Here is a 72,089-nt window from a genome sequence, read left to right on the forward strand (position 1 = left end):
TAGACTGTTTGTGCTTAGAATAAGGATCAGAACACTCACTGCTTAAATAGTAACATTGCCATTTTTAGCTAGAGTGTGTCGTAAGCTTCATTTTGCTAGGTGGATCGCTTGGTTCCGATGTACGGTTTAGGAGAAGCGACCATTTTAAGTAACGGCATTTCGCGAACGAACCATTTCCCCTCGCCTTACTTTGAAACCTTGGTTAAGGTCCTTAAATGACTAATTGGAGTATGAAACAATTATGTAAAGTGGATTAGGCAGTTGATAGAGTACTCGCGAAAAAATCGCCTTCAAATTCTTAATGGTTAATTTATTAAAAATGGTGGAGCCGAGGGTACTCGAACGACTAATGTGATTCGTTAAGCGTAGAAGTGACCATAAGCGAACGTTAGGGTTCAATTGGTTAAAGTCTAGTTTCTTAAGCGACCGGGGTTTAATTCCGACTTATGTTATTGTTCATAGGTTATCGGACACAATCTAAGCTTAAGTCTATCCGGGAACACTCAGGCAAGTTTTCCACCCGTTATACTGTTGTTGTGATGTATTTATGTATATGCATTATCTTGGGATAAGTGCATGGTTATTATTAGCAAAGTCTTGCGATATATTGGAGCATGTGATATGATATTTATATGCATGCATGTTTCATAATCTTGATATCTAATTGTTGATTCAAATGCTTATAAGTGGCATAATACCTATTCTAGAAATAAGCAGTAGTTGCGTATACCCTTAGTATATGGGACCCGAAGGTGAACATTTTTCTAAACCGGGAGTCGATGTTCCCGAGTATATATATATATATATATATATATATATATATATATAGTTTTCAAAACTATTAATCGAATAAGGTTTATTCGATAACTTTATTTTATTTAATGAATATTATTTTGAATATTCATTCGAGGACTTATGACTCCGCTTATTTTAATGAATATTATTTTGGATATTCATTCGAGGACTTATGACTCCACTTATTTTATTAAATAATATTCTTTATTTTATTAAAGAATAATGTTTTGATAATCAAACTTATTTTCGAATATTCAAATAAAGATCGTACTTTCGTATAAGTATATCTTTAGTTATTTATTATTCATTTCAAGTATGAGTTTTAAAACTTCTACTTCAATTATTTTTATAAAGATTATCCTTATGGTAATATTATTTAAATAATAATAATCAGATATTCTCCAACATATCGGGACTGATTTATTTTATTAAATCAGCATTACTCCAAACATTCTTAAAAATATTTTCGAGTCTTCAAAATGATTTTAAAAGTTAGAGCGGATCCCAAAACTCATTTTCAAATTTAAGATCTTCCTTTCGAAAGGGACTTGAATACTCGCTCAAAAATCTGAGGGATCTGGCTCTGTGGTGTATTTTATATTCGCAACGAGGTTGCTTTTTTGAGAAAATAATTTGATTACTTGCCCAACGTTCGGGAAGTCAGTCCATCTAATTGAGTCGGCATAAGCGACAGGCCGGGGTAAGGTCTATGAAGGTGTAAGAGCCTGGGTTACAGTCCATCCACGCGTGAATGGCCTGGTAACGATCTAGCGCGAGGTCCTAATGCGGCCGGGGTGATGACCGGCGAGGAATTCATCCATCTACAGTAGAAAAGGTTACTTAATTGGTATCTTTTTCTGATCAGCAAGATATTGGGTTTATGCCAAAATTCTTTTCTTTCCAAATTCATTGGATATTACAACTTTGTTCATACTTTACATGACAGAGGTTTTCAGGAAATGTATGTGATATATATATATATATGGATATATATATATCGGGACTTAATGAAGTATCTCGTAACTTCATTTCTTTTGAATGATATTTCAAAGATTGAATCTATTCAAATCTTATCTTGTAGTCTCATCTATGTGATGAACTTTTGAAACTGATTATAACTTACGGTGGTAGTTCAAGTAGTATTTGGAAAAGATATAAGTATATTGGAGTATCTCGTAACTTCACCTTTTCAACTTATATCTAGTTAATGATTATCTTATGCATGACAAAGATTTTCAGAAAAATGTTGAGACAAGGTTAGATATATGAGATCACCTTGCAACGATATTTTCATACAGTTATAAGCTGGAACTCTGTGTATATTATGCATGGAAGAGGATTCTAAGATTTTGAAATGTATATATACTTATATACTGAATATTTTGCGACTTGGTCGCGTTAAGATATCAAACTTTCTTCATTTCTTCTTGACCAAGACTTTTATGAGTACTATGAGAATGCTCATATATTGTTAATTATTATACATATTATTTCGGTGGGCTTGTTGCTCACCCTTGCTTTCTTCTTTCATCACACAACAACAGATAGACAGGATGAACAGGACCAGGCTCCCAATTCGTGAGCGGATAGAAAATGTTCCGCAGTTTTCTGTAAGCGTTGATGTCGTTGTAGCTGAGGTAGGAACTACCAATAGGCTAGGCTTTCAACTTTTGTTGTACCAGACTTATGTATATTTATGAATTGTAATAATGGCAAATAATATGTAAATTTATTCATAAACCCTTTTGAGGTGTAATGACTTATAATTGTGGAATAAAATGACTTGTGTTATTTTTGGTATTCATCTCCGAGACTATGACTTGTGGTGTGTGTGTGTATATTGTGGGGTCACAGTATGCAGTAGATGATTGTTTATTAAGAATTAGGTGTTATTAAGGGAAATGGAACTCGTGACAACCCTGATCCCCGACCCCGGATTTGGGGGTGTTACAATGCCTCTGTGAAATCCACTTTCTAGAAAAAATTGAGCCAGAGTCTCATACCATGCGCTAGGAGCTTGCTTAAGGCCATAAAGTGATTTGTCAAGCCTGTAGACATGATTTGAAAATTTTGGATCTACAAAGCCTGGAGGTTATTCAACATATACCTCTTCTTCCAATTTTCCATTAAGGAAAGCACTTTTCACATCCATTTGAAAGACTTTAAACTTCTTGTGAGCAGCATAAGCCAAAAAGATTCTTATGGCTTCCAATCTAGCAACTGGAGCAAATGTTTCATCATAGTCAATACCCTCCTGTTGAGAGTAACCTTTAGCAACCAGCCTTACTTTGTTTCTTGTAATTATGCCATCACTGTCACTTTTATTTCTGAACACCCATTTTGTACCAACAATTGATCTGTCATTTGGTCTTGGTACTAGGGTACAGACTTTATTTCTTTCAAATTCATTTAACTCTTCCTGCATTGCTTGCACCCAATCAGCATCTTGAAGAGCTTCTTCCACTTTCTTTGGTTCTGTCTGAGATAGAAAGGAATGATAGAGACATTCATTTGTTGTTTCCGTTCTAGTTCTGATACCTGCTTCAGTATCTCCAATTATTAAGTCAGGTGTGTGTGATTTAGTCCACTTCCTTGCAGATGGAAGTTGAACTCTAGAACTGGATACCCCCCCATGATACAAACTGTCTCCATCAGCATTTTCTAATGCTCCCCCTGAAGTTATGCTCTCTGAGATTCCAGAATTTGAGCTGAATCCTTCAGGAATTGAAGAATTAGAGTTTCCAGAATTGTCAGAATTTGGCTCATCGGAACTTGATGAATCAGAACTTGAAGAGCCAGTGACTGGTTCTGATGCTTCTTGAGAGTCTTGAGATGTGGTATGATCATCAGCTTTCTCCCCCTGAACAAGTGAATTTTCCTTTGGAGCAGTTACCATAGTTTCAATGACATCAGAATTTAACTTGTCAGAACTTACAGGATCAGGATTTAGGTCATCAGAATTTACAGAATCAGAATTTACATCTTTATTTTTAAATCTCAGCTGATTATGATCATTGAAATCTTCAATTCCAGTAATATTTTTATCATCAAAAGATACATTGATAGATTTCATGACAACCCTTGTTCTTAAATTATAGACTCTGAAGGCTTTTGTGGAAAGTGGATATCCAACAAAAATTCCTTCATCAGCTTTTAGATCAAATTTTGACAGCTGTTCAGGATGAGTGTTAAGAACAAAACACTTGCATCCAAATATATGAAAGTATTTCAGATTTGGCTTCTTTTTCTTCACCATCTCATATGGTGTTTTTCCATGCTTGTTTATGAGTGTAGCATTCTATGTAAAACAAGCAGTCTGCATAGCTTCAGCCCAAAAATAAGTTGGTAGCTTTGCTTCATCAAGCATAGTTCATGCAACTTCAATAAAAGTCATGTTCTTTCTTTCTACAACTCCATTCTGCTGTGGAGTTCCAGGTGCAGAAAATTCCTGCTTTATTCCTTGCTCTTTGCAGAACTCTTCCATGATTGAATTCTTGAACTCGGTGCCATTATCACTTCTTATTATTTTAACAGAATCTTTGACTAACTTATCCAGCTGTCTGACATGATTAGTTAGAGTAGATGCAGTTTCATTCTTCTTGTGCAAGAAATACACCCAAGTGTATCTTGTGAACTCATCCACTATAACCATAGCATATTTCTTCTTTGCAATAGACATGACATTTACTGGACCAAATAGATCAACATGCAGTAAGTGATAAGACTCAAGAATTGAGGATTCAGTTTTGCTCTTGAATGAAGATTTTCTTTGTTTTGCCTTTTGACATGAGTCACAAAGACCATCAGGAGCAAACATTGATTTTGGCAGTCCTCTCACAAGATCTTTCTTTACTAGCTCATTTATGTTGTTGAAATTTAAATGAGAGAGTCTCTTGTGCCAATTCCAGCTTTTTTCAATTGATGTTCTACTTAACAGACAGATTGCAGAACCATCAGAATTTGTTGAAAGTCTGGCTTCATATATTTTACCATGTTTGTAACCTTTCAAAACCACTTTGCCTGTTGAATTACTTACAACTTCACAGTGTTCTTAAAAGAAATCCACATGATAACCTCTGTCACAAATTTGACTCACACTTAGCAGATTGTGTTTAAGTCCTGAGACAAGAGCTACTGATTCAATTATGACATTTCCAAGATTGATATTTCCATATCCCGGAGTCTTTCCTATGTTTCCATCTTCATAAGAAACTCTTGGGCCAGCTTTCTCCACAAAATCTGATAACAGGGCTTTATTTCCAGTCATATGTCTTGAACATCCACTGTCTAGAACCAGGATGTTTTTCCTGTTGCCCTGCAATCACAAAGACCACTATTGATTAGTTTTAAGGACCCAGACTTGCTTGGATCCTTTGGCCTTGTTAAGTTTGTTAGCATTTCCAGCGGATTTAGTTTCAGAGTTTATGCTAACATGCTTTTTATCAGACTTTATATCAGACTTTGCATCAGACTTTGCACTAGAAGGAATTACACTAAATTTTTTTAAAGAAGGTTTTATTTTATAATAATCATATTACAAACTATGATATTCCTTACAAGTATAAATAGAATGTCATAAACTACCACAATGAAAACAAGAATTTTTTGGTTTAAACCTAACACACTGACTCTTAACTCCTGATCTAGGAGGTAAAGAGTTTATATCTTTATTTTTCCTGCAAAAATAAGCAAGATGGTTAGAGTTTCCACAATTATAGCATTTCTTTCTAGGAGCATTAGGAATATGCATATAATTGTTAGTTTTATTCACACCTTCCTTTCCATTCCTATTTTTCCTAGCTTCCTTTACCTTGCTCACATTTTTAATCTCTTTCAGCTTATACTTAAGCTGCTTCTTTGTCATTAAGCCAATGTTTACCAAAGCTGGTTTATCCTATTTTAATTTGTCAGAATTTGACTTTTCTTTGACTTCTATTTTTGCAACAAATTTAACAGGATTTACCTTTGGCTTTACAGTCTGTTTGATAGCAATTGGCTTAATTGGCAAAGTCCCTTTTTCACTTTTACCATCTTCATAACCTAATCCCTCTTTCCAGTTTCCACTACTTAGAATATTATGAGTTGTTCTGCCTGAGTTAGTCCAAAACCTGATGATTTCTCTTTCTTTTTCTAATTCAGTTTTTAGATAATCATTCCTTTTAAGCAATTCATTCTTAACATACATAGCATTATCTCTCTGTCTGAATAGTGTTCATCTTGACTAACTCTTCTTCAAGATAGCTATTTCTATTTTTGTACTTCAGATTTTCATATTTTAATCTTTCATTCTCTAAAGTCTGATCTCTATAGATAATATAAATGTTTTTCAGAAATAATCTCAACTTAGTAATATCATATGTATCAAAAGCAAGAGTTGATAGAGGTACCTTTAGTTCAGCAACATCAGAACTGCTATCAGCATTTGCCATTAAGGCATAGTTCACCTCTTCTTCAGATTCTGAAGTGTCTGCCCAGTTTTTCTTCTTTGTGATAAGTGTCTGTCCTTTATCACATTTTCCTTTCTTGCAATCAGGAGAGATGTGGCATGTTTCACCATAATTGTAGCATTTGACATTTGAGTTGTCTCCTCTGTCAGACTTTCCTCCTTTGCCTTCAGTCTTTCTGAACCCTTTCTTGTCAGAACTTCCACCTTTCCAGGAAAACTTTTTACCCTTTCTGAATTTTTTGTAGGCTATCTTTATGATACCCTTCACCATAAGAGCACACAGTTGCATCATCTCTGCATCAACATCCACTTCAGATAAATTTTCAGGTTCTGAATCATCATCATCATAATCTGATGACTTTGAATCAGATTGTATGATGAGAGCCTTTCCTTTTGCCTTCCTAGAGACAATTGGCTTTTCTTCAGCCTTTAAAGCAACTGTCTTAGACTTCCCTCTATGCCTCTTCTTTCATTTCTCCATCTCAAGTTCATGAGTCTTGAGCATCCCATAGATTTTATCAAGAGACATCTCATCAAGTTGATAGTTGTCTCTTATTGTAGTAGCTTTCAAATCCTACTTTTCAGGAAGAGCTAGTAGGAATTTCATATTTGAATCTTCTTCATCATATTCCTTATCCACTAGTGACAGATCATTCATCAGCTTTGTGAATTTGTCATATGTATCAGTTAGTGACTCATCAGATTTTGAGTCAAAGTGCTCATACTCCTGTGTGAGTATTATCTTCCTGTTCTTTTTTATGGCACTGGTTCCTTGACATCTCACTTCCAATGCATCCTAGATTTCTTTTGCAGTCTTGCATCCAATCACCCTGTTTGACATGACATTATCAAGTGCAATATGTAGCAAGTGTCTTACTTTTGCATCCTTGCCTAGTGAAGAGATGTCTTCAGTGGTGAGATCTTTCTTTTCTTTGGGAATCACCTTATGTGGCCCATCCCCAACTGCAACAGAATGCTTTGTGGGCTTGTATGGACCATCATAAATTCTATCTAAATATTATGGATCTGTAGCTTCCAGAAACATGACCATCTTCACACTGCATACAGGGTACTCAGACACCCTGAGCATAGGAACCCTGATGGATTCATATCTACTGGTGTTGCGAATGGGTTGAACCTTTGCAGGTTCTTGAGGGTCTTGTGTTTTTGATTGATCAGACATGATTGATTGTTTGTTTGGATCTTAACTGTTTGTAAGCTTAACAGATTTGCTCTGATACCACTTGTTAGGCCTCAATGATACTATAGAAGGGGGTTAAATATAGTATCTACAATCACTTCGATTATGAACACAAGTATGTAACAGAAAACAAGTTTATTCAATATATCAAACTCTGTTACAGTAGGTTTAATCTACTCTCTCAGTGATGTATGATATCACTAAGAGCTGCTAGGGTTACAATGAATAATATTCTCGTGAATAATAACACATATAGTGTAAACCCTAATCTGTGTTTATATAATACACAGTTACAAGATAACTACTAATTGATATGATAATGATTCTGTTTCCTAAAATACATCAATCAGAGATTATCTACTGCAGCCCTATAGCTGTCCAATTCTTCATGCATATCTTTACTTGTTTAATCCAAATCCTCTCCTGTAAATCAGCTTCTTTCCTTATCTGAAGTGTACCCGCACTTAAGTCCTGATATAAGTTCTGATAACTTCATGTCTTCAGCAAATTCTGATTTCCAGTTAAGTTCTGAAACTAAACAAATCAGATTAGACATGACATCACAAATATATCTAACACCATATAATCAAAATCGTGAATCACATCAAATCAACCAAATATTTCGAACCATTTTCTTTTTAAAACTAAAGCATCATTCGAATTGTTTAACCAAAACAACATACAACTAACCAAATCAACTTGCAAGATCAAATATTAAGAGTTAAACTCGATCTTAACTAAACAACTAACATTCAAATCAAACTTTTATCTCACAAAAATCAGAACATTAAATAAATCCAACTATCATTTTTAAAAAAGTCTCTTGGACTATTTTAGAGATAACAAAACAAATCTCACACCTTGATCGCATATTAATAATGTACTAAAAATATATAAGGACCAATAAATCCTTATTTAAATCAAATAAATTCTTTTAAAAATATTTAAAAGCTCATAAATTCACACAGGTAATCACAAATAACACATACTCACATAATGATAGTCACCACAATTATCTATACAACTTAGCACATAATTTTCTTTTAATCCATCTTTTGAATAACGGGTCCCATTCTACTTGACGGCCCAACAATCACGTTTTAACCCTTTTCAGCTGACTCATCAAACGGGAACGAGACTTTACCCGTTCCTTAACACTATTACACAGAAATTTAATTTAAACCACAAAATTATATAACTTAATATTTTATACCCAACATTTCACATAATTCGCAATTATGACATGAAATTATATTTTACTCGAATACATATATAGCGAAAATCCCAGTCGTTACAATCATTGTACAAATTTCTACAATATTATTGTCGGATTATTTGTTACGTTAATTATTAACAGAGAAATACTTTTAACTAAATTGTTGATGTTAAACAATCATTTGGATATTTTTTGTTGAATGGATCGAGCATTTATTTATATATAATATTTTTTATTTAATTTTTTAGTGTTCGATAATTTTATTGAACACATTTGCTTAGTCAAAATCAAATTCGAGATACATCAAACTAAACTTATCTAGCTAGGACCGAGTTAAACTCGAACGGACTTATCGAATAACTTAATTTTTCAACAACTCCAAATATATGTTCATTATATTATAAAAACAAAATATTTTTTTAAACTTATGATGATAATATATATATATATAATATGGTGATACGATTAATTTTAGTTCGATTTTGATTAACCAGAATCGAAATTGTATCGCTAATTTGTTTTTTTTCGTTCAATTTTTCTCAATTTACTTGGTGGTTTAATTTTTTTGATATGATTTAACAATTTTTTGCGTTTATGTTTTCGATTTCGATTTTTTCTGCTGACCAAATAGAAAAAATATAGGTGCCTCAAATTATTTACAAACCAAAATTTTGGAGTCCAACTTAAAACTTTTGACGGATTTATTCAAGGAGTAGTGATACATGCACTAAATTTGATTCACAAAAAATTATAAATTAATGCGGCACATGATATGTGATATTTTAATTAGGTTATTGATATGAATGCAAGAGATCCATTTCAATCAATGCCTATCTCCATTTTGTAAAAAAATTTATTGCAATTTCGTGGAGCTAACATTATTTTTATTTAAGTATATAAGAATATGAATAGTTCTAGAAATAACAAATTGGTACTCAAAATGGTCCGCTTGTTGTGGTTTAATTGGGGATCACTCAATTAATAACAGTGCACCTTGTATTGAGAGATGGATCGGGGTTCAGAGGGGTTCTTGGCCCCATAAAATTTGAATATATATTAGCTAGGATATAATATGCATGTTTGGGGACCGTTCATTTCAGCTTATATGGGCATAATAATGCCCGTTATCAAATTCTCCGACTGCGGGACAAAAATAATTAAACCATCTTATCAGCTTTTTTAAGTCAAAAGCGAAAGTGAGGATTGTCTAACATTCAACTTTTCATTCCCCGTTCTCAGCCTTTTAAGCTTTTTAACCATACTGCCATACTGGCACTAATCTACGTAGTTATAGTTCCTGTAATTTAACATAAAAGGGCCCATATATCTTAATATACATATTAAAATTAGTTTAGTTAAAAAAATATATTCACATTGTAGTAAAAAATTAGTATTAAATTAATAAAAATGTTAATATTTGTTTTATGTATTAATTATATATTTGTTTTTATTTTATATTCATGTGTATTTTATATTTTTAAATAAAATATTTAACTTATAAGTTATGATTTACCAAACACATTAATTTGCCCGTTTGGCAAATTTTAAATAAGTAACTTATAATTTAAAATAAATAAGTGAATTATAAGTGATAAGTAGATGAATCGTTATAAGTTATATAAGTGTTGATATAATTTTACTTATAAGTCAAAAACAAGTTTTACTTAACTTAATTAAAATTATTATTTTTTAAATATAATTATCTTAATTCGTGAATTTTAGATTAGATTAACATTTAAAATATATTTTTTAAAATTAAAGTTAATAAAAAGGCGAAAAAATCAAAATAAGTTGAGAAAAAAATACGTCGTTACTAAAATCCAACTTATCAGCTTATAAGTTGAAAATTCGACTTATAAGTTGAGTCTTGTCGATAAATAATTACGGGATTATAAATTAATAAGCTACTTATATACTCTGGCCAAACATGCCCATTATTAACTTACTATTAACTTATAAATAACTTATACGTAAAATTATCCAAACACTTAAATAACTTATAATTTACGATCTTCATATCACTTACTCCCTCAGTCCCAATTTATCTGTCCAGTTTGACTTTTGCATGCATTGACCGCATAGTTTCGTTGATTATTTTTCAAATTTTCTTTTTGTGAATAAAAATTTAAGATTTTAATATTTATTCACAAAAAAAAAATTGAAAAATAATCAATGAAACTATACGGTCAATATACCTTAAATTACGTGCAAAAATTAAACTGAACAAATAAATTGGGACGGAGAAAGTATATGACAATTTTCAACTTTAAATCATGAGTTACGTTTTTTTAATAAACCTCAAACAGGGCCAATCACTCATACACTGCAGTTCTGCTGATTTGCGATGTTACATTATACGCCCAAGACCGGAGTTCGAGTCTTCTCTACTATCAATTTTTTCTTACTTTTAAGTTACTTCATTGTTTCGTTATATTTTTCTCTCTTTTTAGTTACTCTGTTTGCAAATGTATGCCACTCGCATTCCAATCAAAGCGTACATATATGCATTTTATTTGTGTGCTACTATTATTTAATAGTACTTTGCTTTATTATGCTACGATAATGTTAATAGTACTTTGTTTTATTATGCTACGTAATTAGATTTTTGTAATTTAATGTAATAATGCTAAGCTACAAAAATGAAAATACCAAAATACAGAGGAGATGAAAATACCAAAACATAGAGGAGATAGTTTAGTGTTTGAGTATTTTCCGGCAAGAAGTCGAATGTGATCCAAATTTTGATAGGAGTTCAAATGTGATCGAAATTATCTATACTTTGTTATAAATTTCGGTTAAATTTAGTGGATTTTGTTATTGAAAAAGATGTTTGTATTAGTAAAAAAATTGAACCCTCGTAAAAATAATTCCCGTATTCGTCACTATCTGTAATAGAAAATAATTTAAAATGCCCATAATTTTATCCGGATCAACTAATTTTTATCCTATCTTTTTAAATCCAGACTTTTATTTGAGTTTTGTTAAATCCGGACTTATCCAGATTTTGCAGATAACTTGCATTTGTTAGGTCCGGACCTTCAGAGATTCACAATTTCAAATCATTTTGAGACAAAATTTGGTACCTTACTCTCCATATTCTTTCACAAACCGCAAATTCTTCGATCCCCGTATTTATTAATTTTCTCAGTTTTTCACACAGGCCGAAAAAGCAACCCCAAATTTTGATTTCTTGCAACCGATATGAAATTAAACCCGAATTACGTATCACTACATTATTTTAAGACCTCCTTTTTCAATGGTGTAATTTGATATAAGCTCCAATCAGATTCAGAATCATCTACTATTATATCTTGTTCCATTGCTAGGTATATATAATCTAATTGCCACACTTTTCAATTCCAAGTCTGTGTGATGTGGAAAGATCTTATCTTTAAGTCTTTCTTTTGACTTGTTATTCGATCAAAAAATTAGACCGATGTTTTGAGCATTTGAAATATCTACTCTTAAATTGTTGATGTTTTACAATATGCCAAGTTAGTTTTAGAATATACATATTAGTGACCTATAGATCGAATATAAATGCAAATAAACTGATTCTAAAACAAACAACACAAAAAATACGTGTCTATAAACCATGTACTATATACTATGTACTATATAAGCTATGTCCAGGCAAAGTTCCAAACATGTGTGTAAAAGCTGTTCATATGTAACAACCAGTAATCACCAATCCGCATCGATCTGAAAGTAAAAACAAGTTGAAATTATTAGTAAAAGGACCAGCATATAAAATCAATTGACTTCCTCTAACCAAAATGTGATGCGTATGATTACTAATATCAACCCATAATTACTAAATTTGCAAGTCCAAATCTAATGATATAATGATTATATTTTCTCATTTTTATTGTAGTCTCAATTGCAGGTTTAGACTCTAATCTTTATTTATCCTAATCATAATTTTTTAGGTAATCTTCACATTATCAAATTTCAGTATTTTCAATCAATTTTTATGTTATTTAACAAATTCACAACGTTTTATTGTCAATTCCATAGTGAGTTGATTTTTATGATTTATGATCAAATTCCAAATGATTTTATTTTATTTCTTTGACCATATTATCTCACGTACCTCTCCTACGGATCGATATCTCCCAGAATACAGTAAGTACATGTGCGCATCATACGCATATGACAGCAACGCTGAATCTGCCATATCATCTCTGATGTACGTGCAACCTGAATCCATAAAATATATTAAAATAAATGAGTCACTAAATATTAAATTATTATTGTCTCCATTTTTAGGCGTTTTTTTACACGTAATTTAAGATATTTATAAAACATAGCTTCAAATAATATTTTTAAAATTATCTTTTGCTAAATTTACAGTTAAAATTGATTTGTCGTTTAAATTTATTTTTTTAACGAAAGACTTATTAGAGCTGTGTTTTGTATGTATTTTATAATGAGAAAATGACTTAAGTACCTTTGTGGTTGAATGACCCAAAATACTGAATTTTTAAAATATGGCGTATCCTAAGATATGTATATACCAATTTTTAGGAAAAGGTATCCGAGTGCATCGAAATATTAGACAACTTAGAAACCCATAATAAAATTCAGCCTTTCATCTGGTTCACATCTTCATATATTCATGGGGTACAACTAGAGCCGGCCAAACGAGCGGTTTGGCTCGGCCCGTTCATAATTCGGCTCGTCAAAATTCGTATTAAATCGGCTCGTCAACCTAAACCAGATGCCTTCATAGATTTATTGGTGATCAATAATAAATTTCAGATTATACATTTTACTTGATGTCTGCTAATTTACTAATGCATCTCCGAATAAGTACTAATTTTTTATACATAAATCAATCAGCTCCTGTTTAATTTACAAAGTCAACGGCTTATTAAATAAAAAAAAAAGAGGGCAACTCGCGAGTTAACCGCAATTCGCGGTTAACCGCCTACCATATCTTTTTCTTATTACGCGTTTAATCAATTTGTTATTCGCCTCTATTCGCCTTTATTCGCTGAACCGTTATATTCGTTTTTTTCGCGTGCCGTTCACAAGTAATTCAACTATGTAATCGGCCCGGCTCGGCCCGGACCGTATATAATCGCGGGCCGTTCACGAATTCAGTTGTCAACGAATCGGCCCGTCCAAAATTCGGCCCGGCACGCTCGGCCCGTTCGTTTGGCCGGCTCTAGGTACAACCCCCACGGATTACTCAATTTTATTTCCTAAAATATATTAAAATAACGAATATTCCAATGATATTTTTTATATTGATAATCTATAATTTAAAAATAATATTTAATTAAAATTTTACCTTTCCTTTTTTTAAATTTAAATCAGTTTTTGACTATATAATATTAACAAATATCCGTTTAATTTAATTTAAATTTGATAATCTGCACAGTCATTTATCCAAATATTTATACATAAAAATAAAAGCACACAAACACTGGCACACCGGACTCACATAAATACTACACACATGACACATCCAGATATGAACAAAGAACACCCCTCCCCAAATTATACACACACCACACCGCGACACAGCCGTCACAAAGATAAATTCCGACGTCAACAAGGCAACTGAGATCGGAAATAGGAGGAGAGAGGAGGGGGAGATGACTATGGCACCATATAGGGGAGCAATTTTGGGTACCTAAATATGGGGTTTGATTGGAGATTGTTTTTGTGGAGAAAACTCCTAAATCCTTCCAGCTAGGCGTACTATGGGTAAGGAACGTCTCCCGTTGGAGTTGCTCCGTATGTCAACTATGTATAATATTGTCTTTTAATAGGAAGCAACCTGCAGTTTATGTCTAGTTTATGTCTACTCCTAGCTTAGTTGTACTTATGTAAAGAGAAAAAAAAAAAGATTGAAAGACAAATGGGGGTGTATAGATATACACACAAAAACCATATTACAGATTAAATTCTCACCTTGATACGGAGACAAAATAGTACCAAAGCTAATGATATAAAGCATGATCCATAATTTCCCTGGCCATAGCTCTGATAAGCCGCCGCTGCTTGCTGCCATATTACCTTGCTTATCACATCTTTCACAATCTCAGCGTTCCCATATAGGATAATGTAGAACACAACTGCGCATACAGCAAAAGCAACGAGAAGGCCAATGATGATGTTCTCATTGCTAATGAGATATGTAGCTACATAGCAAACTGGTACAAGAACCCAAGTTATGAATGGCTGACTGGAATGGAGCCGAACTAACCAAGCTAAACCCACGTCCGTCTCAAGCAAATGTAGGAGTTCAAAGCCAATATATGCTCCGAAGAAACCACTGCCCATGAAAACGTAGATGGAGAAGGAAGCCCAAACATATTCAGATGTACATAATTGTCCCAGGGACCAATATGGATATGCTGCAAGCATCAGCATCGTGCAGATTGTAGAAAACCTGAAGCAAGCAAGTACGATCACTGCAAGACTTGGCATACCTGTTATATCATTTTAAAGTATCAACTACTTGGATATAGAAACATAACCAATTGACATTGAGTATTATCAAATGTAGTCGTGCAAGTAATAATGAGATCAAATGCCATGTACAATGATAAATTGAGAATAGTTTTTAAACGAATTTTCTGTCCTTCAGGATACTCCAATTTCTTTCCGAGACAAGGTACTTTTTGTGGAAATGTGAATGTGTATAACATGATTGTAGCAATTCATTCTTTATGGCTACATGACTAAAACATTCTGGCTTTGGAGTTAGGACACTTAAACCCCCTCTCCTGTTTTAAAATGAAATATAAATTTAGTTTTAGCGTTATATTATGTCTTGATTATAGACTTACTTGAGCCCTACTCACTTGGAAGTATTAAATACACTATATCCATAAGTTGAGAAGGAAATTATTTCCTATTTTCACTAAATTACAATATCTTCTGCCTAAACCTGGTCGATGGTAATTACTCTATGTTTAACTTGAAGTGTCCCATAATTGCTTCTTTGCTAAATAAATTTCAGCTAAAGACTTGTTTTCGTTGTGATCAAGTGTTGATATGTGGTACACAATTTGTTTTTAAAATCTGAAGTGTAATTGTTAATTGTTTAAGGTTTTGCACGAGTAGTTTCTAGTTTATGTTTCTTAGATACAGCAATATTGTGGACTCTCTAGGATAATTACTGCTTTTGGAATTTCTATGCAGGTCTCGCAAAAGTTATATGAACCGTACAAAAGGGACGAGAAGTTCTTACTTTTAAGGGTTGTTCGTCGAGATTTATAAACCGATAGTAAGTTATCTCTGAACTCCGCAAATCATGTCCACACTAGTCCATTAACAGGTTGCTAATATGTTAAATTATGTTCACTTAGTTATGATCATGAAGTCAGTCTCAGGAGTACTCTAACGTTTTCCAGTAGTGCAATATTGCCACGTAATACAAAAGAGAAAATATATTTCCTCAATTAGAATGTTCTTTCCCTAAATTCATTAATGAGTTTTCACTTTTTTTTTAATGAATTGCATCATCACAGGTACCTGGGAATGATTTACCACACTGTACTCTGATGAAAAATGTATTGTATGTAAAAACTAGAACACCTTTTGAAATTATAATAGACATATACTAAATACTAGAAAACCAAAGTTATAGTTAAAATATAGACATTTATAAATAAAATCTTGGTTTCACGCCAATGACATTTTATTCTAATGTGGGAAAAGAGTTCTGAGTTTTTATTTGGTTGATATTCAGGAAATTAAAAGTTGTATCGGCCAAGTTCCATTCTATTTTTTTAAAAATCATTGGTACTCTTTGATATGCTTATGCCGGCTGGGTTTATGAAGAAATGTTCCTTTGGGGAGAAGTTAGTTTGGAGCAAGGAGATCTTGTGAAACAATTCTATATTGTTTATCATGGTAACTGCTATAACTATACTCCTTTTGACATTTTCTTATGGTGGTTATAGAGTTTAAGATTTCAGAACAACATTTATAGTGGCCACTGGCTATAGAGTTTTAGATTTCAAAGCAACTTAAATTTTTTTCTCAACCTTGTCAAGGTAAGTGCTAGGTGTAAGTGTTAGCTGTAGTTCGTAAATGAGTACTATAGGTTCATAACTAATGTAACCTAATGAAATCCTCTCTCCCTCTCTCTCGCGCTGGCCACAACCACGGTACTCGACCCAAAGCCCCACCTTAGCTGTCCAACACACATCAATGACAATGATCTCTACAGCCAACAGCAGCTCGAATTTGTCGAAATCCAAGAAGAATTTAATTGCTAAGACTCAAGGATGTAATTTATTGCTGAGTACACAAGAGTCCAGTGGCAATCTCAATTCCTTTTGCTTTTCAGTGTCCCCAGAAATTCCTACTCTAATAACTTTAAATAATAAGTTACATAATAAGTGTGATGGCCTTTCCTTCAATTGCCTCGTTGATAATTGCGTTAATAAATTCTTTAGTTCTCTATTCTTCTACGTATATGTTATATGTTGTTTTCAGGTATGTTCATTGTGATCTTGATGGGGGCTAGGGTTAAAAGTAGGGTTTTGGGGTAAATAATTCTCACGCAAGAGAATAAAACACAACTTTTCAATATCACAGAAAATAATAATCTCCCTTGATTACAATAATCAATCAATATTTATAAGAGTCCTAAACAATATTCCTAATTTAAATAAACCCTAAAAGATAGCTATTCCCTAAATTAATAAATTATTACTAATATTATTAAGTAATTCTAGAATAATCTAATTAATGGGCTTCCAAAGCCTAAAATATTGTTCCCAGATAGTTTCTTTGGGCTTCTTAATGGGATGTCCTGCATCAATTCTCCTCCGCCGAAAAGAACTCGACTCCGTCGAGTTAATAAGAGTAGAAGGAACACGACAAAGTATCAGAGACTGTCGTATGAGGGGCACATGAGAACGAGCACAAGTAAAAATATACGTGGTGCCTCCTTTGACAACAGAATAGGTGCTAGGAAGAGCAGCATGATGCACATCATTGTCGGAAAGCCAGGGACGTCCTAAAATAATGTTTCACAATTTGACCGGCAAGACATCACACATAACTTTGTCTTTAAACCTTCCAATTGAAAATGTCACCGAACACTGTTCTTGAACTCGCAACTTCCTATTATCAACCCATGCTATGTCATAAGGCTCAGGATGAGGTTCCACCCTTAAACCCGATCGTTGAACTGCATCACTAGATATCACATTTGTACAACTACCAGTGTCAATGATTACTGAGCAGATTTTACCAAAACACGTAGCTCTAGGCTGAAATATCTGTTGACGATGATGTGCTCGGACAACTTTAGTGTTGTTGCCCAAGGGTGATGACCGCAAAGCTCCAATACAGTTTTTCAACTCATCACACGCTCTTTGGTCCTCGTCAGTCATCTCGTTATAACCATCTGGAGGACATTCTTCTTCTTTTTCAACAATTGTTACTCTTTTTCCAGAATTTGGGGTTTTTGGAGGACACTCAAAATATTTATGACCAGCCCCATTGCAGTTAAAGCATTTAAGATCCTTATCAGGCTGGACTTTGTTGATTTTGTTGTACAAATTCTGTTGCGGGGGCAAAACTCGTCCCTGATTAATACTAGACATTGAACCAGGTGACTTGTAACTTGAGACAAGATTTTCTCCAAAATTACCAAACAACTCTTCCTCAATTTGTTGGGCAGCTTGCATTATATCAGTTAAAGAGTAATAAAGATTTCCAGACATTCTTTTAGCAATAGCAGGTATCAAACCAGTTCGATACATGCTAACCAAGCTACTTTCATCAAGATTGAAGTCTGAACGAGTGGAAAAGTGATAAAACTTACTCGTATAATCAGCCACAGAAAGATTATCTTGCCTTAATTGGATGAACTTGATATGATTTTGTTGCTTGTAGTTAGCCGGCAGAAAATGACGTTGCATTAAAGCTTTCATCTCGTCCCACAACAATACTTCTCCTCTACCAACACGACGATTGTTATCCTTTTCTTTATCCCACCACATGCGAGCTGTACCTCGTAGCTTAGCTTCAGCAAAATAAGTTTTTCTTGCATCATTCAACTTGTGCCATCGAAAGAAACTTTCCAAACTATGTATCCAATCAAGAAAAATATCTCCACGAGTATCTCCATTAAATTCAGGAACCTCTAATTTTACGCCTCTGACTTGATCCAAAGGCTCGTTTGCGGGAGATCTTTGTTGTTTAGGCGGCTCTTTTTGTGGTTCATCGCCAAGTAATTGATTCATACTATTTTGTATGGCGGCCTGTTGCCTAATCATAGTAGTCATCTGCTCTTTTAACTCATTGATTGAGAGTTTAAACTCTGCATTCTTCTCCTCTTGTTCTTGAATATGCTCTTTGAGCATTGCATTAACCTCTGTAGCATTCACCATTTTTTTTCTGGACTGTCAAAATCAGGCACGGCTTTTGTTTTGTAAATAAGTGGCCTGGGACAGAAACCAGAAGGAGTCTATTTGTATGTGTGCTAAGTGTTTGATGTAAGTTCTGAGAGAAAATAACCGGGTAAAGTTTTAATGGGTGATGTAGGTTGATTCAGCAGTGTGTAGTGTCAGGAACAAGGCTGTTTGGTGGCTGTTGGAGGCTGGCTGGTTGCTGCTGGTGGCTACGGGTGGTTGCCGGAGGCTGCTGGTGACAGAAGTATGGTGTTTGGGTGGAGGAACGAAGGCTCTAATAGCACTTTGATGGGGGCTAGGGTTAAAAGTAGGGTTTTGGGGTAAATAATTCTCACGCAAGAGAATAAAACACAACTTTTCAATATCACAGAAAATTATAATCTCCCTTGATTACAATAATCAATCAATATTTATAAGAGTCCTAAACAATATTCCTAATTTAAATAAACCCTAAAAGATAGCTATTCCCTAAATTAATAAATCATTACTAATATAATTAAGTAATTCTAGAATAATCTAATTAATGGGCTTCCAAAGCCTAAAATATTGTTCCCAGATAGTTTCTTTGGGCTTCTTAATGGGATGTCCTGCATCAGATCTGTTTTTTGATGTTTAGTTACTGATAATAATTCTCTTGCTTACTTCTTTTGACATTTCCTTATGGTGGTTATAGAGTTTAAGATTTCAAAACAACATTTATAGTGGCTATAGAATTTTAAATTTCAAAGCAACTTAATTTTTTTTCTCAACCTTGTCAAGGTAAGTGCTAGGTGTAAGTGTTATATGTAGTTCGTATATGATTACTGTAGGTGCACAACTAATGTAACCTAGTGATATCCTCTCTCTCCCTCTTCCGCGATGGCCACAACCATGGTACTCGACCCAAAGCCCCACATTAGCTGTCCAACACACATGAATGGCAATCTGTCAAAGACCCACTCATGGGCCCAATAGTACACATGTTCTCTAGACGCGGAAAGAAAGGTAAAAGAGACCAAGGTGAAAAGGCCGAAGGGTAGTAACGTCTTTACTCAAGAGAGGCAAAGGGGAAAGAAATAGGGCAGAAACGAGGAGAAAGGCATCGAGAGTTTAGATCTGTTTTCTTTTGATTTGGGAGAGACTAGCTTCTCGAATGCTAGAGTGTTCTTTCCATGTAATTCATGTATCTATTTGCATATTAAATCGCGGTGTTACTCTTGTCAATTTCTCTGGAAGATCGTAACTGTTCTAATTATTGGTGCAGTACATAACAATGTAGTATCAGAGATCTTGATCTATGGGGCCTCCAACAGTCACACAGAGACTCAATCAGCTAGAAGAGAAACCAATGGACATCGAAGCTACCATGGCAGATATGGTGATTAAGGCAGTGGAGGCGGCGGTGAATTCTATGAAACAATCTCTTACTGACCTGTTGGTTGAAGGACAAGCAACGACTGCTCGTAAACAAGAAGAGGGATTAGAGGCACTAGTGACGAGGTTGGAAGGACGAGTTAACCGTTTCCGAGAACATCAGGAACAGATGGTAAATTAGGACGGATCAACTGAAATGGTGTTCAGAAATGAGATCCACGATTACTGAGTTGCAGGCTACAAGTACTCGAATCAGAGATGAGGCCGGGGGAAGTACCAATCCAAGTAAGTCCACAAACTGATGTCCAATCAGAAATTGTGAACAAAGGGTTAGAGGCGTATTAAGGTGTTTCATAGCTGGTAAGCCAAAGACTTGGGGTCAGTGGCTTCCGTGGGTTGAGTTCTCATATAATACCTCTATCCATATGTCGACGAAAATGAGTCCCTTTAGAGTGCTGTACGGGTGAGATCCACCATAATTGATCAAGGAAGCACCTGGACAAACACAGGTAGATAGTCTGGAGGAATGGTTACAAGAGCGGGATTCCATCTTAGATGATTTGAAATACAACTTGGTAAAAGCTCAGCAACGAAGGAAGAACGCAGCTGATAAAAAAGAGAGGAGACGAGTATTTTGAAGTGGGGGATTGGTTTTACATGAAGCTTCGACCATATCGACAAAATTCACTTGCTCGTAAATCAAATGAGAATGTAGCAGAAAAGTAATATGGGCCGTATGAGGTGACTCAAAGGATTGGTCAGGTAGCATATAAACTGGCATTACCAGCAGCTACTAAGATCCATCCTGTGCTTCATGCTTCACAGCCGAAAAAACATGTGGGCACAGCATCGGTTTTGTCAACCATACCTCAACAGCTGACTGCAGAATTAGAACTGCAGGTGCAATTTTCTGAAGCTTTACTGGGTGTGCGAAAGGTGGAGGTTAGGGGAAATATCAGGACAGAAGCTTTGATCAAATGGACAGACCTTCCACAAGCTGAGGCCACTTGGGAGGATGTCCAATTAATCAATGACCATTTCCCGTTGTTCCACCTTGAGGACAAGGTGAAACTTTGGAGGGAAGCAAAGTAATAGACCCACTCATGGGTCCAATAGTACACACGTTCTCTAGACGTGGAAAGAAGGGTAAAAGAGACCAAGGTGAAAAGGCTGAAGGGTAGTAAAGTCTTTACTTAAGAGAGGCAAAGGGGAAAGAAATAGGGCAGAAACGAGGAGAAAGGCATCGAGAGTTTAGATCTGTTTTTCATTTGCTTTGGGAGAGGCTAGCCTCTCGAATGCTAGAGTGTTCTTTCTACTTTCATGTATCAGACTATTTGCATATTATATCGTGGTGTTACGCTTGTCAATTTCTCTTGAAAATCGTGACTGTTCTAGTTATTGGTGTAGTACATAACACAATGATCTCTATAACCGCCTCAAATCTCTCCAATAGCAGCTCGAATTTGTCGAAATCCAAGAAGAATTTAATTGCTAGGGCTCGAGGATGTAATTTATTGCTGAGTACACAGGAGTCCAGTGGCAATCTCAATTCCTTTTGTTTTTCAGTGTCTCCAGAAGTTCCTACTTCTAATAATTGCAAATAATAAGTTACAGTATTAGTATGATGGCCTTGCCTTCAATTACTTCGGTTATAATGGCGTTAATAAGTTCTTTAGTTCTCTATTCTTCTACGTATATGTTATATGTTGTTTTCAGGTTTGCTTCCTGTATATGTATGTTTATTTGATCTGTTTTTTGATGTTTAGTTACTGATAATAATTCTTTTGCTTACTTTAAGTACTTTAATCGGATGTTTGAATTGTGTAATCATGATGATGTGTGACAGTGAGAGAATTGTTGTTTGTTAGTTATGGGAATTTGGGTAAAAGCTATTGAGATGCCTTAAGTTTTTTTTTCTGATTTACGAAGAATGTGATTTGCATTGTATGTGATTGTTGAGGACTTTTATTGAATTAAAGCTTGCATTGTATTGTTTAGGGAAATAAGTTAGTAAACTATAATAGAGTTTAGTTGGTGATGGATATTATTTGGATGCTAAAACCTTGTCGTTGTCGGACTAAAAGGATAGGGAGAGGAGCTAGGGGGAAATGGATTTCAGTTTCTGCAGGTTTTCTGCATCTATTAAGAGTTGTGTAATGGTTTGTTTTATGTTTTTTTCTGCAGGCAGATATCAACTATGAATGTGGAATTCTGATCGGCCTACATGTACACTGGTTTTATACTTGGGATGGGACAGAAGGATGCATATATATGTTGGTGCAGGAGGTGTTTGATTTTTTAAAGCACTCCCCTAAAGCAAGCATGAGATTTTAAATGGAGAAAGTGTAGTTACAGAGCTGTGAAATGGACCCTTGAAAATTACTATTTTTCATGTTATAGGCCTAGCATCCCGAGCATCCAAAGATTATCTCGTTCAATTTTATAGCGCAATTGAAGTAATTGTATCTATTACTTGCACAATTTTATAGCGCAATTGAAGTAATTGTATCTATTACTTGCATTGTGATGTGAGGTAGGGGGGTTAGGGTTGTAATTTGTTTTGGTTGACATTGATATTATCTTCTTTTTTGTCAGGATTATCTTAATTATCTTAATTGTGCATAATAATATTGTCTTATTTAGATATTATAAACCTAAATTGGATATAAACATATACTAATTAAAGGATCAATTAAGCTTCGCGAGTCTTCGTAGGCATACATCAAAAACAATAAACAAACTATTTGACATGGCACAATAAACATGTACATACAAAACCTATAAAGTTGTACATACAAAACATATAAAGTCTTCGAAACAGCAAAAATCGAGAATCAAGCTTCGCAATGTGTTCGAAATGAAATAAACTACAAAACAATAAACATGTACGGACAATAAACATACACACGTAATTACACGTGTAAAACCCTAACCTGCCCAAATTTGAGTAAAAAACTGTCGACATCCATTATAAAGTTGTTGAGCTTGATTGAAAATTTGAGTAAAAAACTGTCGACATCCATTATAAAGTTGCTGAGCTTGATTGAAAATTTGAGTAAAAAACTGTCGACATCGATTATAAAGTTGTTGAGCTTGATTGAAAAGTTGTCGCGGCCTCTCCAAGCAGCGAGCGATCACTCCGACATCCGACATGCTACTCAAATCGCAGGAGAGAGGTCAAATTGTAGAGAGAGAGAGATAGAGAGAGGGAGGAGCGAGAGAGAGAGAGAGAGAGAGAGAGACGAGGGTTTAAAGAGCTCTCGGATCGTATGTATATACAGGTATGTATGTATATATAGGTGACTTATGTTGGCGCGCTATACGTTTATTTGAATCTCCGTAATCATCCAATTGGGCCGGGTTATATATTATTATCCACTTAATTCAACATTTTTGGGTAAAGGTTATGTTTACTGAGTGTAAATTATTCTGTTTTTAAAATTTAGTTTTTATTGTTTTATCTGTAAGGCTGTATATAAAGCAATTAAATGTAAGAGCTGACCTCTCATACAGTTGAATTGTTTTATTCTATTTCTATTTATTCCCTCAGCTGGTTCAACAGGAATTGATGGACGTTTTTCATTCTTTTCCTTGGATCCTAAGTATCATAGGTGCTGCATGATATATTAAGCATGTTGAGCAGACGCCTTTTAGCATGAATTTTGCTAATTTGAAAAACTCGTAAGATACTTTATTAGTAATTTGTAAAAAGAATAATTCTTTCTATACTCTGTTTACCAAGACATATTCCAAGACAAAATTTAAGGTTTCATATATAAATTATGATCTCTCTATGTGCACCATGTTTTGGATCTGATAAGAGATTTTGAGCCGGAAGAAAATAACTGCAAGCTGGTTTTACAGTTTCAGGTAGGCTGCCTTCAGATCATTTATTGGTCTCCCGTCTTATATTATGGGTACTTGTGATGATGATAAGAGTATTATTATTAATACTGAAATGCAATCTTTACAAGACCCGTGCTTCTGGTCGCTTGATTGTCAATAATATTAATGTGAAATGAGGATATATGAAATCAATTACTATGGGCTATGACATATTAATATATTGGAACTTGGAGGTTGAAATATATCTCTGATCGTATTCAGTGCAAAAGTAAGGTTGTACCCAGGATACAATAGCAGTAGGATGCAGATGAGGTCCAAATGTATGCCAATTCTGCCCTTATGTTCTATGATTTTTTTTTTCTTGGGGTTCAAACAGAAACCAAACTGACAATGAGTAAAAAAATTTCCATCAGGCTATATGAAATTAAATATTGTTGAAACTACATTGTTTTATATAGTCGAAAGAGATGATATCACTAAATATGCGAATACTATTTTTGTCTTAACGAACAACACTAAGATTGCTAAGTTCTTTCTCCTTTCATCCTGCTTTCATTGCTAGTGCTTCCTCAGGACTAATTGCTACTACCAGCTAATTTTTGACCTATCCAAGTCTTCAAGAGCATCTGAGTAATTAAATCAATAGTTTACTTACTGTTGAAATGGTTTTTTCCCCTTAACATCGTGATTACAACATTGTTCGTGTTCCGTTGTCTCAGGTATACAATTGTTTCTCCCAATTCATGTTCTACATTTGATTATGAATTCACGTACTATGCTCCACTTTCAATTTGTAGACATGAATATTATATGTGTACATTTAATTTTTTTTTTATTCATGTATAGCTGTTTTATGTGCTGGTGTGATTTTAGTTGGCATACATTTTTTAAATTACATTTTTAATTGTGTTCTTTGAAAATGAAAACATGTACAATTCTCTTTTTTTTTACAACTTGATTTGATTTTTCCTTCTGAATACATATATTGTTTCATGATTTGTCGAGCATTAGATATGTAAGAACAAACAGAGATGTAGCAGTATGAGCTGCAAGAGGTGTACAATAGGTGACTAGAACATAATTGTGTTATTCAATCTCTTGGTCGTAGGACACTAGAACTCTAACAGAAGTGTGGGACTTGAACAGTGCAACTTTGAAATTCAGCTCGAAATCTTTGACTACATTAAGGTATTACAAAAAAAACAAAAGTTCCTTGTACTTGACTAACAAAAATTGTGCACAAACTCCCGATTAGTCTGTCCTTGTTACTAAATATTTGGCCCTAAAGTGTTGTGTTAACAGCTTCTAAAAGAAATGCTTATGTCACTCTTTAAAGTATAAACATATAAATTGTTTGGAGTCTCAAACAGATTACTCCTAATTAGTAGCATAGGGAAGACTTTTCCCTTATCCTTGCCCCTAGTAACTGCTCTTCTAGTCATATGGGGATCAGATTTTGTTTAATATTGATGAGTGAATCTTAATACTGGCCTCTTATCTGTCTTATGATGTGATAGTTGACGAATAAAAAATATATTCCCTTTGGATAAGATCTAAGTTTAAGGTCTATGGCAGACTCTACTTGATCTGAACATCCTTGTATTTTATTTCTCGTCTTTGAAGTACTTAATCCTGAACAACATTCCAAGCTATTATAGCTTGTTATCCGTGTCCTGTTTTTTTATAAATAGTAGCAGCCTAATTGAAGCTGGGGTTGATCCCTACAACGGTTTCACTTTGAAATCACTATGTGGGTACCAAGATTGGAGAGGTTGTTTACTGTATTATACTACTGACTAACTGAGGAACGGTCTGATGGTGATTTAACAAACTATTTACATTCAAATTTACTTCTCTGAAAAACTTTACTGTAGGAACTAACGTTTAGGCCTATAAGGAAGAATATGTATATATGTAAATCTAACAACTTGTGAGTTTGCTGCTTAACAATTATATGCAATACAGGTGGTTATAATCTTGCTCCAGCAGAAGAAATGAAGTATAACCAATATATGAATCTCCAGAGGTTTGTAGAGACCCCGAGAAAGGAAAGGATCAGATTATTCATTCTTTCTATATTGTCCAGAAAAAACCAGAGACATTACAAAAATCAATAACTAATCAGAGGTATTTATATTATTGTGTTGCATTTTTTCATTATGCACATGTGTGGCCTCTTTTTTATGTTATGCTCTGTTCTCGGCTTGAATATCCTATGATTCTAATCTTGTAGCAGCCTTGGAATTTATATTATGGTTTTGTGACTTCTAGCCTTTAAAACATATTATCTTACTAAACACGAAAAAAATATAAGTTACAAGTTACATTTTAATCTCTTGTTGTTCCAAAGTGTTAATAAAGTATTCCATTAAAAAGAACTGAATATAAAAACTAATGTGAAATATGAAAAAAATCCAAGGGAAACTTCTTTCTGATTTTGAGAATTAGATATTGTTGCTAAGGACAAGGGAAGACTTCAGGCTTAGCTCAACTAAGCTTCTAAGCAATTATATGCAAGTAGTCGCTACTGTTATATATGTTTATTTGCTTCACTATTTCTCTATGTAGATGACAGAGGCTTTCACTATTGATGAGAACTGGAATCTGATTTTGCAATTTTTTGTTTGTCAAAACAGACTCTGGAAAGAGATTTTCGAATAAGAATTTCAGGGGTTGAAATCTATAATGAAAATGTCAGGGACTTGCTAAATTCTGATTCTGGGCGTAATCTAAAGTTTCTAGATGATCCAGAGGTAATTTGATTATTTTTGTTCGGGTGTAGATTAGTTTTATAATTTCATTTTCTTCCTTGCCTAATTTAGGTCTTGTTATATCCGAATGCAGAAAGGAACTGTGGTTGAGAAATTGGTAGAGGAAACATCTAGTGATGACCAGCATTTAAAAAAACTTGATCAGTATTTGAGAGGGTAGGACTTGAGATTTTAGTAATTAAATTTGACATTGCTAGCATATACCTTTCAAGATAAATTTTATATTGGACAATTTGGTTGATGTTTTTTTTTCATTTTGCAGCACAAAGACAAGCAGGGGAAACTGCCCTAGATGATACTAGCTTAAGGTCTCACCAGATAATAAGGCTGGTAAGCTACAGACACAAAAGTTGTTATTTGATTATTGAATAAAATTATTGAATAAAAATATATAAAACCTATGTAACCTTGTACCGAAAGCACATTCCGTGACAATTCAGACTGTGAGATCTTACGTTTCTAGCTTGGTAAAAGAAAATTAACCTTTTTCGCCATAATTATACTAAAATAACTGAATCTAACATAACATGTTAAATGCTAATACTAAAATGGCTATAGCTATTCTTATCTCTAAATTAAGACTGATCCACCAAATGCATTTCCCGCCATCTTTTCTATGAGAAGACGATGTGGCAAGGATGGCTATAGCCATATTTTTATTATCCATAATGCATTTTGCAATTTAACTTTTAAGTGGATAGAACCAAGTGTAGCTATGCAGTGTAGTTTGCTCTTAGCTAATATAATCCGGATATGAGTGTTTATGTTGATTTTATGCAGAACTTTGTAGATTTAGCTGGAAGTGGGGTTAGGCTCAGAGAAGGATGCCATATTAATCTCAGTTTGATGACTCTTACAACTGTAATCAGAAAAACTCGGGTTTGTTTCGCTAATTGCTTTAAGTCCTCTGATGTCATATTAATTAACGGATTCTTTTAGAAGAAAAACTGTCCCTTGCTTTAATTCTTGGTATAATTTTCTCACTACTTGCCTACTTCCGTTCATTTCTGTTCCATTATTTCAGGAAAAAAAAAATGTTTACCATTTTACTCTCAAGGGGTTGCATAAATAGCCTAGAATATTTTGATGTTCTGCATGTTAGGTTCAATTTATAGTTTTGTAAGTGTTTTATAGCAATATAATTTGGTGATCCATTAAGATGAATTTTCAAGATCACTACTACCTTTAGAAGAGATGGTAAAATTTTTTGAACTCCACGAGAGGTTCTATATCTCAAGAAGCATCTTGATGTTTCACGAACTACTTGTCAATTAATGAATAAAAACTGTTTTTGTAGTGTTGGGAAACTAAGTGGTCGTATTCCATATCGAGACTCAAAGCTCACACGCATATTACAGCACTCACTTTGAGTCCTGTGTCTAACCATGTCGAGGAATCCTGGCATACACTCCTCTTTGCTACTCGAGCCAAGGAAGTGACGAATAATGGCCAAGTAAACATGGTATGTATAACAATTTCTAACGCATGGTATACGTGTTCCTATTAAAATAGACTTCCCTAACCATTTGTTATAATCAGGTTATATCTGGCAAGCAGCTGATTAAGCGCAGCTGATTAAGCATTTACAGAAGTAAGTAGATAGGGTAGAAGCAGCACGAACACCAGATCGACTAAGTGAAAAAGATTACAAAATTCAGCAGGTGCATTAGCAGAGTCTTCTGGTAGGATTGATCAAAAGATAATTAATCATGTACTGTACACTTAGATGGCAGGATTGACTAAAAAATAATTAATCATGTGCTTTATGAACTGCATACTTAGATGGAGAAAGAGATTGAGGAACTGAGGATTCAAAGAGATCTTGCACAGTCTCAAGTTTATGACCTGCATAATTAACTTGAGTTTTGCATGATGATTTATTGATTACAGCATGTATTCACTTGCAAGAAAACAATGAGTAGAACTAAAATGAGCTGAAATTCTAAAAACTGGTTCTACCCTTTCTATTCTGGACTATTAAAATGAATTCACAATTATTTTATATCAAATATTAAGGTAATGAATCAGTAAACACCTGAATCTCAAAAGTAGGAAACGGCATACTTCACCACCAATTTACCAATCTTACCTCTCACCATAATACCACAAGTTTATGCATTCATATACTATCCATCTGTGCAGCATAATAATTACTACTCGTAATAGTTATCAACCAAGCAATGGGAGGAAGAAGTACACGGAATCAAAATGTCAACATGCTGCCAGAGGGGTTTTCACATGCACTCTACAAGAAGGGTATTGATTTTGAGCTTGTTCCCATCCACATGCAAAATGCCGAGCACAAAAGCCACCTTATCTATGCTTCACCCTCTTTTACACTCTCCAATCCTCATATACATGTAAAATGTCTATTCACCATCGTTAAGTTAAATATAGATTGACCGCAGCCATTTGGTCAGGTTCCAGCGGAGCTATCCAATTGACAACTTCTTCGGAGGGAATCAATTACCTCGTGAGAGTTATGATGTATTGAAATTGAATGGAGATATGGTGCTCGTAGAATTTTCTGATGTCAACAAGTATAAGTTTGGAGTCCTGTAAAAAAGTCCGGGTGATGAAGCATTGTTTGTTAGTGGCAACTTTTTATTTTCAGTGGGAATTCAGCGTTTTGGGTACAACTTCCTGATCCTGATCATCTTTGCAAATCAGAAACAGCATATGGATGTGTCTGATTCTAAATTACATTTATACATTTAGCGTTCTTATATTAGTCCTACATCGCCATATGCATAATATCTGACTTCTAAGAATATCAAATAAAGAGTAAAAATATCATTTTAACCTTCCTATGTTTTTTAGAAGCATTAATTTAACTGTCAGAATCTTACAATAAATTGTGCATTTGAAATTTAGCAAATTGGTAACAAAACACACACTTCCAATCTTATAAATATAATTTCAATAATATATGGATCTGCCAGTCAAATGGGAGCTGTAAACTCCAATTAGCGCCTTTCTTTTATGTTTACCGATTTTGGCGTTGAAGCACATCTGGATACTCAACATATGCAAGTTTCATAGAGAAACACAGGAATATCTTTGGAGTATTATGGTTAACAAATGTATTTGGTAACAACCTCAGAGAGATTGTGCTTGTAAGCAAGAGCAGCAAGTATTTATATTTCTTCAATTTGACATAACTAGAGAAAAAGAAATCATTGCGTATTAACTGAACAGAGTAGAGAATTCTGCACATAAGGTTTGAAGTTGCTGCAATTATCACATAAGATATAAGATCATTCAAAAGTCCAAGCATTCTCCCCATGACCCTCCTCCTCTTCCTCTATAGTTAAGTCGTGAAGTCATTCTTGGTGTTGAAACATGTCAGCAACAATCTGGAAAGTCAAGTCCAAGAGACAACTTTAGTTAAGCCACTATATAGCCAACCAACTATTTACAAGGAGGAAATTATAAATAGTTAACAGTGAAACAGTTTAGGGAAGGCACAAGCCCACTTTAGTCGCTAATTGATGGGTGAAGGAACCTACTAGACCACTCTGTTTTTTTCAAAGATAACCACTCATTGACAAAATCAACTATTAAACATCAAGCCCTTATTTCCGTAAACACATAAAAGTAGTTTCCATCGAACCATATATTAACTCACTAATATCTAATCAGATACTTAAATCATCAATAAAACACATAACATAAACTTAAGCAGCTTCAAATCCAACATATTCCCCCAAATAAACTCATCATCTCAAATGAAACCCCTAACTGACATATCAAGCAACCCCAAATATCAACAATTGACAGCTAACCATAACTTTGAAACAAGTACAACAATATAGCACAAGAGATACAAAATCACAATATCCACGACCACGAGCAAGAACCTTAACACCAACGACAAACGACAAAACAAACGACAAGCCCTGAAAAACCACAAACCAGAACTTAACAATTAAGAACTCTCACCTCATATAAGGTTCATATATGCTTACAGATAGGAACACAGTAAATTCATGTTATTTTTTCTAGGGATTAAATATGAGTAAACTAACAATTAGCTCGTACTCTAAACAAATACTCTCTTAAAAGTTCAAGCTTTGATACATATAATCACAAGTCACCAACGGAATAAAGGCGGTAAAACAAAAGTGGACAAAACAAATATTTTAAGAATATATAGTGACCAAATTGTTACAAAATATTAACATCTAAAAATATTTACTACTGAAATCATTACCTCTAAACAATCAAGCTGCTGGAGGAACCCTCTCCAGAATGTAATGCTGAAAAACATGCCAACCCTCCAATGCCCTCACATACCTCCTAATGAAGTTGTCCTCGGTGCTGGTACCAAAAACCCAATAGATGACCACATTGAGAATGATCAATGACACCATACTCATGACACAAACAGTGGTCACCTTCATCAAATCACTGTGCATGCTATGCAGAAAAACTGCTCGACAATCAAGACTCCCAGGAGAAGACTCACAACAACTCGACTACAAAAAGATACACAATATCATCAGCATAAAATTTAAAAAACACTGAATTATATTATATGTATCACATGATACCACCTACAACTGCTATTTTTTTTATTAATTTCAATCCAAATTGCTCGACATTGTTTATTCACTTCCTAAGAAACAAGCGGGGATACGAGTGCAAGGGACACGTTATATACAAGTAAAAAAATTCACGAATAGTTCATGCTACACATACCGAAACCAACCAACAGAATCAAAAGCTGCATGCAAACCGGATGAAATAATGATTAGCTCATCCAAAACACAATAATTTTAAGTATAACTTTTTCATTTATGCAGGACAGAACATCATCAACAATACTTTGTATTTGCTTAAAGAGATTGAAGCTTAATTTAGTGAAAATAGTTAATAGTTAACAAAAAAATGACTACAATCACTGAACAAAATCCGAAAATAGATTGTAAAAGAATCCATATGCCGGATGTGTCCAAGAATCTAACAAGGAAATGCGGCAGGTTACCCAAAGTGATTATGTAATTAAGTAAAAAATTCATCACATAAGATCTAGGTAATGCATAATCCATCAAACTACAGAGTCTAGCATTAGATTAAAATAACAACCAGAGATGAAGAAAATGTATTTGTTGTGAGAGGAAATTGGTACGACACTTTTTGGAGGAAATCGCTGAAATAACAGGAAATATGCTGAGATTTAGGCCTGATAATAAGCTTATTCGTAATAACTGTATACGCCAGACTCGCCGGAATCAGGTGGCAGGCAAGGCTGTGATTGGACTGAATATGCAAGGTGCTTGAGATATAATGACCGAATAATTCTTATTCAGCCGTAGACAGGCTCGACCAATCTCACCGGATGCTTCTACTTGATAATTAGTAGAGAAAATATGTGTGTAACCCCTGCAAATGGCCTACATATCCTATATTTATAGGAATCAAGTCCGTATGTAGTTCTATAGCCTTAAGACTCCCTTCCCAATGGGCTGACAACGTTTTTGCCCAAGCCCATAACTATTTCCAATCCTTATCCAGTTAGGTTTAGGCTAAATCAAGAGAGTCCAACTCTTAATACGCCATTAATCCATATTTATCTTTGATATTATTGTGTTTATCCATAAAATATATGTATATTCCATACATATATCATATAAATCCGTTTATAGGTAGTTGTAGATTACTAGGAGTCATATTCTTCTTCCTGACCTGCTATATAGTATGTTTCCAATTAGAATTCTACTTATACAGGCCTCTCACTTTTATAAGAATAGCCCGGTTAAGTACCAGTCGTAGACAGGCTCGACCAATCTCACCGGATGCTTCTACTTGATAATTAGTAGAGAAAATATGTGTGTAACCCCTGCAAATGGCCTACATATCCTATATTTATAGGAATCAAGTCCGTATGTAGTTCTATAGCCTTAAGACTCCCTTCCCAATGGGCTGACAACATTTTTGCCCAAGCCCATAACTATTTCCAATCCTTATCCAGTTAGGTTTAGGCTAAATCAAGAGAGTCCAACTCTTAATACGCCATTAATCCTTATTTATCTTTGATATTATTGTGTTTATCCATAAAATATATGTATATTCCATACATATATCATATAAATCCGTTTATAGGTAGTTGTAGATTACTAGGAGTCATATTCTTCTTCCTGACCTGCTATATAGTATGTTTCCAATTAGAATTCTACTTATACAGGCCTCTCACTTTTATCAGAATAGCCCGGTTAAGTACTATCTCCCAAATACCTCGGCGTCTTAAACATATTATGGGGATTCAGGGGTATTAGCCCGTCACTAAGTGACCTCCTAATTGCCCCTTACTAATACCCCTCGCGACAGGCCTTAACCAACTCTCATATACCCATACCATACTAATCCATTCGGGTCCAATACCCCTACTTTGCCATCCACAAAACCCAATTCTCCTTAACAATCCATCAAATCTCCCTATGAGCCATAAATCCGGCCATGGCTGATTTCAGGCACAACTATCCCCGGTTCCCCGTAGCCATTGTATGCTTGGGGAACCTATATGCTTCTCATTACCTAGCCTTTTCAAATTCTCATGACCCCCAAAATAGACCCTTCATATAATCCCAGGGAACACCCCAGGAAAATGTCCACGACAGGAAATGAAGATCACCATTCATCCAACCTTTTTCATTTCTTACCCAGTTCTTTATCATGTCATAGACCTCTAAACCTTCTATATATGATTCCAAGTACCCCCGGGTAGAGAATTTTGGGATAACTCCCATTTATCCACTAGGCCCCTATCCTCATTTTCTGATTATGGGCTAGACATATTCCCGATAATTTTAACCTTTACAATCTTTCTAATTTTATCATAAAATTAAAATTTATGTCCTTGTAAATCTGTAACTCATTTTATCTTAGAAAATTTGTAATGTAAGGAAACAAAATTATTTAAAATTCAAAATGTAACAATATACTCCTAGGCCTACTCTATTTCCTAGGAAATAAGCATTATTAAATCCCCTAAGATGTCTAGATTCACGAGTCAATCAACAGCTTTAGTCTCATCTCATTTATATTTTTATTTTAATTTTCTATTCCCCAAACCCTTTCATCTCCTTATATATATACACAAATCAGCTCCCTTTACTTATTTTTCTTTACGAACAAAAACACAGGAGAGGGGAAGTAATGGAAGAAGAGGAAAAGAGAGTTAATTAAAGTATTACTCGGCCTTTTCGACTTTAATTCCAGCGAACTCGAGAGGGAAGAGGAGCTCTCGTTCCTATTTGCAAGCCTCCGTTACCACTATTGAGAGGTAAACCTCCTTCTTGGGGGTGGTATAACCATGATAATTACTTATATACACATGTATGCGCACATTTATATATATATATACAGACATATGCACCCATGAGTCATCAAGCATGCACTCAACTACTTGCCTTGTTTTTGTTTGGCTGTTTTATGCCTTGTGATGCTTATCATGTATCGAACCTATTGTGCATGCTTGAATCTGTATATATATATGTGTGTATATGTACGAGCGAAAACGATGATTGTCCGCCTTCTCCGTCACCTATTACATGCATACCTTGGTTGATTACCTCTTGTTTGGATTATACTCATATGTCTTGTACACCATAGATTCCTTATCCTTGTCGTTGCTTGAGTCTAAATGAATCTATCTAGTTCTTTGTGGTATGGATTGATGTTAAGCCCGTAAGTCCCTCTGCCCTCTTCCATTATCCGATTAGGGGTATTCCCTTTTTAGGGTCAGGCCTCGTTTCGAAATACCCTTACCTTAGGTGTATTTAACTGTCTTATAAACCCCATTACCTATATCCCAAGCATACACCTTGATTTTGGACTCAACTTAGTTGTTACCTATATGCCCTCCTTTCTTTACTGTTTGGAAGCCCCATCTTTTCGTTGTGCGAGAAATTTTAGAGTAGATTACCTTATCTTTTCTTTCGCAGATGTCTATCTCTGGGGCTTCTAGTAACTCTAAGTAATCTGTCATGGGAGGTGCTTTTTCCTCTTCTGAAAACACCAACTCTAATGCCCTTGTCCCTCTCAATCTGTCCAAGGCTTTCTTGTCCTCAGCTTCTACTATCGGTGGGCGAACCCGCTCAAAAGTGGAGGTGTTGGAGCCTTTAAGAGCTCAGATATCCTTAAGAACAACCTCTTCTTCCAAAGACGTTAGCCCCATCGACCTTGATTCCTCTAATGATGAGGTTAATTCCCATGGCCATACTACCCCATGGAAGGGGCAATGCCTTTTCCTATTGAGACCAAATCTTCAGTCCCCGATGATTCTCTTAATAGAGGACCTATCTCTGATAGGATAATCCCCAGGAGGTTGATTCTGGTTCCAACACACTCCCAAAATCATATGACTGCCTAAAGCCTACTATGACCATGTTAACTCTAGACAGTCTTATAAACAAATTTGCTCCGATATGAACACTGGTGGTCCCTCAGCGCCACGAAAGATGCCAGAATTTTGAGAATCTCCGGTCATACCAGTCTAGACCTAAAGCTGTGTTATCAGCACAATTTTTTAAGGGTTTTCTCTCCCCCTACATCCATTCCTTGTTGAGGTCCCTGACTTCTATAGATTAGCCCCTCATCAGCTTATGCCCAACTCGTAGCATACAGCTGCAAGTATGTACATCTTATACCATCAAGAGTACTATGAACCCTTAACAACCTATGAACTAGGCTATTTCTACCCATTGAAACCGTCCACCGTAAGTGCATGATGACTGGATGTAGGCAGACTATGGCTTGTTGGGCCAATCAATTTTTGTATTGCTATGATTGTCCGTCATACCGCACAGCTTTTAATGATTTCCAAAACATGCCCGTCCAATCCCCCCGGAAGGTGAAGAGCTGATTATAGCTGAAGGCGTTTTAGAGATATGCAAGGGGCTGTAGGTGACCCCTACTCCAGGTATTAGCTTTAGTGAAGAGTCTAATTCACTGAGGGGTTCTTCTACTTGATAATTAGTAGATAAAATATGTGTGTAACCCCTGTAAATGGCCTACATATCCTATATTTATAAGAATTAAGTCCATATGTAGTTTTATAGCCTTAGGACTCCCTTCCAATGGGCTAACTACGTTTTTGCCCAAGCCCATAGCTGTTTTCGATCCTTATCCAGACTAAATCAAGAGAGTCCTACTCCTAATACGCCACTAATCCTTATTTATCTTTGATATTATTGTGTTTATCCATCAAATATATGTATATTCCGTATATATATTATATAAATTCGTTTATAGGTAGTTGTAGATTACTAGGAATCGTATTCTTCTTCCTGACATGCTATAGAGTCTGTTTCCAACTAGAATTCTACTTATACAGGCCTCTCACTCCTCTTCTTGTTATCAGAATAGCTCAATTAAGTACTACTTCCCGAATACCCCGATGTTTTAGCATATTATGGGGATCGTGGGGTATTAGCCAGTCACTAAGTGACCTCTTAATTGCCCCTTACTAATACCCCTCTCGACAGGCCTTAACCAACTCTCATATACCCCCACCGTATTAATCCATTCGGATCCAATACCCCTACATTGCCATCCACAAAGCCCAATTCTCCTTAACAACTCATCAAATCTCCCCATGGACCATAAATCCGGCCCATGGCTGAGTTCAGGCACAACAGTATTCATTCACAATCCAGCTATGTAAAGGAACATACATTAATTATTAACTATGAATCTACCGCCTTGCGGGTCCGGTCAGATCTTGTACAAAACTTATTGATCGAATGGTAATATGACCAAATACATACTTTAAAAGAAAAGATTAAAAATGAAATGTAATTTCATCATTGATTTTTCCCAACCAACTTAGATTTTCTAAAAGTCTTTAATGCATAGAGGATCTTCGTACTTTGTTTTGTAATCATCTAATATATACAAGGACCAGTGAGTAAGAATTTAAAAAAAAAATCAAAAAAATCATTTTCCAGAATTTTGATTTTTATCATTCCATTTCCATATCCTACAAATTGGCATCGGAGATTTGTTTGATCAAACGAAGAAATCAGTCCCTTAGTTAACCAAAGTCGTGATATTAATTGTGATTAATTAATGAATTTGGATCCTAATTCTCATTTGTCCGTAGCTAAGAAATTTTGGTAGATTGTTAATTCTCTTTAGATAATCCCGACTGATTACTTGGTAAAGTGATTTCAGTTTTTCATGTAAAACAGTGATAGAAACATTTAGATGAGAGTCGACCCCTCCCTCGTATCTTCACTTTTTCTCTCACAACAAAACCCTCACCTCTGCCATTCTTAGGCACTTTTCATTCTAATTCCTCTTTTTTCTACCCTTCTCTTACCATGAACCACAAGTTCACATATTCCAACTAAGATCTATTCTTATTTGGAGAGACCAATTTGTTTAATTGTCAACACAAGAACAATGGCTCAATCACACAAACCGACCACGGATGAACTTCATTTTAAATTCTACTACATGCCCCTCAACAACCAGTCCTACAAGAGAATATAGTCAGTAGTGAGTTGGAACAACCACTATTTGCTACCTGGAATTTGCAACTGCTCAATTAACATTCTCCCCGAACAGCCAAATTACTACCACAACAATTTATGAATTTAAAGCAGAGAAAGGACCAGCGCACAAAAAGCTACCCAAAAATTGGAGGCAGGGTAATAATGCAATCAAGTAACAGTTAAGAGCATAAAATACTTTTAAAGCCCAAGGACAATATGGAATACATAATAATTGACAAACTTCACAACAATGTTAACATTTCACAAAGTAGATTTTACATATGTGACAACCAAAGAAAGCAGTAAAATCAAAAGCAGTGTGAGGAAAGTAATTAAGGACCAGCTGTCGAGGCTATACAAACAGTTAGAGGACAGCTAGATCAAACTATCCGAAAACAATGAATCCAATGGGTTATAATTTATCCTGGCACTAGGAGCGCCCTTGACAACATTCGGGAACCTCGTGATTTTCTAAAAAACACATTTCTGTTATCAAAGAAGCAGCTCAGAGACCAAGGTGGATTCAAGCTACATAGCTACCCATAAATTTAGGCAAGCAAAGAAGAAATTTTTAAAAGTTTCACCAAATCTGCATAATTATTAGACACTTAATATCTGTAATAATCTATATATATATATATATAAATATAATTTATCAGTTCTTAAAATATGAATCTATTGCACAGCAAAGCAACATTTTATTGCAAACAGGGCCAAATAAAAAGAAGAGTTCAACGTATACAATAAATGTCAGTTGTATAATACAAAACAATAAAATTGGACTAACCTTTATAACATGTAAATCGGCAGCCTGGCAGGTTCGATCAGACTCACAAAATTCCGGTTTTGTCAAACAAATCTCAACCAAACTTCGTAAGAAATATGAATAGCTGTCCAGGGGTATCTTGGACCGGCAAGGATCTCGTGGAGCCCGATGTATAGCAATCAGTGAAAATAACACAATAATCACGAGCATCAATGTCAAAGCAAATGTAAGATGTACATAAATCCCTTTTGAAAGCTCTGTTAACCACCTCAATCTATGACCATAGACCACTCCAAAGCCAAAAGAGTAGTAAACCAAAATCCAAACCCAAACACATAGACCACAAAGCTTGCATACCCATAACAGACATGTTGACCCAACCAAAAACCAGTGATTAGTAAATTGAAAGCTAATATCGCCGACAAACAGAGTAAAATAGTGACCACCTTACTTTCTCTCGCCGACAACGCCATTTGCTTCTCTTTCTCCGGGGTTTTGGGGTTTGTTTTGTGCGTGTTTTGTAATAATGTTTTCGGATGCTTGCTTGTATATAAACCAAATACGGTAGTAGTATTAAACTCTCTGAACCACTTTGTTCCCGTAATGAATAGTTGTTTCAGTAATATACATTTGTTTCAATTTCTCTATCGCATAGGGCTGAGTTATATGGAGTCCACCTTTTTATCGGAGTCCTCGGAATCCATCTACGTTCTGCAAATAAAATATATTGTAAAACGTGTTATTTTGCAAAACATGTTACACAAATATCATAACTTCAACAAAATCATGCAAATCTCATATATTTACGGTACAATATGTATGTTCTGCAATATGTTCTGCAACATGAACATTTATGTTCTGTAAACTAAACATGTTTTGTAGAATATATATTTTTGCAATGTTCTGCTTGTAAAATGTATGCAATCTACAAGATTTTTGATAGAATAGTGATGTTTGTCGAAAAATAATATGTTTTGCAATATTTTAAGCTATATTTTACTTGCAGAACATATATGGACTCCGAGTACTTCAATTAAAGGTGGACTCCATAGATAAAAAAAAGTATAATTAAATTATAGGTTAAATTGCGGGTGTAACTTATATTTTTTTAAATTTGCAAGTTAACGGTTTTTAAAAGATCATCTATATGACTAGAAGTATCATTTTTTTGCCAAAAAAGAAATTTACCTAATTTCGTTAAAAATAATAGATATTATCTCTTTATATCATAATTTAAAATAAGATATTTTAAAATATCACATTTTTAAAATATGATCCTTTATATTATATAGAAATGCATTTTCGCTTTGTGTGTCTACAAAACGCAATTTTTATACATGTAACTTTCAATTCAAAAATTAAAACATGAAACTGATTTTATTAAAAAAAATCTAAAAATACATGAAAAACATGTATTTCTAATAAAAACATAGGTTAACCATGCAATTCTTGATCAATATATGATCCATTTGCGTTTTCATTATTTAGAAAAAAAAGTCATAATTATTGGTGTTTTGAATTCATAATCCATTTATAATTATGGTGTATCGAAATGCATGATTCATTTGCGTTTTTACTATTTAGAAAAAAAATGGGAAAATCGCAGTGTTTCAAATCCAGACCTCTGGGACGCAAAACTCAAACAAACAACAATTTGTATAGTGTCCCAAAACTCAAACAAAGAACAATTTGTATAGAGATAGAGAAACATGTTTTTACCTGTATTTTTTTGAAATAAAAGACCAAATTTTCAAACAATGATATTTTAGAATCAAACCAGTTTACGACGCAAAATAGGTAACGAAGTTATTCTTTGTTTAATTTATAATTTTAGAACACAACATATATACACTTAGAATTCATTAGCCGTAATTCTTAAATTATTTAAAATTAAAAGTTAATATTCCAATTTTAAAATATTATTTTATATTTGATATTATTTTATAATTTGAAACCAAAATTTTAAAGTTGAATTTTAAAAAGGTTACATATTTAAATGCGAATATACATAAGAGTAAGAGTAAGTCACAGTGTTAAATTAGATAATTTTGCTATAATATAGAATCTAAATAAAAATAATTAATTTAATAAAATGTTAAACTTATATACAAAGCAGCAAAAGATTAAGTTTGACGTTAAATATGTAATCAAGTATATGTTATAAAAATTGTTACTTAACCATGCAAATTTAAGCATGCAAGTGCTAGAATGAATTAATAAAATAATATGATAAATATAAAAGTGTACTTTAATATCAGTTATTAAATTATATCTTTATTTGAATATTTTTGATATCATTTTATCTTTATATTTATTATAGGACAGTAAATTTTATTTTAGTATCAAAAATAATTTCTTAATTTTAAAATATAATAATTAAGTTTTTTTCTTAAATAAATCTATAAGTTGTTTTTTGCTAAATTAAATCCATAATACGTTCTTACCAAATAAATCAATTAAATTTTGCAGAACAATTGATATTTACATATTTTTAACGTACATATTTTATCTTAAATATAATACTTATATGTTTTTAAATATTAAGTAATTATAGAATTTGTGAAATTTAAAAATTGTAGATTAAATGAATTTTTGTCATTTATAAATTTTAAATTTTTATGAAAAGGGTCACACGGCAAAAAATGTGTGATTCGATTTGGTGATTAGTTTAATTATATTTTAAATTATTAGTTAATTTTTTCGTTGATCTCGTATTAATAACTATCTTAAAGGCAGTTATATAAATGTAAAATACCTTAATTTAGTAAGTTGATTGTATATTTTGTTAATTTAGAGGGTGGTATTGTATCATGATTTTTAATGACAAATTCTGGGAGGATAACTTTAATGGATTTTATAGATTTTTAATGACTCTTGTTGACTTCTTAAGATTTCAAAAAAGAAATCATGACTCCTAAGACAATGACTTTTAAAAACTTTAATAGATTTTTTATTACAAATTCACGACTTTCAAATGTTTTAATAGACTTTTATTGATCATAAATAACCTCTCTGAAACCCTGTGGACCTTTGCTATACCCTCTCGATCTTCTCGTATAACCCTAGTTGGGTGTATGTTCTCAAATCTGGCGACTACAAAATCGAGTACAAGGTATTATTGATGTATTATATATACTACAATAGTGTTTACTGAATCATAATTATAAACATAATCTATGCTATGCTTATATAATCTCTCTCTGTTTTGCAGCCGTTCCACTACTATAATATGTTATGTGTTTTTTATTTCACTTTGTGTTTTTTGATCTAGCTTTATTAATTTGTAGAAGATCATCTATCATCACCACAATTACTTATTAAAATAAACATAAATATGGATATGGAAGACCAAGAAGAGGAAGAAAAAAAGATGGCTGAAGAGGAAGAAAGGAAAGAACAACGACAGGAAATTTTAAAAACTTTGTTGACAGTAAATGAAGAAGTGCTCCGTGTGCTGAATAAGCACATAGTAACCCTGTCTAATCAAAGCATCCCATGTTCACTAACTAGGCGACCTGTCAATTCAAGAGAATATGAATATATTCATGGTGTTTTAAATGAGGATCCCGAACACTTTCGAAAACTTTATAGGATGTATCCGCAAGTTTTTCTTAAGCTATCCAAGATTATTAGAGAAAAAACAACTTTGAAAGATACAAGATATATATGTATCGAGGAGATGCTTGCAACTTTTCTACTTGTTGTTGGTCAGAATTCTCGATATTCTCATGTTGGTGAAACATTCAACCGTTCACATTTTAGTACTAGTCAAAATTTCAACAAAATTCTGAAAGTTTTGAATAAAATTGCCGTGGATTTTAGTGTTAAACCTGGTTCTTCAACCCCAGAAAAAATCAAAAAAAGTACAAGGTTTTTTCCTTATTTTAAAGTAAGTACATTTTTATTTCTTTCTTATTGGGTCATATCATTATTACTCGTATATGTGATTATATGTTTATTTTCTAAACTATTCCAGGATTGCATAGGAGCCATTGATGGCATTCATATTCCAGCTATGGTCCCCGGACATGACATAAGCAGCTACCGTAATCGTCATGGGACAATCTCACAAAATGTTTTAGCAGCTTGCAATTTCGATTTGCAATTTATATATGTTCTTAGTGGTTGGGAAGGATCTGCAGACGATTCGAAAATATTAAATAACGCTATATCAAGGTCAAATGGACTTAAAGTACCACAAGGTATTTTTTTTGGTGTATTTATATTTATAAATTATATGTGTTGGTTTTTATCTTCTACTTGTATTTTAGGTAAATATTATTTGGTGGATTGTGGATTTCCAAATAGACTCCAGTTTTTAGCTCCCTTCCGTGGTGTTCGTTATCATCTTCAAGATTTTCATGGTCAAGGTCGTCATCCTGAAAATGCCAAACAATTGTTTAATCTTCGACATGCTTCCTTGAGGAATACAGTTGAGCGATTATTTGGAATATTCAAATCACGATTTACAATTTTCAAGACGGCACCTCCTTTTTCATTTTAAACACAGGCAGAGCTGGTTTTAGCTTGTGCGGGCTTACATAATTTTCTTCGTAAAGAATGTCGTTCAGACGAATTTCCAATTGAAGCAGATAGTGAAACTTCAGCAACAAACCAAGAGGAGTATTTTGAACCACTTACTCATGAAACACAGGAGCAACAACGTGAAAATACTAATGCGTGGAGAAATGATTTTGCGCATGAAATGTGGATGAATGTTGAAGATAGGCGGAGTTAGGGAATTTGAATGATTTCTTGGATTTGGGTCAGGTAGTTAGGAAGAAATGAGAGTCAGTTGTTAACAATATTTCAATTGCGATTTAACATCCTTAAAAGTCTGTTTTATTTTTTAATTTTGTTGTCCTCTGTTATGTAGAGAGAAAATTGTGACAAAAGTTACATCCTTTATAAATGTGCAATGCAACTTCTCACATTTGGTTTGTTATATAGCGAAGCAGTATGAATAAAGTGTTGATTTTCTTTGTATACATTACAGAATTTGCATTGGAAACTTTATAAGATAGTTTGCAGAACATAATTCTTTAATGTAATAGCTCAAGTTCCAGAAGTTCTTTCATGTAAGAGATGTCAAAGCTCCTATAGATTCTGGGATCAAACCCTGTAAATTATTCCCAGAAAGATCAAGTTCCAGAAGTGCAGTTAATCTTCCAATAGAGCTGCCACTACTGTTAAGAACCCATGCAGGAAATAAAGAGGTTAAGCTGTTGGCACCAAGATCAAGTGAAATAAGAGATGTTAAATTCATAAAAAGGGGACAGTCAACAATATTGTTGGATAGCTCACTTCCCCAAAGTGCAAGTACTGAAATTGAATTAGGAAGCATGTTAATGGCCCGAAACTGATCGGTGGCCTTGGCCGACACTGTTGTTGCAAGCAACTCCATGCCATGCACAACAATCATTTCCAACCCATGATGATAAATAATTAAACTCATCATAGACACCTCTCTTAAACTGAAGCAAACCTTGTTTCTCACTCTCCATGCAGCTTCTACCGAAATAGCCTTCAACTAAGCTCCCACACCCAAACTCTAATCCAGCTAGAATAGCTAATACATAGAGAAGAGTATCCACACCCATATTTTGTTGCTTTATCATGGTATGATTTTATATTTTAAGCTGATCAGATTGCATACTACAAGAACACCTATGATATATGACTTTTCTTTTGGTTTACTTTCGATAATTATTTCCTTGTAAGTCCTAGTTTTCTAATCGAAAACTTGTTCCAAGGTCATTAATTTTGTCAGTCTAAGGAAAGACACCTTTACGCTCATCTTATCATCGCAGATGATTCATTATATGTGGTCTTTCAAAAGGTGGTTGCTGTGAATTATCCCTGATGACATTGCTTCTTTAATGTCTAGAGGAACAAACACGAATTATCAAACTATAACTGATTGATTTTACATTTGCATATGGTATTTTAGAGATGGTTCCATTTTGTGCCAATATAAATCTAAGCTCAACTCACAGGGACTTAAACTGTGCAGGCTTGTGGAAAGATGGTGATAACCTTTAAACGAGATACTTGATTGAAAATAATATAAGCTGGCAATTTCCAGGTGCATGGAGTCCCATTAGACGTGAGACGTCGGCTCCATACCAAATGACATATTGTTTTTATTCCTAAATATATGGGGAAATGGTGGTATTTGGATTGAGCAGTAGCAAGTGTCTAATTGAGTTGATAGGTAGTCAAATAAATTTTCATACCTTGGTGTCTTACTCAGCTGATTTTCCTGAAATATTGTATGAAATGATAGCGATTTTATCGGATAGGAAACAAGCTAAAAGCCTAAAACGGCTGTAAAATTATACCAAATGAAGAGACAACAAAATTGGTTCACCAGTGTGGTGTTGAGTTCGACAGAGCGAAAGAAGCAGGTTTTGCAGATACTGAGAGATCATGAAACCATTAATAACAAGCACTAGGCCTACATATTTAACAAGTTTTCGACACAATCTGCCCCTGAGGGTGCTTTGATCAAAAAGCTCCCTGGATTAAAAGCCAATCTTCCTTCTAAACACTACTCTGGAGAGAAATCCATCAAAGGATCCAGTGGTTCTGTTCCTCGAAGGTGGAAAGGGTTGCTCTGGCATGGCAGCAATTATACATCAGCATGGTATGTACCATCTTTATATATCCTTAGCTAATACGATCCTCATCTGAGTCAGGTAGTGACTTCCATTTCTGCGGAGGCATTGATTCGAGGACTTCCAATTATTCTCAACAACTTCATTCCTGGTTAAATAAGCACATTATGACCTTAAATTTTAAACTGCCTACTACAGTCCTAAACTTTACAAAAAACGCAGCAATTTCCTGAAAGAAATATAGAAGTTAAAGACTTCACTTCAGCACTAGTACCAGGTAAAACTGGTCTCACAGACCATAGTCAAGCCAAGGATGACTTAAAATGCATTATCTGAAGACTAAAATATACTGGGCTGCTAAACATATGTTTGCTTTGTCACTGACTGGTAGCTCCCATTATGTTTTTGCATATTAATTCCCTCAAACTAACATTTAACAACTTTGTATGCCTAACATATTTCTCACTTGTTCTACAGGTACCTACCTCCTATAAGAGACCACGAAGAGAAAACTGGAAGAAAATAGCTATAAGCGACCATGTACCAGAGCAAACAATGTACTCATTTTTTTAAAAAATTTTATTAACTACTTTCTCAGCAAAACAGATATAATCAAACCAAGTATACAAGGACACGAATAATGATAAAGCAGAATAAAGTTCAAAAACCATAAAAGATTAATCTGCAGTGATCAAGTACTAACACAGTAACAATATTAGGAATTTAGGATGCTAACTATTGATAAAACTCTTTGAGGTATAGAGCAAGCATAATCATAGTGTCACATATCTAATTCAAAAATTATCCAAGCATAGCCTTCATCAGGGGTCATCTTCACGAACTCCATCTTCTTTGCTCTAGTGTTAAGTAATTTAAGTGCCTTGAAACGTGTAAGTTGATCCAAATAAGGCAAATCTTTGATAAGATCCCAACAGCTACAATCATCATTATTAAATGACTTAACAGCTTCAACCATCTTCTCAACTGAGTGACTAATTTGCATGATATCATCTGGATGACTAGCATTAGCAGAAGAACTAAAATTTCCCTCGAACTCAGACCGTTTACATTTAAGTGTTGGAGGGGGAGGAGCATCAAGATTAATAGATTCAGAAGGTTGGGTCAAAGGATCTTGAAAATCATCTGGTGTATAAGCTTCAGTATTATAATCATAAACCAAGTCATAAACCGTTTCCCACTGTAATTCTTAAATCATCATAGTCTCCAAAAGTGTCCGTACGATAACTTTTGTGATTAGGATGTACCTAAAGAAAAACATTATGTTAGTATAATAATCATGTCAAAAGTTAGAAAAAAAACTCAATTTTTAATAAATAAATAAAAAAACCTTAAAATACTCCTCCCAAACTTTATTTGGAGCAGTAAATTTTTTTGTTATAGGATCCCATCCAAATCCAGAATTAAACATCATCAATTTTAAATAGTTGGTGTATCTAGCTTTAAACCATTTCAAATGGCTAAGATATTGGGGATGAGTTTTTTGACAACCAAGCTTTTCATTCAGAACAGGAAGAATCTTTTTCTCCACAGTAACCTTCGTGAATAAACCATTACTATCTCGCCAACCACGTTTTGCGGCATCAACCATGAGATTCAATAACTCATTACTTTCCTCAATTGTCCAAGATTTATACCCAGCACTTTTTCCTTTCGAATTGTCATTCTCTTGACATGCATTGCCCATTTTTCTGTGTATATTGATACATATATATGTATATGCAGAAAACATAAAAAAAAACAAGTAACGTATACATATTACTATAGCCGAAGCAAGTAGATCTATATATATGTAAAAACACAGTATGATAATAGAGAAGAAAATGTACCTTTTTCACAGAGGATGAATTGGAGAGACTTTTCGGAGAGGATGAACCCTGGCAACTGGTTAACTGAAGGAAGATAAAAAAGTCATGTCAAATCTTTTCAATAACGGCGTGACAATTTTCTCAAAAAATATATGCAATTTTCCATAAAAAGTCATTAAAAGTCTATCAATTATATTTTTCCACCAAAGTCATTGATATATTGAATAACAACTGATTTTTAATAACTTTTTAAAAATTGTAATTTAATACCTCAAACTTTAAAAGACTTTTTAAAAATTCTGATACAATACCTCCTTACTTTTAAAGAGTATTTAAAAATCTTAATTGAATACACCTAAATTTTAAAAGTCAATAAAAGTCATTAAAAATCATGATCCAATACCACCCTCTTAGTGACCAAACTGCGATGGTTTAATTATGTTTTAGCTCTGTTAACCCCATTTCAAAAATTTTGGTTCCTTCTCACTTCTCCGTCTCTCAACAAATCTCCAACTTCAAACTCACCTCTATATCTCTCTCCCACTTGTTGATTTTGCGCTCTTGTTGTTTGCCCGGAACTTATCGGATCGGATCCGGATCGGATCCGGATCGAATTATTCGTTTTCGGTACCTACTTCGTGTCCTCCTACATATATTTGAATTTTAATTGTATTTGATCTACTTTATTTATTTGATTCTGGTGAAATTTGTTACTTAAATCGTGTAGAATCTCTTGCTTATACGTTTTTATCTAGTTGTATACACATTCATATAATGATTATTCTTATATGTTTAGTTACGTTACGCCTCAATTTTGTAAGCTAAATTTATACAGGAAAGGGAAATAGTTAGAAAATTTAGTGTAAAATTAACATTTTGTAGCAAAGATTCTGAAAATTTTGAAAAAAATGTTTTTTTATAGAAGAAATGAATAGTTTAATTGAATAAATTATTAGCCTCTAATATATATCTATCTATATACATATATATATATATATATATATATATATATGTTTTGGAGTTTGTTTATATTGATCCTCTGTTTTAATTGGATGAGCAGAATAGCAATTATTAGTGATCTACCATCTGTTTGTGTTGTCAGCGAGAAATTTACAGAAACCCGAAATTTTGTGCGCCGTCTGACTTTATGTTAAAATATGATGGGGAAGTTTTGTTCGTGGTTAATCAAACACACGAATTGGAACCATTTAACTGGCCCCTAAAAGAAGTGATACATATGTTTGATGCATCTCAAGGTTAAAATCGTGAGGATTTTAGAGGGTTTATAAAATCAGAAATTGGAAATGGGAGGTCAAGTTTTTTCTGGTATGACAGCTGGTTACCAGTTTGTCCTCTGTCAAATCATTTTTCTAATAGAGATTTTTATGCAGCTAGTTCTAATGGTATAGCGAAAGTGGTGGAGTTCATTGTTGATGGTTATGTTGTATGGCTGCAAAAACTGCCAGAATTAGCAGACCTGGGAACAGGTATCAATAGTCTGCAATATGATTAATTTAGTTGGGTGTCTCGAGAAGGAAAACGAACGTTCTTCAGGGCTAGTAATGTTTAGGATGATTTTCGAGAACTTCATCCTAAAGTAGAGTGGTTTTAACTGGTGTGGTTTTCTAATGCAATCCCCGAACAGTTAAACACGCTTTCATTCTTTGGTTGGCTGTCAGATGCAGATTATTGACGCAAGATAGGTTACAATATTGGCAAGTCTCGGAAGATATGAGTTGTGCGTTTTTGTCATTGTCAAATTGACTCATGTGAGCATCTATTTTTTTAATGTTAGTTTAGTGAGGATATCTGCAATTTTTTTATAGAAAAAGGAGTGGAAATTCCCCGTCAATTAAATTGGTTGGAAATTGTCTCATTTGCCTCTAGAAAGTGGAAGAGCAAAACTTTGAGTAATTTAGTTAGCAAGATTGTTTTTGCAAGCTTGGTGTACTTTATCTGGCAGGCGGGGAAAATTAGATTATTACAAAAACAATCCAGGTCTGCGCTGCAAGTCTGTGAAGAAATTGAGGAGACTGTTCGATCGAAAATGTTGGGCTTGAAAATTAGGAATAGTCGAAATGTTTTTCGAATGCTGTAGCTCTGGAATATTTCTTGAGAGCTGCCTTTAATCCAAAACGATATTCAAAGAGGTGTTTTACATGTTAACTTGGGTAGGTGAGGGAGGTTGGTTGTATTCTATATTGAGCAGGAAGCATCGTATTTATCGAGGTTTGATAGGCTTGATTTCTGATAAAGCTAGTAGAGAGTGGGAGGTCTGTTCTTGGACCTGGTTGTGGTTTGTTGGCATGGTAAGTTTGCAGAATTAGGCTTATTGGAGTCTTATAACTCGTAATGTGCAAAGGGATGCTAGTACTGGTATCACAGAAGTAAATGGTAACATCACATGGGTATGTAAAATCACAAATTGGTTTAAAATTTCTTATTACAAGATGGTCAGATGTGGAGCTTTGAAAGAAAGGTGGAGTTTAGATGGACCAATGCTTATAGAATTGAAGTTCTGTAATCTAGACTTAATAATTTTTTGGGTCTTATTTGTATAGGTAGTGTTTTTCTATTAATTTTGGATTTCCCATGGTAGTGTCTTGGGATAGTTTTTTTGGTTTGGAGTTTTATGCTCCTTTGGTATAGTTCTTTTTCTAATTTATAAAATTTTCACAAGGTTCTGCCCTCATTTACCCAATAAAAAATATTAGGATTTCATATACTAATATGAGTTTTGTATTGTGCAGACTGCAGAGCTAATAATTTGACTGGCGGGCAGATTTATTGCTTAGGCTTCTCTTGTATATGCGGGAAGCCTTGTCTTTGTTTTTTCCGATTGTGAAATATTGTTGATTGGGGTTTAATTATACAATCAAGATGACAGTTAGAAACCCTGGAACACCAGTTTAGAAAATAGATAGGACACCTGCATACACTCCGGGAGGGAGTAAACATAGGGAAGAGAAATTAGTGGTCACTGTTAGTTTGAGACCATTGAATTAGATATTGTTGCTAAGGACAAGGGAAGACTCCAGGCTTAGCTCAACTAAGCTTCTAAGCAGTTATATGTAAGTAGTCGCTACCGTTATAGATGTTTCTTTGCTTCACTATTTCTCTTTGTAGATCACAGAGGCATTCAAACTATTGATGAGAACTGGAATCAGATTTTGCAATTTTTTGTTTGTCAAAACAGAATCCGGAAAGAGATTTTCGAATAAGAATTTCAGGGGTTGAAATCTATAATGAAAATATCAGGGACTTGCTAAATTCTGATTCTGGGTGTAATCTAAAGCTTCTAGATGATCCAGAGATAATTTGATTATTTTGTGTAGATTAGTTTTATGATTTCATTTACTTCCTTGCCTAATTTAGGTCTTGTTATATCTGAATGCAGAACGCAACTGTGGTTGAGAAATTGGTAGAGGAAACAGCTAGTGATGACCAGCATTTAAAAAAAATTGATCAGTATTTGTGAGGGTAGGACTTGAGATTTCAGTAATTAAATTTGACAGTGCTAGCATATACCTGGAATTTGTAAATAATAGTGTATAATTTGGTTGATGTTTTTTATATTTTGCAGCACAAAGACAAGCAGGGGAAACTGCCCTAAATGATACTAGCTTAAGGTCTCACCAGATAATAAGGCTGGTAAGTTACAGACACAAAAGTTGTTATTTGATTATTGAATAAAAATATATAAAACCTATGCAACCTTGTATTGCTTTTACACGCTGACAACCGAAAGCACATTCCGTGAAAATTCAGACTGTGTGAGATCTTACGTTTCTAGCTTGGTAAAAGAAAATTAACCTTTTCCATCATAATTCTACTAAACTAACTGAATCTATCATGACATGTTAAATGCTAATGCTAAAATGGCTATAGCTATTCTTATTTCTAAATTAAGTCTGATCCTCCAAATGCATTTCCCGCCATCTTTTCTATGAGAAGATGATGTGGCAAGGATGGCTGTAGCCATATTTTTATTATCCATTATGCATTTTGCAATTTAACTCTAAGTGGATAGAACCAAGTGTAGCTATGCAGTGAAGTCACTCTTAAAATAGTCATGATATGAGTGTTTATATTGATTTTATGCAGAACTTTGTAGATATAGCTGGAAGTGAAAGAGCTTCACAGACAAATTCAGATGGGGTTAGGCTCAGAGAAGGATGCCATATTAATCTCAGTTTGATGACTCTTACAACTGTAATTAGGAAATTTAGGTATCTTTAGCTGATTGGTTTAAGTCTAAAATATGATGTCATATTAATTAATGGATTCTTTTCGAAGAAGAACTCCCCCTTGCTAGTCTCGCTATTAATTCTTGGTATAATTTTCTCACTACTTGCCTACTTCCGTTCATTTCTGTTCCATTGTTTGTATAAAAATTTTTTGCCATTTTACTATTAAGGTGTTGCATAAATAGCCTATAATATTTTAATGTTCTGCATGTTAGATTTGATTAATAGTTTTGCAAGTGTTTTTCTAAACAATATAATTTGGTGATCCATAAAAATGAATTTTCAAGATCACTACTACCTTCAGAATAGATGTTAGTAAATTTTGAACTCCAAAAAGAGGTTCTATTTTCCAAGAAGCATCTTGATGTTTCACGAACTACTTGTCAATTAATGAATAAAAACTGTTTTTTTTGTGTTGGGAAAAGAAGCAGTCATATTCCATATCGAGACTCAAAGCTCACACGCATGTTACAGCACTCACTTGGAGGTAATGCACGCACTGCCATCATATGCACTTTGAGTCCTGCGTCTAACCATGTGGAGCAATCCCGGCATAAATCTTCTTTGCTACTTGAGCCTAGGAAGTGATGAATAATGCCCAGGTCAACATGGTACGTAATTTAATTTCTAACGCATGCTATATCTGTTCCTATTAAAATAGACTTCCCTAACCATTTGTTATAATCAGGTTATATCTGGCAAGCAGCTCATTAAGCATTTACAGAAGGAAGTATCTAGGTTAGAAGCAGCATGAACACCAGATCAACACCAAGTGAAAAAGATTACAAAATTTAGCAGGTAAATTAGCAGAATCTTCTGGTAGGATTGATCAAGTGATAATTAATCATGGACTTTATAACCTGTACACTTAGATGGCAGGATTGACTAAAAAATAATTAATCATGTACTTTATGACCTGCATACTTAGATGGAGAAAGAAATTGAGGAATTGAGGATTCAAAGAGATCTGACACAGTCTTAAGTTGATGAGCTAAGGCGAAAACTTGAAGAACCACAGGTCTCTCTTTCTCTTCCAAAACACCTACATATAAGTTTAGCTCTCACTTAAATTCTATTTTGTGTGTGTTTTTTTATTGATTTGTGGTAATTCCTTGATCTAGGTTTTTCGCTGACTGAGTCCCGCAGTCCAATTATTAAAAAATGTCTCTCAATTTCCGGGGGCTTATCGCCAAACCTTACTGCCAAAGAGCCAAGTCATCCGGAAAACACAAGAAATACAATGGGAAGACAGACCATGAGGCAGTCCTCTACTGCTCCTTTCACACTTATGCATGAGATCAAAGAGCTCGAAAGAGGTCTGGAAATATTGCAGCACTCGCGCAAATCGAGCTCTGGCAGTATCGCAGAAATAGGTTGCTTGCCATAGAAAAAGTAACCAGGATGCTGCAGAGACGATTGCTAAGCTACAAGCAGAAATAAGAGATTTGTGCACAGTTCGAACAGCTTTTAAAGAAGTTGAAGTGAAAAGTGGTGTTACTTTACCTCAAGGAATAAATAACCAGTCTTCACTCACAAGGAAGTAATATTGCAGAGCTTGAGAAGCAGCTTGAAAATGTTCAGAAGTCCATTGACACACGAAAAAGAAATATAAGATCTCTGTAGCCATTATATTAAATTCTTATATAGAATCAGTATAAGAGGGATTTTTTTCCAAAAGTTTGGTTCTTACCACCGAAAGATTCTTGAGTTTATTGGTACATCTCTGTTTCAAATATAACAACTTGAGTTTTGCATAATGATTTATTGATGCAGTTGGTAGCAGGGTGTTACAGCATGTACTCACTTGCAAGAAAACAATGAGTAGAACTAAAATGAGCTGAAATTCTAAAAACTGTCTCTACCCTTTCTTTTCTTGACTATTGAAATGAATTCACAATTGTTTTGTATCAGATTCCAGCGGTGCTATCCAATTGACAACATCTTCGGTGGGAATCAATTACCTCGTAAGAGTTATGAAGTATTGAAATTGAATGGAGATCTGGTGCTCGTAGAATTTTTTGACGTCAACAAGTCAAGTCGTATAAGAAGGTTTGATTGGAGTGAAAAAGTTTGGAGTCCTGTAAAAAGTCTAGGTGATGAAGCATTTTTTGTTAGTGGCAACTCTTTTTTTTTGTGTTTCAGTGGGAATTCAGCGTTTTGGGTACAACTTCCTGATCCTGATCATCTTTGCAAATCAGAAACAGCATATGGATGTGTCTGATTCTAAATTACATTTATACATTTAGCGTTCTTATATTAGTTCTACATCACCATATGCATATTATCTGACTTCTAAGAATATCAAATATAAGAGAAGGGTAAAAATATCATTTTAACCTTCTCCTATGTTTTTTAAAAGCATTAATTTAACTTTCAGCAAGAATTATAGAGGATTCATGCAATTTTAAATAGAACAAGTTATCTTCATGCAATTTAGTCTAAATTACTATCATGTTATACTATCATGTCCCTCTGACAAAGTTCCTGTTGCCCGCAGACCTTTCTGCCATGTTGCTTTGCTACCATCTCGGCTGCTAACAACTCCATCAACCCAGTGTCTGCGCCTGGGAGGCCACTTGGTGCAGGTATGACTCGGTTTGCCTTTCAAGGTATTAGACATCAAAAGCTTTCAATACTATTGCAAACGAATATCACCCAAGCACAGTCACCCAAGCATAATATACAAATATTTGGCTTGGCCTTTAAATGATCTAGGCCTCAGTGCATGTGCCTGGTTTCAGCTCTTGGAATTGTAGGCTGAGTTATTTGACTAGATGAGGTGTTTAGGATATTTTTTTAAAAATCCCAGTATTATAATAAAAACTTTGTACACCTGCAAACTGAGCTGCGAATCTGTGCACTATTCTCAGCTCCTGAAATCGTGACCTGTGTTCTTTGAACATGTGTCTCCTTCTCAATCCACTGTTAGTATATATTTGTGATTCACCTTCATATGTTTAGAAAAGATTTAATTTGAATTCTCTTTATTATAAGCAAATCTAGGTAAATCTAGGCTTCAATATAAAGAACATGGAAGCAAAATAGATCATGAAGATTTCTTATCATAGTAAGTTTTGCAAAGATAACTGATACTAATACGGTTTTCTGGAAATTCTCGGCCCGCTTAGATTGGCTGTACATTTTGTTTAATTCTTAACAATTGGTGAGGGATTGGATGGCTTGCTGTGCCAGCCCTCTTGTCGGATCAGCTACACAAACATGCTACAACTACCGCCCTGGCGCCCTAAACAATCTTAATTTTGGCATGACATTTATTTGCATGGTGTGTTCATGAAATTAATTGAATATGTATCTTGCATAGAATCAGGTTCCTTTTTGAGTTTGAGAGGCTGCGAAATTTTTTTAACTCCCATGTCAGGTCAGGTGGCAGAGACTGCGCTGCAGCAAAAACGCATTGACCAGAAAAAACAAACATTTGGTAAGCAACTCTTCCATTTATCCTGTTTCGCACCTGACTTTTTGTCCCTATTTTGCTGTTTTAAAACAGATTTACTCATTTCTTCTCTTTTACGCACTCACAACTGCCACCAGCACAATCCTTGACATAGGAGAACCCACCCAGGTTTGTGGCTTTTGCGGAGTTCACGTGTGGGCGGCAGAAGCCTCTGGCAGACACGTAGGCACGGGCCCTAGAGGGTACTCAATTTGTTGTTGCAAGGGTAAGGTGCAGCTGCCTTTGCTGCAGGTGACCCCAGAGGAATTAGCCTTGCTACTTGTTAACCATATGATTCTATTGGGGCCTGCCTCTAACACCTTAAGGTTTTAGATGAGCTGGTTACTCATCATGGTATCAGAGCCACCGATCGGGGCCTGAATTACAAACATCTCAATTTAGAATATTGCTAAAATCCTAGTCCCCAGAATATTTTACTCAAATTTATTGCAGTTTCAAGAAAATCAAAACTCTCCAGTGATACCTTTAATCTTTCTCTTCACTCTTAGCTACCCACTCTAACACAACAAAACATGTGGCTTTTCTTGCTCTAGACCTTAAATTTCATCAAAACCCTAGATTTATTTCTCAACATTCATGAACCCCACTTGGTAATGATGCTCAAATGCCTCATTTTGATCCTTTAGTCGACGAAGAAGTTGGTAAAATTGATGTTTTTAGCGATGCCTACAATGTGTTTGATGAAGTCTCTCAAAAAAAAGAGGGTTTTTGGATGAGAATGTGACTGGTGATGTTGGAAACAATGACATTGGAGTGGGTGTTGTAAGTAAATAGGTTGGTTTTTAGAGAAAGAGAAGTTTGATGTCTTTGCTGCTTTTGTGGAAGTGCTTGTTCAGGTTATTGGTATTGAATGTAAGAGGAGAAGTGCATATGCTTTGTAGGACTCTTTCAAGGAGCTAGGTGAGGTTATTGGTTTTGATGTGTGTATCGATTTAGCTACTGGACGTGTGGATTATGGTCCGGCTCTGTCGGGTGATGGGGTTTTACCTAGAGGGGAGTTTCATCCTCTAGCAGCTTTACATGGAAGACTTAAGTTCCGAAAAGCGTTGTTGGCTGACTTGGCTTCACTGATTTGGAGTGCTTATTAGGTACTTCTTCTTGTGCCCTCTTTGAGAATTCCTTCCAGTTGAGTATTCTTTACTTGTTCAGATTAGTGTATTCGAATAATAAGGATAGTAACGGGCTTGATTTGAACTTGATTAAGAGTTTTTTTTTGGATATGGTTCGTGATTGTGGATTCTTGTTAGGTGATCAGTCGCTGAAATTTAATAATTATGAACTTTGTTTACAACAGTGCGCGGTTTGTACTTTTACTGTATCGTGGTTGACTACTGCATATAGCTCTAGGTGCTTGTTTGAGATTACACTCTGATTGGTAGCGAGTATTTGGATTCAAAACGATTGCACCAGGTTTTGTCTGATTCGTCTGAATAGATGTGGAGGTTAGCAAAGCTTCCATTTGAGGATGATTATGGCAGAATTCTTCCTGGGCACCAGCAGCAGGGAAAGAAGTTTCAAAAAAAAATTCGGATGTACAACATGATATTTGCTCTCTGCTCATTTGCAGCTAAAAGAATGTTTTCTGTGAATATTTACTCCCTTCCTCATTGATATTTATACAGTTTTACAAAGCATATCTTTGGCTATAAACACGGCAGTAGACTAGAAAACAATAAACCTATTTTACATTTGACTAAGCTAATTATATACATAATTATCTTAACACACCCCGTAATCAAAGCGGGAGGGCTTCGGACGCTGAGACTATCTAGAAAATCTTCAAATAATACACGTGGAAGTCCCTTAGTAAATATGTCCGCAATTTGATGTCGCGTAGGTACATGTAGAACTCGGACATTATCACGCGCAACCTTCTCCCGGACAAAAAGTATATCCATCTCGATGTGTAGTCCTTTGATGATGTACCGGATTACCTGAGAGATAGATTGCGCTTACATTGTCGCAGTATACTAAAGTCGCTTTCCTGAGTGGATAATGTAAAGAATGTTTTCCGTGAATATTTACTCCCTTCCTCGTTGATATTTATACAGTTTTACAAAGCATATCTTTGGCAATAAACACGGCAGTAGACTAGGAAACAATAGAAAAAATGACAAAAATAGCCAATTTTTGAAAAAAATTAACAAAAATAGCTATTCTGAAAAAAGTGGCCAATTTTGGCCGATTGAATACTCCATTGTCAGTTGGGTATCCCAATTTGTATAAGATACTCCACTGGTAGTTGGATATTTCATATATGGGATACTCCACTGCCAGTTGGGTATCTTATATAAAGTGGATACTCCACTGGTATCCCATCGGCCAAAATTGGCCAACTTTTCAAAAATTGGTTATTTTTGTCAATTTTGTGTAAAAATAGGCTAAATTTGTCCTTCACCCGAAACAATAACCTATCCTACAAATAAGATACTCCCTCTCTCCCCTAAATACTTTTCCCATTTGTGTCGGACACGTTTGCCAATGCACGTTTTTGATTGTTAATATATTTAATTTCGTATTAATATTAAATATAAAAACTTCACTGTATTAAAGTACTCGTAAACACGAATACAACAAGATCACTCATAACTATGTTTGATCTTATAGATTAACCGTAAATTAATAGTTAATCTCTTAACGTGAACAGTGAAAACAGTCAAAATGAGAAACGTATTGTGGTGGGTAACAAACAACTGTATGATTGACTAAGCTAATTATATACTCCCTCCCAATTGTTATCGTTTCTGGGAAAAAGCCCGACACGTATTTTAAGATGAATAGAAAGTATAGTTCTATATTTTTCTGAATAAAAATAAAATGTTTAAACTTTTATTCAGAAAAGTAAATTTTTTAAAATAAGTTAAAGAATTATATTTTTTTTTATCGTAAAATACGTGCCGAATACTCTCCAATAAACAATAACAATCGGAGGGGCGGACGAAGTACGTAATTATCTTTACAGCAGCAAATGTAGATGACTCTGTTAACATAAAGGCTCCGGCCCTTCTTGTATTTCGGATCAACGATCTTACAAACTTCTTTGTTAGATTCTTACATAGAATCTTATTGTACAACTAATTACTAATCAACAGAGCAATATTATAAAGTCTTGTACTTTTTAAGAACAATATTAGGGGTCATTTATTTTTATCTTAATTTTTTCTCAATCTTTGTTAATGTGGATATTTTAACGCTTAAAATTATTTGGCTCATCTTATTTTCATCTTAATGATTAAAATATTTCGTAGCCATTAATACAGAAAATTGTGGCTGAAGCGCTAAGATTTATTTTTACACACTAATCACCTAGCTAGGGTTTTTATATGCTGTAATAATCAAAGAAATGCACACCCAAACGATTCTAATACACTCCACTACCAAAATGTATAATGCTATAGTATTACACCGTGCACTATTTGTTTGTGATTACCGTAAAATTTACGATGTTTTTTTTTGTGTTTTTATTAGTTTCAAGCATTATTTGTTTTTTCTTAAAATATTATTGAATTTAGGGGATGTTATTTAAATAAAGTTTTAAAAATATTTTTCGAATTTATTAAAAGCAAATTATTATCATTTAGATATTTTAATAATTTTATTTATCAAACATTATCATTTATTCAGAATTCAGATTATTAATCATTCAGGAAGTTTAATTATTCAAAAGGCCTGATTGGAAAATCTTATAAGCCAACTTATTGGTTTATAAGTCCGCAACAACTTATTGTCGAATATTTGTCGACCCATTTATAAGCCGATAAGTTTAATGTTATTAACGACTTACTTTTTTCTCCACTTATCTTTTATTTTTCATGTTTTCATCAATTTTAGTTTTAAATTATATTTTTTTAATATTAATCTAACTTAAAATATAAGAATTAAAATAATTATATTTAAAAAATATTTATTTCAGTTCATTTAAATAAAAAAATCAGATTTATAACTTAAATTATCCAAACACTTATATAACTTATAAAACTTATAAGTTTTTATCAAAATTTCTTAAAACAGACACTTATACATTAAGCTTTACCAAATGACCTCTAAGGTCTGGTTAAAGCGAGATCTTAATATTCGTGGCTTACAGGTCTTTCTTTGTAATTAGCATCCAAAAATTCCAAATTTGGGGTATTCCAAATTTTATTTCAAAAGTAATTCAAATGTTGATCCAAATTTGGATCAGTGACTTGATTTAATATAAAATAATGATTTTGTTATGTAATTTATGAGATTTTAAATTGATTTTTGATTTTTTAATTATATAATTAATAACAGAATATAATTAATTGTTAATAAAATTTATTTTTAAAATAAACTTGAATTAATGAGAAAATATAATTTTATCAAAATTTAAATGGAAGTACATTGCATAAAATAATAAGTACATAAAATGTATAAAAGAAATCACAACAAACAAAATGACTCAAAAACGATAGTAGAAAATATAAAATTTTGATTTAGTGGGACAAACTATTTATGTTTTCTCCGAAATAATCAAAATATTTTCTGTAGTTGTTCATATTATTTTGATTGGACAAACTAATGACTGCATATATTATTATGCATAATATGATAATCGAAGACGACCGTGATTTAAGCGTGCCAATTGAAAAGTCAGAAGTGCTGGATCCAGAAGTTGAGATTATTCCGTTCGATGAAAATACCCGATTTTAAGAATTCTTGAACCGTTATAGAAAAATAAAAATAAAGAGGCACATATTGCACTTAGAGATGCATTAATTGAGCATTTGTGGGAAAAAAATATATTAATTCAAAAAATTAGCGTGTATCAAAGATATTTTGTATGTTAATTATTGCAATAAATGCATTTTTCGTGAATTAAGTGCACAATTTTAATATTTCTATGTGTATTAATTTTTTTTGATTTAATTAATTTATGAAATGTTATATAAATTGTTAATATGATTAAATGATAAATTTAAGATAAAATTGCTGAATATGATATTTATATATTATTATATATAAAAATTAATTTAGATTAAATATTTGAATCACATTATTGGAGTTGGTCAGAAATTTGAATCAATTGATGATCCAAATTTGAATTTTTGAATCACAACGGTTGGAAATGACATCAAAGGGAGGGAATGGGGTGCATGCTTAGATATTAGTGGCAGCTAATATGTTGTAGCTAGAGGTGGCCACTTGTGCGGGTTTGAACCGCCCGCTCGGGACCGATTCACTTAAAAATTCAATTTTATTCGGTCTGGTTCGAGCCGGTTCAAACCCGCACAGCTCGTTAAAATTGATATGCCGATTACGAATATAGAAATGAAAACTCAGGACCAGGCCGGTCCGCACGAGCCAGCCCACACACAAGTTAAAGTTAGATTGAGATTATGAATTGCTCTGTCATCTCTTTCTTTCCTTTTTATTAATTTAATATTGTATCATCTAGGAAGTTTTCCATAAGTGTGTGCATGCAAGTTTATATATAATATAAAAGTTGAGTGAATGAGAATAAGATCGCAAGATCAATTATTTTTGAGTATATATAGAGTGCATGCATGTTAACGAATTAAACTTATATAAAAAAAAAAAGGAAAGCCCGCAAGCCCGCACAAACACAGCACAACCCGAAACGCACGCACAACCCGAAATGCCGGTTACAAATTCAATTTTCACAGTTCAAACCCGGCCCGGCACAGCCCGTCCCATCTCCGAACTGGTTACGAGTTCAATCTTCCGAGTACTAACCCGACTCAAATCCGGCCCGGACCGCACGACCCGCACAACTGGCCACCTCTAGTTGTAGCACATGACATGACATGACAGCGAACTTAGAAGCACCTGGCTACAATTTAAACATGTTTCATGCATGATATGACAGAGCTAGGACATAATTTTGGTACAAAATGTTATCAGAGGTCTATACCATGCAGTGGTCTACACGACTACACCATTGAATTCAAAAAACGCGGTCTCTCATATGCCTACATACTTCTTGGATAGTAGAAGATATTGATTCTGTTGTTTCTGCAAAGATTCCAGATAGAGAAACAGATCTGCACGGACCATGTGGGGAAGCCCATCCTCGGTGCCCATGTATGGTGAATGGAAAGTGCACCAAACTCTAAACCTTTCTCAAATACTACAACAATAGATGAAAATGGGTATGCTTTATGCCGGAGGAGAAACACAGGGAGGTCAGTGGAATGCAACAAAATACGATTAGATAACAGGTACCTGGTTGGATATTCAGCCTCATGGGCACTTATTTATTGTCACGATTCTCTGGTATCTTTTGCCTGTGGCACATCAATTAGTATTATTGTTCCTGAAACGTTGTTGGGTTTGACGTGATAATCCAGCATGCACTCAATGTCCTGTTTAGGGCAATCCTAGCTTATGTAAAAAGCAGTTGCCTACTAATGGCACCAGAAATACGCATACATTAAATTCATTATAACTTGCATGTACCAGAGAGGTACATACATTAGCCCCCCGCCCCCACCCCCCAGCTGCTAAGCAATATGTGCTTACTCATGAAATTTGGGTAGATAACCATTGTCCAATAATTGCCTTGTTCATAACCCTGATAAAGAATTAGCCACATCACAAAATGCTTCATCCAGGAAGAGGTGGACCAGATTTTTATAAAGCAAGCCCTGCACATACCAATGGTTCCTAAAAATAAGTACATACTCCCACTCTGAGCGGAACATGAAAATTAATAATTGATTACCACAGTTAAGAACAAAAACACTGGGACATAGACCGTAATTTCTTTGTGGAGAGCATTGCCTCACAAACAGTATATGAAGAAAAAAATGGAGTAGGTTGTTATTAGCAGCACTCAATCTATTCTTTAATAGCTAAGCAACGTATGCTTACTCATAAAATTTGGTTGATGACCATTGTCCATACTTTCCCTGTTCCCAACCTTGAAGAAAAAAATAAATTAACCACAGCACAAAATGCCTCATCCAGAAAGAGGTAGACCAGCTTTCTATAAAGCAGGTTTTCCACTTACTAATGGTTCCTTGAAATAAGCACATGCCCCCAGTTTGAGTTGTTGATGAAAATTGAAATTGATTACTACAGTTATAAAAAAGAAAATAGGACATATACAATAATCTTTTTCGGGGGAGTATTGCCTCACGCACATTATGCAAAATTCATGGTTGCTTGTGAAGTATCCGGCACACATCAATGTAGAGCGGTGCAATAGATCACACAGTCAATCAAATATCTATTTTGAATATATTGGTGAGGGCCCAGATATAGTAACCGCGGTCATGGAAAGGGCTGACAATTGCGTGGGCAGTTCATCTGTCAATTTTTCTACTGCCAAAAAGAGGCAGATGGATGAGATTAGGTGGCAATGATGCTCTTCCTGAAGTTGTGGATAACGTTAATCAAGATGAGAGCATGTTCGTCCGGTGGCTAATAAATAATCGTCAAGATTAAAATTTCAAGTGCGTTCCTGCCGCTTCACGCACCAAACCTGATAACTCGGTTTTTTCACGGGTCTTCTCCTTTCTCACATGAACTGGGATCTAGCTTCCGTAGCGGTTGGAGTGAGGTTAACGTGCAAGGTAGGGGTCTCTGCAAAACAGAACTAGAGGGGGTTGTATCCCGCGACAACTCCGGTGTGAGAGTAAGAAATGGGTTTTCTTGAAGAAGAAGATGAAGAGGGAAAAATGAGCTATTCAAAATATATGTGATGGTGTGTGTATAGGTGTGTAGCAGTCAAATGTTTTTCAACCCCTAAAACCCTCTTTTTGGGGCCTTTTATAGGTCCCAAGATTTAGGATTTTTGGGGTTTGTACATTTTCATCCTGGCCTTTGATCATTCTTGGTTGGTGATTAGTTGGACGGTTCAGATGGACTATGAGGTCAGGTGTCCTTTCTCCATCAGAGTTGCCTTGGGATGTTTACCAACGGACGGTTGTGATGCAATTGTTTCATTTTGGGTAACATGAGACAGTTGACTCTTTTGTACTGTGCCACATGCCACCGGGGACCACCCCGGCTTGGGCTTGGGGTGTTATCTCTTTTGGGTCTCTGTTCCTTTATTTGGGCCTGGTTACTTCTGGCCTATCATTTGCCTCCCACTCCCTTATGCGGGTTTTCCCGGATGAGGGAGTAGTTATCTTGGAAAAATTTTATCACTCCTTTGATTTGTGGCCCCTAACCCTGGGGTGTTGTTGGGTACAAGTCCCCGGGGTTGTGTTTGGGTAGTCCTTTTGGTTCTTGGCACCTGGAAATTTTTTATCATTTTTCCTTTGATTTGTGGCCCCTAACCCCGGGGTGTTGTTGGGTACAAGTCCCCGGGGTTGTGTTTGGGTAGACCTTTAGGTTCTTGGCACCAGGAAATTTTTTATCATTTTTCCTTTGATTTGTGGCCCCTAACCCCGGGGTGTTGTTGGGTACAAGTCCCCGGGGTTGTGTTTGGGCAGGACTTTAGGTTCTTGGCAGTTGAATTTTTTTATCATTTTTCCTTTGATTTGTGGCCCCTAACCCCGGGGTGTTGTTGGGTACAAGTCCCCGGGGTTCTGTTTGGGTAGGCCTTTAGGTTCTTGGCACTTGGAAATTTTTTATCATTTTTCCTTTGATTTGTGGCCCCTAACCCCGGGGTGTTGTTGGGTACAAGTCCCCGGGGTTGCGTTTGGGTAGGCCTGGGTGCAGATGTGACAGGTGGGTAGTACTTTAGCGCTTTTCCCGGAGTGTCAGGCGACGGTTGAGCTTCTTGTACGAATATGTGTGAATATAAATGTATACACACGAAACGTTGCAGTTTTTCCTCCCCTTTCCTCCTCAAAAGCCGCGCCTGTTAAATAATTACATCGATATAATCATTAACTGCGGCGATTATTTTCTGGACGCTCAGGATTGCTCCACGTGTCTTCATTCGACGGACAGGATTGCGAGGCAGTTGAGTGGGTTACCTCTTCATTTGTGCCTATAAATACTCCATTTTTGTCATTTCTTTTTTCTTTATGCAACTGCAAACACAAAAACTCTCTGCAACTTTTCTCCAAGGCGAATTTGAGAGCTTTTTTCTTTTGAAGCCGCCTTATTTCTCCTGCTTTCTTGTAAGTTTTCGAACTTTTCTTCGTTCTATTCTTTGTTTCTTCGTGATTGTTTAGCGAATACTTGTAGTCTGAGTTCTTATAATGCATGCATGTCCAAGTATCTGAATCAGTTTATTTTTGTTGTGCCGAGTTTTGGTGAATCGAACAGGTTGTTGTTTGTTGTTTAGATTTATAGCTTTTGTTTGCAAAGAAACATTTGATATTTGTAGTGAATCTAGGTTTGTGTTTTGGTATCTGTATATGTGCGAATAAGGGTTTTAATTTATGCAAAAAATTGGGTTTCTTGGTTCCTTGCGTGCTGCCATGTAAAGAAGTATCTTCCCACGTTTAAAATTTTCCACTACCTTTTTAAGATTAAGAAGTCCACCTTGCCTCCCCTTTTTGAGTTTACCTTTAATATAGATGGTTGTGGGCTCCCTTCCGATGCTAAAAAGGCTCCCGTCTTTATGTTGAACTCGCTCCGGGGCTGGCACCAGGAGTTCATCTTCGTCCGGGGCTTGGACCTGGAGTTCATGCCTTTGTACAAAACTGTTTTGAAAAATAACAGGTTCCCATCCGAGCGGCTCGGTGGAGATGCCCTGGTGAAGATGTATGACTTTGTGGTTGCTCTTAGTCCTTAGTGGGCCCGGGATACCTTTTTAGATAACCAAACATTGTTTAATATTGGCCGTAAGTGTTTTACATTATTAGTTTTTTCCTTGTACTTTTCTTGATGTATATCTTTTCCCTGTTGTTCCTCTTTAAAACCGTTGTTCCTTGTGCAGGTCTTCCCTTCCTTAATCCTTTCCATTACGCTATGTCACAACAATTCAAGGATTTGGCCGGAAGGTTCAAGAAGATTGGTGGCGCCGTTCAGTTGGACTCGGGGAAGAAATCAGCTGATGGAGGTAGTGGCTCTCAGGCCCGGGATGATGGTTCCTCGGGAAATAGTGTAAGGCAAAGTGCCCCGGTGGTTACTACACCTGCTGTCCCGGAGCCTGAGGAGGTTGAGGTAGTGGAGCTGGAAAAGGAGGAAGTTGGATCTTTGAATCCTCGTAAGAGGAAGACGGCCGAAGAGGTTGCTGGTGGTTCCGGAACACCCTAGCGTAGGAGGGTTTCTGGATCGGGCCCTACTGAGGAGGAGAGCCAGAAGTTGGTGGAGGAGGATGCGCTGAAGAACCTCTTAGCCCGGATGACTTTGGATGATCGTCGGAATGAGATGTTTGACAACTATGCCACCCCTGCTGACTTTGATTGCTATGCCAGTGAGGATCTTGATACCTTCCTTTGTCATCTTGTCCGGGATGTTTCGAAGGTAAGACTGTTCCCTTATATTTTTCTTTCCTCCCCTTGTATTATTACTGAGTCGTTTTATTTTCAGGCCAATGCTCAAATCAGCGGCTGCTCCACCATTTTTCACAATTTCCGCATAAGGGAGGCCAAGAATAAGGCTGCGGTGAAGGAGCTATCTAAGGAGAAGGAAACCTTCACCAAGTACCGGGAGGCGAAGGAGAGGGAGTCTCGAGAACATAAGAAGGCTGTTGCTGAGGTGGTGAAGTCTCGACAGGCTGCGGAGCAGTTGGTTGGGTCCCTCTGGGCGGAGGTGGAGAACTTGAAGAAAGAGCTTGCTGCTAGGCCCCGGGCAGAGGAGGTGCTTGAGTCCTTCCGGGGTACCCCCGCTTACTACGTGGAGCTCAACAACAAGATTTTTGAGAAGGTCAACATTTACTGGGACATTGCTTCTGCTTATCAGGCTGAGAATCCGGGTGGGGATATGGATGGATTCATAGAGCTGTACCTCGCATAAGAGCTCCGTCATGAAGAGGCCAAAGCTGCTGAGGCGGGTACCCAGCCACCTCTGCCTCCCGAAGAGGGCCGCGAGAAGACGCCTCCTCCTCCCTAGAATTGAAGAATTAAGAATGAAGACCCAGGCTTTGTGCCTTGTAATTTTCTCTTCATAGTTTGCTGTCATTTCAGAATTAGCCCTTATGGCCTTTAAACTTTGTTATTTGGATTTCGTTTGACTTTTGTTTGGATTTGTCCCGGGGCTTGGTTTGCCTCGGGAATGCATGTAAATATATTTCCGTTTCGTATTTGGTTTTGCTTTTTTACATCGAAATTTTTCTAAGTACACGTGGTTCGTGTTACGGTCTCCGGGATAGGGGTTTTAAAATTCTAACTGAATTAAATTTTCTAAGTATACATGGGTTGTGTAATGGTCCCCGGGAAGGGGTTTAAAATTTTGATTGAATAATTTTTTTAAGTACACATGGTTTGTGTAATGGTTCCCGAGAAGAGGTTTAAAATTTTAATTGAATAAAATTTTTCTAAGTACACATAGTTTGTGTAATGGTCCCCGGGAAGGGGTTTTAAAATTTTAATTGATTAAAATTTTCTAAGTACACATGATTTGTGTAATGGTCCCCGGGCAGGGGTTTTAAAATTTTAACTGAATAAAATTCTCTAAGTACACATGGGTTGTGTAATGGTCCCCGGGCAGGGGTTTTAAAATTTTAACTGAATAAAATTCTCTAAGTACACATGGGTTGTGTAATGGTCCCCGGGCATGGGTTTTAAAATTTTAACTGAGTAAAATTCTCTAAGTACACATGAGTTGTGTAATGGTCCCCGGGAAGGGGTTTTAAAATTTAAACTGAATAAAATTCTCTAAGTACACATAGGTTGTGTAATGGTCCCCGGGCTGGGGTTTTAAAATTTTAATTGAATAAAATTCTCTAAGTACATATAGGTTGTGTAATGGTCCCGGGAAGGGGTTTAAAATTTTAATTGAATAAAAATTTCCAAGTAGTATAGCGACAATGATCGAATGGTAGTAGAATAATCTTAAGCTATGGGGTGCTCAATGTGGAGTTTTCATTTAAATCATAATAAAGAAAAAATACATTCCGGGGAAAACGTTGAAAATTACATCAAGCTGTTATAGCCTAAAAGTAGAGTAGATCCCGGAATGTGTGCCCTACCTTTACTGGTAGAATTTCCTTAGGCGGGCTCCATGCCAAGTGTTTGGGACTTTGGTTCCCCCGAGGTAGCTTAGCTTGTAGGTTCCTGGTCGGAGCACTTCTTTAACCCTATAGGGGCCTTCCCAGTTGGGTTGGAGTTTTCCTTGATTGGTTGGGTCCGAGGCCTCGGTGTGCCGGAGTACCAAGTCTCCCGCTTCGTACTCTCTGATTTTTGCCTTCTTCCCAAAGTAGAGTTTTGTCTTTTCTTTGTAGCCTTCCATCCTTTTTACCGCCTTGTCTCTTACCTCGTCAAGGAGCTCCAGGTTGGTCTTAAGTCCCTCAATGTTTGAGATCTCGTCAAAGTTGATGACTCTGTGGGAAGGGGACCCGATATCGATTGGTATGCGGGCTTCGGTACCGTATGCAAGCTTGAAGGGGGTCTCATTGGTTCCCGTTCTAGGGGTGGTTCTGTAGGACCACAAGACTTTTGGAAGCTCATCAGGCCAAGTTTTCTTGGACTCTTCTAGTCTTTTTTCAAGGCCCTGAAGTATGATTCTGTTAGTTACTTCAACCTGTCCATTCCCCTGAGGATGTGCGACCGATGCCCTTTTGTGCTTGATTCCGAGCTCTTTCAGATATGCCTCGAATTCGGACCCGACGAACTGCAGGCCATTATCGGAGACGAGAACTACCGGGATCCCGAACCTCATGACGATTGAATCCATAAACTTGATACAATCTTGTTGATTGATTGTCCTCATGGCCTTAGCTTCTGCCCACTTTGTCATGTAATCAATGGCTACCAGGACGTAGCAGAGGTCACCTTTTGCTCGGGGAAAGGGGCCCACGATATCTATGCCCCAAACAGCAAATGGGACCGGAGATAATACTGATGCCGGCAGGCTGGGGCTTTGCCTGGGAATATTGAATTTCTGGCACTAGGGACATTTCTTAACATAAGCAATTGAGTCAGAGTAGACTGTGGGCTAGTAATATCCTTGTCTGATGACTTTGTAAGCTAGAGCTTTGGCCGCCAGGTGGTCTCCGCAGATGCCTTCATGAACTTCCCGGAGGCAATAATTGGCCTCATCTGGGTCCACACATTTCAGGGTGGGAGCGGAAAAGGTTCTTCTGTATAACTGACCATCTTCCAGGAAGAAACGAGCAGCTTTGTGCTTTAAGTATCTGGCCTTGTTCTGGTCTTCCGGGAGCGTCCCGTCCCTTAAGTAATACACAGAACCTCAGCTCGATCTGTGCTGGGTGCCTTTAGTTCTTCGAAGTACACTGAACTGGCGAGGTCCGAAGTATTTTGTACGAGCTTGGACAGCTCATCGACACAGACAGAGTGGTCATTCTCTCAAAAAAAAATCGATATTAGACGATTTACTCAAGACATGTGAATTAAATATTATATATATATATATATTAATATTGGGTATAATTGTCATAAGAATTAATTTGCTTAAAAAACCCCTAACGATATTAACAACCTATGGGACGGTGACAGTATATGATATATATCACATACTCTGTGACGCCCTCAATTTCGGGGTTAGGAAATGAGGACTCACACACCTCTAATCTGATAATTAAATATGCATAAACCCCGATTAACTACTAAAAGGATCAACATGATAAAGTATGAGACAAGATTATAACTACCAATCACAAAATATAACTTACAAACCCAAAATATTATTAAATAAACAATATCGATTCCGGCTGGGAACCGATAGATAACCCATTGTATCTTTAAACACTTCTTTCTAGGCGTGAGTTCACTCATAATTACCACTACCTGCTCTGGCAACCGGAAGCCCTCAACACGGTAGGGACCACCAGGTACGCTCTTACGAGCAGTGCGCCTAAGCCTGGCCATCTTCTTGCTTAACTGCCATGGTTAGATTAAAACAAAACAAATGAGTATAAAACTCAGCAAGCACCTATATAGCATTTCTACAATATCTATTCTCAATATGCTTTACCAAACTCAGGGCATTCTACTTTATTTGATCTAGGTGGCAGATTTCCAGCTTTTGGGTTAAGGAAAGGTTTTTGAAGGAACAATATGGAGCTTTTAAGGAACAAGGCTCAACGTAGGTTGAAAGCCGACATTCATCACAAATCAATAAAGGATCAGAATAGATCTTTCAATAGAGGAAAACAACAGTATTTCAATATATGGAATCAATCATATGATCAAGAGATTTAAGAATCAGGGTTCTCGAGCTTTAAGCTTCATATTAACATAATCAACTATTTTCAAAGCAATATAAACCATTTTCATTTTCAAAAATCAATTTACTGAACAGAAAGTTTTAGTTCCCTTTTTAAATAATCATTTAGAACCCTTGATTGGATCACTTTATCTTTCCATTTCATATTAATACGGGTGATCAGCCCGTACCGACCTCCATCCGGTCTTTAAGGTACCAATCGGCATAATTTCAGCCTTAAGTTGGACTAGCCCCGCTAGCCTCTTACCATGACTGGACTAGTCCCACTAGCCTCTTACGTCCCAATCCAATCCATCAGAGATTCATTTGGAAAACCTTGATTTGGAAAAACAAATAGGTTTTCTAAAATTCATTTTATCATCACCAAGAATTTGAAATCATTCAGACTTTTTCAAGTCGAAACTCATTCTTAATTCAGATTTTAAGGAAACAAAGTTCAGGGGGTGATTCAAAGATACGCAAGGAACAATTCATAAGAATTCTGTATCAGGGATAACAAAGCACTTAAGTTAGAAGGATCAACATCTGTTTAGGGATCAATAGGGTGATCAGGAGGAACAGGGTATCATTAAACAGGGTTAACAAGGATAATCAGAGGGTTCAATATATTTCATGGCTCAATACATAATTTGAACAGAAAGGACAGATTATCAAAGGGTTGAATCATTAAGTTTATCAATAACAGTTTATCAAGAACAAAGGCAGGGTACCTCAAATCAATATCAGGGTTTCATAATTAAACAGTTCAATACTCTACATGGTATGAACGACATTCTCTTTATAACCATTTACACAAGTAATCAGAGTTACTTGCCTGGATTTGCTTTCCTGAAGGTTGAACTACTACCACCTAGTAAATCCTTTCCTTTCCTAGCCTGAATGCCCTCACGCTCCGAATCTATAATAAAACCAAAACCTTAATCATATTCTCAACTCTCGTTCCCGGAACGTTTACTATTTACACTAATCCTATCAAACGATTGACCTTAACTATACGAGTATAGTTACACAAATACACATATCATATAATATACTTCACTCTTACCCTTTATACTTTCAAGTATTCAACGAACAACTTATATCTTAAAACACACTTTTAATTCGACTTTAAACCAAATCAAGCAATCACAACTCACATGAGTACACATTTCATTCAAAACTCAATTCCATAATCATAACACTACTTATAACCGTTTAGAATCAAGGCAACTAATTCTTCTTTTTAAAATTCTATAATTCGAACCAAAAATAGCAAATAAGCAAACAATTCCTAAAATTTTCACATGCAATCACCTAGTTATCTTCTATAATCAAATCCATCATTTAAATTTGAATTTGACTTCTGAAAAATCATGATCCATTCGGCCCTACTATAAATACCAATCAAAATCAATCAATTTTTCATACCAAATCCACATAAACACATAAACAATCATTTAGACATATAATCCAACTTAATATTCTTATAAAACAACTATACCATTCGAATTTCTCAAGAAATACAATATACAACTTTAATTTAATCTTACAAATGACATACAAGAGTATTTTCATGGTTTAAACCTAAATCCTAGTTAATTCAAGCAAGAATAACACACCAAGTTGTTATCTTCTTCTATATTAAGCAAGAATTCGAACCAAACATAACACAATCCCACATGCATACTCGAATTTAACCTTTATTTCAATTTAGGCCCTTAGTTAATCCATCAATTTCAAAAAAAACTATCAAACAATCATTTTTATCAACCAAAATCAATTTATTCTTTGATAACCCAAAACCCTATTCGGCTTTTACACTAATCAACACATGCATGGACAATTTCGACCCTTTACACTACCAATCACTCTAATCAAACAATAATTTCTAAGATTAAACATTAACAACTCATTTTCATCAACTAACATCAACTTAATTCTTTTAAAAAAATCAAAACCCATTCGGGTGTTTTCAAGATTAACACATGCAACAATCAAAAGAACAAGTTTTGGTGTAGTAGAGTTCAGTGGTTACATCATTACTCACCACCGGTTCACCGGAGTTCATCACCGGTGGCGGTGGCCTCACGGTGGTGCCCTCATTCGAGGGTATCTTACCATAAAATCTCCGATTATTTTCTAAAATCACAAAAACAAACACATACAAGACAAGATCACCACAAGTTCACTTCATCTTGTTTTTATAAAGCAACAATTCGGCCTAGCCGAACCTACACACACGCACACAACCCACATGCAAGTATCAAACTATGCATGCAATAGGATTAGAGCTCATATATGGAACAAGAACGAATTTCCATGGAAGAATCCATAAAAATCAAGTGTAGAAGAGTGATATACCGAGTGGAATAGAGAGAGAGAAGAGAGTGAGCTTCGAGAGTGAGAGAGATGAGAGAAAAAGAGAGAATGAAAGTGTGGCCGGGTGGAAAGAAAGGAAGGAGGAGGAAATGAGTGTATATATATGCTTAGAGGGCAGGGGCGTTTTAGTAATTAACTAATCCCCACTTATGTTGATTAATCTTTTTCTTTTTACTCAAATAAGATAAAAACTAAATATAAATTATATCTCTCTCAGAAATTTGAAAATTATTACAAATGACAATTTCAAATCGTAGATCTCGAAATTAGCTTTCCGACCATTACTCATAATAAGGTTTTAAGCGTACGGTTGATTTTATATAAATTTCGCAACCTCGCCATAATAATAACATTTTTCCACATAAAATCAATTTAAAAATACAAAGACCACCAAATAAATCCACTTATCATTTTTTAAAAGTCTCTAGTACTACTAAGAAGATATCAAAACAAATCCCATGTTTTTATCTTACTCAGATAATTTTATAAAAATGCACGAAGGTTAATTAGACCTTTATTTAAGTCACATAATTCCTTAAAAATTCATAAAAATGTCACAGAACACATAGTCATGCACACAGACAACAATCTCACATATATAATCATATAACGACTCAGGTCTAATCATAGAATTTATCCTTCTTTAATCTTTATCCTTTTCTACGCGTACCGGGTCACGTTCAGCCTGACGGCCCGACGCTCAGCATTTCGATTATGCTTCTCATTATCTTCTTTTCCAATCAACATGTCACTTAGGACGAAATACTTTATTTACTCATTCATTTCATTCAATCACACATAATTCATATTTTATATTCTTTAATTCCTTATTAGGACGGGTTCCATTCTACCTGACGATCCGATGACACAGCTTAACTCCTAAGCTGATTCTTTAAATTGAAACGTTTTTATTTACGCTCCTATATTTTAACATACAGTAACGAAAATTAATCAACACTTAATCACATAATTATAATCACATCACATAACACACTTTATTGACTTGATTACGTCACAAAATTCTCAGTCGTCACAATCTACCCTCCTTAA

General features: G+C 35.1%; 2 protein-coding genes, 2 long non-coding RNA genes and 1 pseudogene across 10 annotated transcripts; 3 read left to right on the top strand and 2 right to left on the bottom strand.

The window, feature by feature from the left end:
* Window positions 1–14,102: 14,102 nt before the first annotated feature.
* On the top strand, window positions 14,103–23,014 carry LOC141707034 (uncharacterized). Of its 4 annotated transcripts, none has more exons than XR_012568943.1 (5): window positions 14,103–15,286; window positions 15,817–15,901; window positions 16,367–16,530; window positions 20,290–22,018; window positions 22,584–23,014. It is a non-coding gene; the product is annotated as an uncharacterized LOC141707034 (long non-coding RNA). The 4 variants fall into 4 exon arrangements; XR_012568940.1 differs by having other exon boundaries at window positions 14,103–15,074; XR_012568941.1 differs by having other exon boundaries at window positions 14,103–15,074; window positions 20,290–21,681.
* A 388-nt stretch (window positions 23,015–23,402) lies between these two features.
* LOC141707035 (uncharacterized) lies at window positions 23,403–29,127 on the top strand. 4 transcript variants are annotated; one of them, XR_012568946.1, is made up of 9 exons: window positions 23,403–24,269; window positions 24,808–24,964; window positions 26,211–26,372; window positions 26,882–26,998; window positions 27,090–27,172; window positions 27,279–27,346; window positions 27,797–27,895; window positions 28,314–28,478; window positions 28,556–29,127. It is a non-coding gene; the product is annotated as an uncharacterized LOC141707035 (long non-coding RNA). The 4 variants fall into 4 exon arrangements; XR_012568945.1 differs by having other exon boundaries at window positions 23,403–24,964; window positions 28,556–29,125; XR_012568947.1 differs by lacking the exons at window positions 23,403–24,269; window positions 24,808–24,964 and adding an exon at window positions 25,024–26,016 and having other exon boundaries at window positions 28,556–29,125.
* A 904-nt stretch (window positions 29,128–30,031) lies between these two features.
* On the bottom strand, window positions 30,032–38,887 carry LOC141705836 (uncharacterized). Its single transcript, XM_074508716.1, has 4 exons — window positions 38,728–38,887; window positions 38,303–38,629; window positions 31,230–31,494; window positions 30,032–30,372 (listed from the first exon to the last, which is right to left on the bottom strand). The coding sequence occupies exons 1-3, from the start codon at window positions 38,752–38,754 to the stop codon at window positions 31,240–31,242; spliced, it is 609 nt and encodes a 202-aa protein (XP_074364817.1). The 5' UTR covers window positions 38,755–38,887; the 3' UTR covers window positions 30,032–30,372; window positions 31,230–31,239.
* A 6,792-nt stretch (window positions 38,888–45,679) lies between these two features.
* On the bottom strand, window positions 45,680–46,603 carry LOC141685833 (uncharacterized protein At2g29880-like). Its single transcript, XM_074490915.1, has 2 exons — window positions 46,247–46,603; window positions 45,680–46,096 (listed from the first exon to the last, which is right to left on the bottom strand). Exons 1-2 carry the CDS (start codon window positions 46,601–46,603, stop codon window positions 45,680–45,682), a joined length of 774 nt encoding a protein of 257 aa, XP_074347016.1.
* Window positions 46,604–48,028: 1,425 nt separating this feature from the next.
* LOC141685840 (kinesin-like protein KIN-7A) lies at window positions 48,029–55,534 on the top strand (annotated as a pseudogene).
* Window positions 55,535–72,089: the final 16,555 nt, after the last annotated feature.

Source organism: Apium graveolens, chromosome 2 (genome assembly GCF_009905375.1).
Source record: "Apium graveolens cultivar Ventura chromosome 2, ASM990537v1, whole genome shotgun sequence".
NCBI lineage: Eukaryota > Viridiplantae > Streptophyta > Magnoliopsida > Apiales > Apiaceae > Apium > Apium graveolens.

Excerpts from the sequence above, each read along its gene's own strand:
- LOC141705836 (XM_074508716.1), bottom strand. The coding sequence starts at position 38,754 with ATGGCGTTGTCGGCGAGAGAAAGTAAG. Across the intron at positions 38,630-38,727 it reads TGTCGGCGAGAGAAAGTAAG|CTTTGTGGTCTATGTGTTTG; the intron begins GTGGTCACTATT and ends TGGGTATGCAAG. Across the intron at positions 31,495-38,302 it reads CCGATTTACATGTTATAAAG|TCGAGTTGTTGTGAGTCTTC; the intron begins GTTAGTCCAATT and ends ATCTTTTTGTAG.
- LOC141685833 (XM_074490915.1), bottom strand. The coding sequence starts at position 46,603 with ATGGGCAATGCATGTCAAGAGAATGACAATTCGAAAGGAAAAAGTGCT. Across the intron at positions 46,097-46,246 it reads TTTGGGAGGAGTATTTTAAG|TGGGAAACGGTTTATGACTT; the intron begins GTTTTTTTATTT and ends TAAGAATTACAG.